General features: G+C 33.0%; 1 protein-coding gene and 1 pseudogene across 1 annotated transcript; one reads left to right on the top strand and one right to left on the bottom strand.

Annotated features, from left to right (window-relative positions):
• Positions 1 to 17,082: 17,082 nt before the first annotated feature.
• Positions 17,083 to 30,190, bottom strand: LOC132564120 (agrin-like; the record flags this gene model as incomplete). Its single annotated transcript, XM_060228797.1, has 13 exons — positions 30,073 to 30,190; positions 26,626 to 26,745; positions 26,003 to 26,102; positions 25,778 to 25,897; positions 24,452 to 24,571; positions 23,604 to 23,723; positions 22,278 to 22,397; positions 21,430 to 21,549; positions 20,718 to 20,800; positions 20,105 to 20,224; positions 19,482 to 19,581; positions 19,257 to 19,376; positions 17,083 to 17,202 (listed from the first exon to the last, which is right to left on the bottom strand). Coding segments are annotated over exons 1-13 (1,481 nt in total), but the record flags the coding sequence as incomplete, so codon positions are not given.
• A 15,513-nt stretch (positions 30,191 to 45,703) lies between these two features.
• LOC132564119 (uncharacterized) lies at positions 45,704 to 46,361 on the top strand (annotated as a pseudogene).
• Positions 46,362 to 72,089: the final 25,728 nt, after the last annotated feature.

The following is a 72,089-nucleotide window of genomic DNA, read 5'->3' as shown; positions in this document are numbered from 1 at the left end:
TCATATCGATGTTCCATATCTACATCTGTTACACCAAAAATAAAGATTTTTGGATGCCTAAGTAAGGTTATTTGGTATTTGTTTTCTAGCATTTCCATCAACAAAAGCCAAAATGTTTTGACAACACTACATTCCCAGAACAGGTGATTAATAGTTTCCCTCTCATTTATACAGAAAGTACATCTTTCGGTTTCTGTAAGTTTACTTTGGTCATTTAAAAAATATCATCACCTCCAACACCCTCCAATTCATCTATGAGTAGTATTTTCCATGCTGAATGGTTCAAGGGATCAATGCTTTTTTTTTATCCAAGACATCCTGAGAGAATGACAGGAAGCTTAACACATGTGGAAGACACAATCCCCCATTTCCATAGTCACCATACATAATATTTCTCTTTATTTTGTCTGGCTTTCCATTCCACAAACAAACAAAAAAAAAAAAAAAAAAAAAAAAAAAAGGAAGGACAGTTAATGTCTGGATAAAAATAGGCAATGCTAGAGTTCGAATGATTGCTACTCTTCCAATGTAAGATAAATTTCTAAAAGACCAATCTTTCATTAATTTTTGAACTGCTTTTAATTTTTCACAATGCCCATTGTTTAAAATACAACAAGAACTATTTTTATACAGAGCTTTAATCCATTGAATAATTGAAGGCCCAAAACCATAAAAATGTCAAGATTGAGAAATAAAAACAAAATCTAAAGAATCAAAAGCTTTTTCAAAGTCAATCAATAAAAGAAGTCCTGGAATATTACTTTTTTTCAGTATTTTCTATTATGTCTGCAACCAATCTAGTGCATTTTCCTATATATCTACCTTTTATAAAGCCTTTCTATGTATCACTAATAAGAGTATCTGATGCAATTTCATAATCTACATTTAAAAGAGTTATGGGCCTCCAATTTTTCATATACAACTTAGACTTTCCTTCCTTAGGGATACATGTATTTATACCACGTCGTTGTGAAATTGACAATTGACCATCTATATGTGCCTGGTTTAAAGACCGTATCAAAAAATAATGAATATCTGGCCAGAAAAAATTATAGAAATCTACAGTGTATCCATCAATACTAGGCGATTTATTGTTCTTCATACTTTTTACTCAGAAGAGACAATCTCTGTATTCTTATTTACCTTCTAATTCATCAATTTGTGCGACAGACATTTTTTTATGAATGGATTTGTATCATCAAAAAAAATATGCTGGCTTCCTTCTGCTGTATTTTTTGCATATAATTTTTCGTAGTAATGTTTCTGTTCTTGAATAATCTCTTCTAAATCAATTATCTCTTGTCCATTATCTTTTATAAGTTTCGGAATTAGTTTTCCCTGAAAATGTCTCTTCTCCAGATTACAAAAATATTTGGAACTTTTTTCACCTTCTACCATCCACCTTGATTTTGCCCTTAAAATTATACCATTTATTTTCCTCTTCCAGATTAGTTTTAGGTCATTTTCTACCTCTCCAATGAATTCTAGCTGTCTATATTTTGCTTTTTGTAGTGTTTCTAATCTGGTTTCTAACTGTTTTTCTTCCCTTTCCCGTTCTCTTTTTTTTTCTGTGCTGTATAAGCAATAGTTTTCCCCCTAAGAGTAAATTTTATGGTTTCCCATAATAAAGAGTCACTGATACTGAATGTCAACAAATTCTACCTCAGGATTTTCTGCATATTGATTAACTACTTCATTTATACATCCCTTTATTAAACCTATATAGTCTGGATATCTCAGCAAACTATTATTAAACTTCCATGTTCCCTTTCCCCTTTTTTGTTTAATAAATTCTAACACTATTGATATTGGACTGTGGTCTGATCTATAGCTTATGCCTATGTCACTTTTTGTTACAGCAGAGATTAAATCAGAGGATACCAGAAAATAATCTAGTCTTGCTTGTTTCCTATTTTGGACCATGCCAAGTATAAAAATTTACATCTTGATGCTGCTCTCGCCAGATATCTACAAGATCAAAAGAATCCACAATATCTATAATTTTACCTTGATTGATTACATTATTTCTGTTGGTATAATTCTTAGTATCTTTACAATAATTCTGTGGTGCATTCCAATCCCCACCTATAATGATTGACGTATTTTCACAAAATTCAAGGTGGTGAGAGAGTTGATGATAAAAGTTTACATATGTGCTGATTGGTCCAAACACTGCTACTAGAGTTAAGTTCCTATCGCATGAGGTTAAATGAATATTTACCATAAAAAAATTACCATTTGCATCTTCTTTCCTGGACAACAAAGAGAATCCGAAAGAATTTTTAAACAAGATTGCTACCCCTCTACTGTTTGATACACATGAACTAAACCAGGCCCCATATCCCCATTCTATTTTCCATAAGTTCTCAACTTTTTTAATAGTATGTGTATCTATAAGGAAAGTTATATCATAATTTTTCCTACATTTGTCAAAAAATCCCTGCGTTTTATTGGATCTGAGGACAACCCTCTACAATTTACACTTCCAATCTTTAGACCTTCAGCCATTAATTAAATATACAACTATGATTTTTAACATACATAGTAAAATGCTTATATCATACATATAAGAACAGATTATATGGTCCATTGACAGTTGACAGCATGTAAAAATGTATGAATACATGAATGATATTGTGATGTAAGACAATACAGACGATGTGATTATTTTTTCAAAAACAAAATTTCCCCTTTCCCCCAGCTTCTCTCTCCAACTTCCATAGAAAATATATTCTCTATTCCACTAATCCGACTACAAATCATTTCAATTATTAAAAAATAAGAGAAATTCATTGTACTTCAGTCCACTTATAGGTGTCTCCTTTACAGCTATAAACATGAAACCAACAAACATACTAAACATAACTTGCCTTCAACTAGCTTACATTTCTGTATTATATTCTATGTTTTAAACACAAAAAATGTAATAAAAGAAAAAAAATGAAGATTGCGGGTCTGGTCTAATTTTGTCTGTACTCGACTTGTACATGTAGTAGATAATTGAATAGTACGTACATGTACATCAATTTTAGTAGTGATCTAATTCATTTACATAATGCATATTGTAGATTTTTAGTTTTTCAAATAAAGATCGTAACAGTCGTCAGAACAATTCCGAATGCACTGTTGGTATTGTGCTGGATCGCCTCGAAGCTACATGTGGAAAAAATAATAAAAAAAAACACTCCGGCAAAGATGACGAATCATGATGAAGATTCACGATTGTTTGGTTTTCTTGAACAACGAATTTATTATCTCGTATTCGTTGAATTTTTAATAATAACAGATGACATTGTGACTATATGTGTTGCATTAAATTTTGCTATTTGTTACCTTCAACATTCGGCGAGTCATGTGTTGTTCAATGGAGGCTGGCATTTTATGTGAAACTGCGCAGGCGCAAATGTGAAGTATCCGTTTCCTGTTTTAAGCGGCCTTACTACATACTTTTTATATGAAGCATTTCAATAGGCCTTGATACTAATAAATACAAACATTACAATACTTTAGAATTGTAGTATTATAGTTTGTTACCAGATGAGTGAAAAGCTATGGAGTATTATCTTTATATTGTAGGCAAGATAACTTTCACATTTTTTCAGTAACTAGTAACTGGGTACGATATTTTACTTTATATTCTGTACATTACTTGTATACACGGGTTTAGACACCAGTAGCAAAAACTATCCATAGAAAACACACACACTCGGGTAGTTGTGGCCGTGAGGTCAGTCTATAGAATTTAGTGTCATGCTCGTGCGATCGGAATGTGTTAGGTCATCCAGTTCTCTCTATTGTACATGTACACCATGGAAATGGATTATAGGCTTAAAATTAGGTTATTACTTACGACATTAAAGGCACTTTACTGGTGTTATTCTCACAAAGCATAACACAGATATCGTAAGCATTCCAAACGTATATAATCCAAAATCATAACTTGTGACCAGAGAGGCATATAACATCTCATTTTGGCTACAACAACCTGGGTACACTAGAAATATTTACTTACAGAATTTGAAGGTGCACAGCAAAAATTACATGTACGTCGTACACACATTTAGGCTTTTATAAACCCTATACATGATAGCTTCTTCAAAATTTAGTTCATTTCAGCTTTAGGTCATATGAATGTTTGATAACGTTGAGTGCGTAAGTCGAATAGAATCAATAACAACGAACACCTTAAAGATAAAGATAAGGAAACTAGGCACGCAACTTTGTCTTATATTATTGTTCCAACTTGAAAGTTTATCGACATAGGCCTATACCTTGGCAATTATCCATTGTTAATCTTTCATGGTCATGTCTTTAAAGCTCAATCAATAAGGCCTAACGTTTTGCCATGCGGTTTTTAAATAGATAAACTGGCTTTACCGTACATCTGCATTTTAAAGTCACAGAAGGCCATGTTACCTGCACAGGGACCTCATGTTCCGGAGTTCAACTTTGGGCATTTAAATGAGGGAAATCGTGTAGAATTGCTCAAAATATTGGCCTTGGCTGGAAGATGTTAAAACTACTCTTAAGTCATGGCGCGAATCCGGACGCAAAGATATACGGATATTACCCTATGAATGTGTTTTTCGAACACCTTTTAGCATGTGCTACAACCTCGGACAGTTCTCATGTCTTTGACATCGAACACAGTTCGTTTGTAATGGTCTATATGGCACAGTCAGCTTTGAGAAATTCTTATGAAATTTTCATCAAAATGGCGGCAAGCTTCGAGCAGCTGTCATCGAAACACAAGCGAATTAAGGCTGGAATCAAGACAGAGTACGATAAACGTATTTCGGACGTTTGGACACTTCGTAGGTGGTGTGTGTTTACCGTGTGGGTAGCCGTATTTTAAAGATATCTCTATCAAAAACGGAAAACGCTTATATTGGTACTTTTGTATATGGCGGAGGAACGAATTGAGCCTTATTATAGTAATTCTGTATTAAGTAAAAGTTACGGACGCTGAATATGAATCCTACAATCTAGTAATCAGCACGCAATAAAAATCAAAGAAATATTTCTTTTTTAAACGGCATTGGAGGGTGGGGGAGAAAAAGGGTCAATATTTACACGTTTTTCCCCATCATATTTAGCTCCACTTTGATAAGCTCTCGGTATCAATTTAGAAACCATTTTTGAGAAACTCGTGAACATTACTTCTTGTCGTCATTTATGATGTTTTCATGATATTTCATTCCGTTTATGAAATTTGTCACACATTTAAGCGGTGATGTATCAACACATACACACATGAAAAAAGCATTTGCGTAAATATCGTTCCGAAATGAAATTTAAAAAATAACAGGGAAAATATTGCAGTGGTTAAAACAGCCCTTGTGAAAGAAATACTAATAAAACTGAGCCTTATAATTTGGAAGAGAAAGAGGATGAACTATGATAATGCCTCGTGTGATCCACATGATACATCAATTCAATTTGGGAAGTATTGAATATCTCTGTCAGCGTGTCAGACCTACTTAATACAATGACTACACAAGAATGTCGGCACTAGTTCTTCTGAGCATTTACAGGGAATGGGGGATTAGGTTTTCGGATTATTGTACAGGTTTAGTCGCAGAAAAGAATGAAGGTGATTTTCTACAATGACAGATTGTTATTTTCAATTATGATTATGTATCGTTTTTAAGTTATATTCGTGGCAAAAATTTAAGAAAAGTTACCCTCTTTCAAAACTATATTTTCACTATGTCAATGAATCACGGTTAAGTATCGGGAAGGGATGAACATTGACAAGATGTGATTAAGGCATGTGGACAGTGTATCACCTGTATGGCTTGCATGGAGAAAGAGCAGATGCATGATCTACATGTATACAAGTGTTCTCAACATACAAAGTACGTGTCATGTTTATTTTGAAGATAAATCATATTCACGAATTCTACTCATGCTATACAAACGAAATAAACGGAACTGAAACATCCACGAAAATGATTGATTTGACAGTATATAACTGTTGAATATTAGACGTTAATTAACGTTTGACTGTCAAATATACCGTAAACATTTACTTACCTTTAATATAGATAAATATGAACTTTCATTTCAGGAATTACAAATAAAAACATTTGAGCAACTGAATGACTTTAAGAAAGACAGAGTTTTAACTAGGTTCTAGCTCCACGTTCTAGTCGAAATACGGGTTTACAAAATTCTACATCAATGCCAGATGATAGCAATCAGCGGAATCTCTAGATCTATAAATTTGTTTGTAACTATATGGATTTGATTATGGCATAAATCAATCAGTTGGTGAGAGCACGCGCGTTTATTGGCTTACGTCATCACTTTATGTAGCGTAACCTTTTCACAATGGATGATGTCGTCAATTTTGACCCACAGTATCATGGCGTATAGCTTTTATGGGGAATGGGAGAACATGTAATAAATTGCCAGAAAAAACTTAAGAATAAAGAATACAATCGAGTTAAAATATTTCTGTGTGACAATGACATTCATTAATGTAAAATTAAAATCCGGTTCCTCATTTTGTGGTTTGTAATCCTGGTGTGTCTATCTAGGAAGACATGATATCAGCAATAACATATAGGTCCTTGTCTCCATTTTGTTTGCATATTGGGTCGAGATGGATGGCAATTTGACATCCCCGCTCCTTTCCCTGTCACACATGTATAAAAGGAAGGAAAAGTTTTTAAGACAAAAGTTTTACTGACATTCTTCACTGATTCGTCTACAAAGTTGAAGACTCTCTCTCTCTCTCTCTCTCTCTCTCTCTCTCTCTCTCTCTCTCTCTCTCTCTCTCTCTCTCTCTGTTCTTACATTTGGAGCTATTTACATTTACATAAAAGGCAGCTAAGGCATTAGCTTAATTTATGTATCGGAAACACTATACAAGATATATATAGATATACGAGTTATTTCCCTTGATTTTCTTTCCAAAAATAACTAAGAGTTATGTCCCTTGAATTAGAGGGTCATCGGTCATCTGATTGGTCAGTTACTTTCGCGCGGATGCTGAGACCCCTCTCATAACGCAGCCATCTTTAATTGTATCAATACGTAGTTCAATTAGTGGAGTGGATTTGCATTTGTTGTGCAAAATTTACCCACCCACTTCCACCCTATCATCTGTTCTATAGTAACGTTTTTGTAGATTGATGTGTAATTTTGAAAGAAAACGGGGATCCAACAACGCTTAAATTTAATATGTTTATACAATAGATCTAGAAACAAAGATTATCAAAGAAGCTAAAATCCAGTTTATTTCTTTTAAATTTTGATACACATGAAACAAATACCTTATCAGTGTTCTTTTGATGAAAAAAACTTATCTGATAATCAGTGTGTACATATGCTAATGTAATCGTATTTATTTGTAAAATATGACAGATATATATAAGTTGCGATACTGTTGATCTAAGATTGAACCAAAGAATGATAAAGAACTCACGGATAGATCTATAATTGTTCATCGTTATCACCTTGAGACGACTGTAAAGGGGATATAGCATATCCGTCAAACATATGCATGTTCACTTTTTCGTCATCATTCTAGCAACTTCAATTCTCAACTGATTTTAATAAAACTTCAGCTATTAGTCAAGTATCTTTATACCGTCAATGAGTTCATGCTTAAGCATGCCAGGGTGAATGATAGTCACCGTTACAATTTAAAGAAAATCTTGGATACATCACATTTTCATTTCAAATGGGAATGAGGAGATTTGTAACACTGACAAAAATTGCATCAGTTACCTTCATGCTACAGAAATCGTGAAGTCCTCTATTGACACTTTAAGTTGTATATGGCTAAGGAGGGTTCATATGTGGTGTTAGTTACTCATGCTCTGCTATTGATGATTTTTGATGTTCAGATACATTCTAATTTTCAAAAATATTATCATAGTATGTTTTATATCCTATTTGGTACAATTGCAGAGATTTTACAAGAGTAACGAAGACAATGTACGGAATCATTGTGATGAAGTCCATTGTAACCGCTTCCATACCCCAGCGTAGACAGAAATCCAACACAAAAAACCCAGTGAGTATCTCACAATATACCCTAGCTTACACAGAGACAAGAGACAGAGATCCAACACAAAAACCTGGTAAGTTTTTCACAAAATTCCCCAGCTTACACAGAGACAAGAGACAGAGATCCAGCACAAAAAACCCCAGTATTTCACAAAATATCCCAGCTTACACAGAGATCCAACACAAAAACCCAGTAAGTATTTCACTTAATATCCAAGCCTACACAGAGATCCAACTCAAAAACCCAGTAATTATTTCATTGAATACCCCAGTTTATACAGAGATCCAACACAAAAACCCACTTATTATTTTATTAAGTACCCATTGCCGTCAAATTTGGTGATCCAACAAGAAAAAAAGCAAAAAAGTCATTTATTGTCATGTTAGTCTTCCAACTTGTACAGATGTAGGATTTAATGCACTAGCAGACAAGACTTACTTCCCCTTGAAGAACGTTTTCCAATAGAATAGAAGTAATGGATCAATAAATTGTATTATCACTGAATGCTCGGCGACCTATAAGTGAGCCATGAATTTCATTTTGTTCCTTCAATTTTAGAAACATTTATTGTAAGAGAAATCATTATCATTATTCAATGAAACCTTTGAAGATAATGACATATAGAAAATGAAACGGTGCCAAGTCATAGCGGTCAACTGTATACAAAAATAGCTGGTCAGACTGATCAGTGATTAGCTATGTATGTGAATATTGAATCAGCAAGACCATTTTGCCATTGGACAAATGGAGAAATACATTCACTTTCGCAATCAATTAATCAATTGTGTTGTGCAATGTTTGTAAAGGACGTGTGTGATAGAAGTGCTGATTCAGCCAAAATCATGGACATTTATTATGAGGGAGAGTGACTTTCAATAATTATCTATACAAAAGATATTTATTATTATTTCAATGCTAATGTACACAATATAATGGAAAAATGATCAACCAACGTTCAATATTTATGGAATGCAAAACAGTATACAGTGGGCAATTTCCCTTACTTATTTAACATCTGGTGACCATCATTTACACAGAAATCAGATAAAAATTGCATTGCAGAAGTCAGTGTGAAAATGTGAGAGGATGTGAGTGTGGTGTACGCGAAAGGAATTAACATAGAAACAAACATTCTATTGATCCTTTCTCAATATAATGAATGCATAATTTGTGATTTTTCAGTTTTTAGACATCTTCACATGTACTATTTTGCAATAAAGATATCTTTATATTTAATGTTTTGGTGTTTTTTCTTTAAACTTTCATAAAAATATATAATTAATTAATTCTAAAACACTTGTCACAGTAAAAAAAAACCTGTCAAATAATTGATTTTCAGGGGAGTTTTATTTCCGTTAAAAATCCTAACCCACAAATTCATATGAGCACAAACTATTAAAATTAGTGAAAGTTGATTTATTAAGCTATAATAATAAATATAATAATCTAAGTGTTCTGACAATTCAATTATTAGCCCTTTTGTTATAAATATTTCTGGGTGGATTTTCTCCAATCTCGTGTGTATATCGCCGTTGCTCCCTACTTGTGCCCTTTGATTTGGGGACTGTGCAGATAAACAAAATGGCTGCCTAGTGGCCATCTTGGATTTTTACAATGAACATTTGTAAATGCTTTTTTTTGAGAAGTACCAGATCGAAATATCTAAAGTTTCATATTTAGGCCTCGTACCATGTTGTGTCCATTTGATTCTGGGACGGAAAAACAAAATGGCAAACAGGAAGCCATCTTGCATTTTGACAATACATGTTATTAACACTATTTCTTGCAAGTTACTGGATGAATAATTATCATATTTCGTTTGTTGAAGTCTAGTTAACATTACCTACTTACAGCCTGCGTGGCGGAAAAGTGTGGAATTGCTGACTGACAGCTTGCTTTCAATGTGATAATGTTTGCCATCACTATTTCTTGAGATGTATTCGATGATTTTCCGCAGATTCAATATATTTAATTGTTATACAACCTGTTAAAATTAATCTGAAATCTTTTACAGTTTTCAGCCGACTTTTTTCGATCTGAATCACCGCGGTATGGAGTTGTCTCTTGCAGAAAGTCAGTTTGATTTGATCTTATAGGGAAGAGTTGCTGCCCATTGTAGTTTCCCTAATGTTATATTGTCCTACGATCTCTCAGTTTTCAAACGATTTCTTTCAAACATTGTATACTATGAAACTGTGTTTTCCTCAACGGCATTTAGATTCAACAATATTTGAAAGATTCATCTCCCATTAATTTTTCAGCATTTTGATATTGTCCAAAATGTTTTCTCTTAGTTCTCAACTCAACACCATAACATTTGGTAAACTTTAATAATTTAGCAAAACGTAAAGGACTACTTTTTCTTGGTATTTTATTTAATGGTATTTTTTTTATTTCCGCATCATGAAAATTTCTTTGGCGTGGAGTGAACGTATGTAACCCCAATCGTTGCCGAGATCCTTCAGGGTTCTCTTGTATGTACATTTGGTAAGCGATATCTCCAGACAGAATTGACAAACTTTGAACCAATCTTGAATACGTGCCTGGTAAACCTGTAATATCTCTTCTCGATTTGCTCCAAACTGTTTCTACATCCATTTCCCCACTTTGTGTACAATAGAGGCTTTAGTCTTACTTTGGCTGTGACATGTAGATTGAAAGGGGCATTCATCATACTTTATCATCATGATCTTAACAGACCAGTCCAGATCTGTAATTTCTCCGATGTTTAATACAAGATCACCGGTAAATACAACAAAATATAGACTAAATTTATCTATGAAATGTATTAACATTACCGGTACTTCAGCTACGCGAACCTTGCAGTCGTAGCTGACTAAGTGTGCATATAGATACCAACTTTTTGTACTGACAATATATATATCCATTGTTTAAAAAAGTGGTTATCATCAAATTTGAATTCCAATAAACAAAACATGATCAAATTAAAAAGTCAGATAACAAAAGAAATAAGTTGATACAAGCATTGAACTGTCTTCCTTTGGCCTGCCAATTGGACATCGGAAAATTCATAGCGTGCGAGAGGATTTGGATTTAGAGGTGCGTATCACACAAGTACTTATGGACATGTTTGTGATTTTTGTTGGTTTGTTTAACTAAATATATTATATATTAAATATCTGAACGTTATAGAATTGTTTATTCTCTAATACACATATATCAAGAAGCACCGGTGGTATATCGTACATTTTAATCATAACAACGCCATATTCCACTTATGTTAATGTATAATTTTAGTCGGTGGTGAATCATGCCTTTCTTTTGTATTATATGGTCAATTATATCCCCATATAAATACGACTGTATGATGAACTGAACTATTTATATAGTGCCGGTATTCATGAAATAAATAACTCTTCATGACAGGTGTCGAGGGACCTCTGGGATCCGACGAGTAATTGTAAACTATCGGCAAAACTATGGCAACGACAGATTAATGTGTACTCATTTAGATCATACATGTACACTGTGTAACGGTGCAAGAATATTCATCATGGAATCTTATCTTCTGTGTTCATAGCAAAATGTTTATGTATCACAGGCAATCGTGTCGAATTCGAAACCTGACGTGCTCTGTATATCATACAATTGCAATTGCATTGTATATTACATCATTGGCACATTAGATATAAATTCCACATGTATATTGTTTCTTGTACTTTGTATGGTGAATCAACAAGTCACTTGTGGGAACATATCCTTATGGCGAAAGGGCGAAACGATAAACAGCAGCGAAATTTTACCTCTTTTAACAGTATATATAAATAATATATATACACAATTTTGTTATTAAATAACAGGTATCTGAATTCTCATCATATAGTTACAAAATCTTTTACGTTTAAACATCTTTAACATATAAATCCTTTCAGCTCGGTGACAACAATATTTCCTGACCAGTATCAATTGTCTCTTCAATGCTAATTTTAATGCCGAAGATGCAATTTTTTTTAAACAACTTGCAGCTGTTTTGCTAATTTGACTAACCACGTGACAGTTTGTTTATTATTGGCTAGAGTATTGATGTATGTTTGCATGGATGGAATCGTACTACCTGTCGCGCCTACCTTTAAATACAGAAATGTTATTCACTACAAAATATGAAGCAAATTTATTTTGATTGAGTCTAAATTTGATGTAAGATAATAGTTTATTGTATTAAGAACTGTTTTTACATTTCAAAATCAAATCCAAAAATAAAATGTCGGTCAAAATCAATTGAGATAGAAATATCGAACGACTGACCACGATTTTCTAATTTATTAGAACATAATTATGTTGATTTAGTATTTGTTGTAAGTTTAAAAAACACTCCTTAATAGAAATGAAAAACAACATGCAATGATAACGCAAATCTATAGAGGAAGCTGCCAGATAGCAATGCTCATGATACATTGTATATGCAGATATTGAGCGTTGTCAACAGCGACCTGCATTCATTGTATGTATAAGAAGACTATTTCTCTAGAAATCGGCGGAACTTTGATATACATGTTTACCCTAAAACACACCTGAAAAAGAAATATTGGGGATAAGGTACTTAAGTAGGAGAAAGAATGAAAAGATAAATTATTTTTAGGAAGATTTATACTAAAGGATAAGATAGTTCTTTTATAATATATCGACGCTAGTCATGACTTCAATTAAAAACTTCCGCCTGGTGTCAATTTTTAAATGACAATATCATTTTTTTTTATTTCAATCTATATTAAATAGTTACCAAATGTAGTAAAATGAAAAGCTTGGCTCGGCTTTTATTTCGACACGAAAGCTTTTAATACGTCATTCAATATGTCTTTGATTTTGGATTGTATCTTTATTAATGGTGACGTCATTTATTTTGATAGGGTAGCACAACTGTTCGATATTACTGATGTCATCAAATCTGAATCATGTGATTTATTGTTTAGGTAAGTAAAAAGACAGTTACATAAGCGTTAACAGACTATGGGATATCAATGTTTAAGCAATAGCGAGTCTTCTGTTAAACATTTTCAATGAAGACTGGCACACACAAGCTGATGTTTTTGTATTATAAAATTATACACACATTTAAACAACTGTTATACGAGGTATCGGAGCATTGCAATGATTTGATTTTATCTAATCTATATTTTGTTTAGTGAGAAACAAATAATGAAGTAATTTAACAGCGAAACTTTTTATTAAAAAAAGTAACCCGATCTGTCGATTACGGTACTATTACATGCACCAAACACCACATTGAACACACAACGAAAATGTATTAGACCGATAATAGATTCAGTTCGGCAGATGTTTGTTTTCTTTAGAAATTGACTTTTTATCTTCAAAATATATCATTGAAATATCAAATCCATATCAATTCTCAATCAAAGCAATGTGACGGGATACTTATATTTTAGAGGAAATTAACAAAAGCAGGGAAAACGCCACAATGAAAATAATGTTAAGAAAGAATAATATAGTCCATTGGTTTTGCTTCATGTAAACATCATCCTTATCTCAATTGACGAACGTTTTGTGGTGAAATAGATTTAAACTAAAAGGGAGTTTATTTCCTAGATTTGTTTTATTTTGATAGTAAAAATGAATAATTTCATTTAAAAGGCAGAACTGATGAAAATGTAATCTTCTTGTTAGACTGAAAGTGTGAAAATGTTTTAAAAGAATCCAGTAAAGGGGTTCGTTTCACAAGCTCTAATTGGAAACAGAATAGCAAATAAGTCATAAAACCTTATAATCATGTATGTATGTATTGATGAAAGAAAATGTTTTCGACTGAAACTGGAAATAGAATAGGAGGAGTTAAAACCACAACTGACTGCTTTTGGAAACAATGTGTGACACACACAAGCTTATAATCAGATGTATGATATACATATGTCATAATTATGTCATAATATACACTGTAATAATTATTTCATCCTGTGCAAATGTAGTTAGTTCACCTGAAATTTTAGTGCTTTTACCAAACGCTTGATGCATAGAAGACGTATGTTTCACTAACGTTTAGACTCGTACATTGTCCTAAAACATTGAGAAAATGTATGCTCTTTGAAAACAATAATACCCGCAACCTCTTTTGAACAGTATATGCAGTGTCTATATGTTTTGTCAAGTGAACGGCATCACTTTTACAAGAAATATGAAAGATTTCGCTGTTCTTGGTACCTTTACTTGTAAAATAAAGTACTCGAGAAATGTGTGCAGTAAAGACGTATCCAAGAGGCTAATGAAAAGGTTCCTGATTTTGTTATCAGGTTAGAGAAATATTCAGAAAATATTTCTCTAATTTTGTTCAGTCTATTTAAGTTCACCCTCGCCAAAATACAACTTACATTTTAAGACATTGTAATTCTCTGTATATCATATCATATCAATTGCAGTTGCACTGTATATTACATCATTGGTACATTAGATATGAATTCCACATGTATATTGTTTCGTGTACTTTGTATGGTGAATCACAACAAGTCACTTGTTGGAACATACCCGTAAGATATGAATTCTACAAAAGTAACTAACAGAATCAGTGCGAGTCCAAGATGAAAGATACGGTTGTATGATGAAATTTAATTTATCATTTTTGTACGCTTAGTTCTCGAGGTTCGCTGTAACCTCCATGCCAGGTATTAATTTAGAACATACAATAGTACTTGTGAAATTGATGTTCCTTTAAATTATCAGATAAATGGAAAAATAGTGGGTCATTTGTGTACTTAGTACCATCCCTCGGCGTGCATGGATATATATGTACAAATAAACATTCATTATAACTAATCATTCAATTTCCGTCCATATGTAGATAATAATAAAAACGCGAAATGTAAGTGATTTTTTTTTATTTCTTTTGTTATTCATGGCTTTATAAGTTACACTCTAGACAGTTTCCCGTTTTCCACACAGGCGGATCCAGCAAACGATTCAGGTAACTCATAGCTGTAAATATACATACAAAAATGGTTTGGTAAACAGATCAATAATAACGCAAAGATCAATAATACTACATTTACATAATTATATTTTTTGTCTTTGTTGAGAACAAACATCATAAGAGTGTACATTCGTTATTTTGGATGTTGGACAAAATAAATTTCATCTTGTTTCTGGAAATCCAGGAGTTACCATAGGCCGTCTTGATTTAAGTGTATACAAAATCAAATACCGAGTGTTTAAGTTTGTACAACATTCTGCCACATGAATGAGTTATCATTTTTGATACATATTACTTTCATAGGAATATATGTTTCCTGATAGCATTAAATTCATCTCTTATATATATTATTTCCTTACAACGAAATAGTTTATTGGCATCATTTGATTCAATAGAAATACAAATTTATCTATTTCACAAAGAATACGAAACAAGTTATCGACAATAATGTGGAACGTAAACCGAAAAATATAGTCTGGCCGGTAAATGAATATTAATATCCTTGTATCAGAAATGAGAGTCGGGGTACAGCATACACCTCAATAACATTAATAGTACGCTCATATTATTTCATCCAGTAGCCTGAATATTTCTCAACTGTAGTACTGCTTCCAGTATTTCATAGACAATAGACAGCACAAATGGAAAGGGAGGTCATTCATTCCTGTTAATGATTTTAATTTCAAATATCCAGTCTTTAAAGACATAAGCTCGGGCACCTGGCGCCTGAGAAATATATTATCAACCTTTGACTATCTTTTTGTTTAGTTTGTTCTAATACAATATCATATAAAAATAAAGGTTATCGACTTACGTCAGTTCCATTAAGATGTAATAAATCTAGTTGGGAACATCATTCAGGATTTAATATTATTTGGCTTCTCAAAGTGAGACTTAATTCATTCGTTTGCAATACCGTCTTCAATTCTGATTTTGTATTGAAATATGCTATGAACTAGTGTGTCAGGGCCAGATAATCAGATTCATATCCATTAAAGGAGGGTTCTGATATCTGTGTTATTTTGAAAATTAATCAATTCCTAAAATCCTGCGTACACATAAAAGGTTTCTGTTTGGGATTTTTATTTTCATGAAAACCAACTTACCTAAATTCAGGGCAGCACTCTTCCACATGGACAGATCCCTTCACACACTACTTCAGCTTTCCTAAAGAATAAACATTCAAATTCGATAATGATTTATTCCTTAAACATTGCAAAACTATATGTAATCTGGTCTATCAGTAATTTCTTATGGATGTCTACTTTCAGAGCTATATGAAAGTAGTTGTCTGATGCCGTACTTCTCTATATCAATCTCTATTATAACAATCAGCAAAACACTTATTGTCGTAGGAAAGTGCTGACTCGGTTATGCTCTAAGATTAGACAAAGTAATCAAAATGGAGTCAATAGTTTAAACCAGGATGATAAAACACTAAGATATGTTTTCCGCTACTACTAACACTACAGAAAACACTGACTACTGCTAATTGTATTGCTGTTAATAGCAGCAACAACGCCAAAAACAACAAAAACTCCACCATCACAACAACAACAACTATTCCAATCTCTTCTACTTCTAGTACAACTTCTACTACTACTCCCACTACTACTAATATTACTACTGCTACTACTACTACTACTACTACTACTACTATTGCTACTACTACTATTACCACTACTATGACTACTATTTCTACTACTACTGCTACTACTACTACTATACTACCACTTACTACTACTACTACAACTAAATAGATAATAATTTGTATTGGAGGTGTATTTCGTAAATATTGTTTATCTACAATATCAAGTGTCAATAAAATAACGGTCTGTTTAAAAAAAGGAAAAAATATCAAGATCTGACATCTGAGCCTAACGAAAATATATGATTTGAACCTCGCCAAAATATAGGATCACACAGTAACCGGTGTATCAATCAGGCCGCATTTGGCGATATACAACTTGCACACTCGTGACAAGAAACCTACACAAAACAGAGATGTAAAGAACAGACTCTAGGCATTGATAACGCTCCTGTTGTAACAGAAATATCCGATGATACCAGTCGTTTTCCGTGATAAATGTATTTTATGAATATAGTAAGTAAACTTGCTACTTACGCGCATTTGGCTAAGCACTCGTTGTCGTAGGTGTTCCCATCAGAACCACACACTGGTGCAATTATTTCTGGACAATAACACGGACACGGGCACTTTCCTTCACATTTGATGTCAACATTTCTAGAAAACAACAAATCAGTTTAAAAGAAATCAAATATCTTCAAAATATTCTGAAAAGAAAAGTGCTGACTCGGTTAAGAAATCTACACAAAACATTCGAAATACCTCATTTCCAAACATACAAATATCCTGCTAGTCTTGTTATCAAACCCCATATAGAAGTCTAATGATTTCCAAGCCAATTTCGGAACGAGGTTCACTTTGTCTATGACAATCAACAAACAGTTTTAGTAAGAATAAAAATAATGACTATCTTTAACTGTGGTACCATATCTACAGACATATACTGTACACAAGGAAATATTCGTCTAGTGTTTCGTTAGCCCTCGTATAAAACTTTTCATTTTTGCGGTTTCTCAAATTTGCCATCAAATACATAACATAAACGTTTACATCACGCTTTCGCCTTGATGGTCAAAGGCCAAAATGAGCCTAAATGACGGTAATTTGACAGGTAAGCATTTTGATCAAATGCACACAGTGTTAAAAATGATAGATTGTTGATTTTACGTTACTTAGTTACCGAAATATTATTCAATATAGGTAGGTAGGCTTATTAATAATCATACAGAATGCATAAGCATGTAACCAATAAATACCCGTCACCAAGCACTGTACACATAACAACATGGACCAGTTTGTGATATATCTATAATACCTCCAGATACAATGTATATACTTCTATAAACTACAAAAAAATCCTTTCGATAATAGTTGATCGCACTCACGCACAACCGGCGGCACACGCGTTGTTGTAGGTTCTTTTGTCAACTCCACATACTGGTATGTAATCCACAGTACAATTACATGGACAAGGACACTTCTGATGACATTGAATGCCAACACCCCTGAAATAAGAATACCACAATAACAAAGGATTTGACAATGCTTTTTCTTAATTTCTTATATTTGTCATAAAAAAAGTTCATCTAAAGAATGTATAAGTTTGCTATTTTTCACTTGCAGACCAATATTCGTCACATAGTGTCGCTTGATAGAATATACCAACTTGCTGAGTACAGAGTGAATTCACTTATATACATTAGAGATGAAAGTTTCCTCTTAATAAAAAAGTATGATTTTCTTCGTGTTTCTGGAATATCTCACTTTCACTATGTCTTTTTTTATCCTTCAAAAATCTATCTGTTCAATATTCACAGTGAAATCTTTTATGCAGGCGCGCGACTGTCCCGAAATTGACAAGAGATATTCATACGAATATGAACTTTTAATTTAGTCCTGAATTAAATCAACAACCAATCAACAACCGAAGCATACCACAAGGCCACCCGAACCACACACGAAGGCTATACGAAGATGTGCATGTTTATTAAGAACTTTACCCGAATGACACTCGAAAGCAACATGATGACTACTATTGAGTGTACAAAGCGTTCGAAACAGGTTCACGAAGGCATCACATGACCTGCTAATGATATAAAAACCAACTGTGCTCAAATTTCTCCTAAATCTCAAATTCCCAATAATGTAAAATGCCATGCCAAAATCCCAAAGTAAATATTTTAAACCTAACTCCCAGTAACAATTTATAAACTATACTTTGACATTAGGCCTTTGTCATTAGTTTGACATTATAATGACTGCAATGGAAGATACTCTGAGAATTGTTTTATATATAGCTTCGACACTCGAATCCAACATGAAAATGGGCCTTAGCAATGTCTTTCAACATTTTTGGCATGCCAATGATTATGTTTCGCATTCATAACTTTGTTAAGGAGACAATTTCGCTAAATAAAATCAGGAAATATGTAATAATCCGCTTATTGACATCCTGCTACTATTACTCTACCACTATATGATTTGAACCTCGCCAAAATATAGGATCACACAGTAACCGGTGTATCAATCAGGCCGCATTTGGCGATATACAACTTGCACACTCGTGACAAGAAACCTACACAAAACAGAGATGTAAAGAACAGACTATAGGCATAGATAACGCTCCTGTTGTAACAGAAATATCCGATGATAACAGTCGTTTTCCGTGATAAATGTATTTTATGAATATAGTAAGTAAACTTGCTACTTACGCGCATTTGGCTAAGCACTCGTTGTCGTAGGTGTTCCCATCAGAACCACACACTGGTGCAATTATTTCTGGACAATAACACGGACACGGGCACTTTCCTTCACATTTGATGTCAACATTTCTAGAAAACAACAAATCAGTTTAAAAGAAATCAATTATCTTCAAAATATTCTTACAAGAAAAGTGCTGACTCGGTTAAGAAATCTACACAAAACATTCGAAATACCTCATTTCCAAACATACAAATATCCTGCCGGTCTTGTTATCAAACCCCATATAGAAGTCTAATGATTTCCAAGCCAATTTCGGAACGAGGTTCACTTCGTCTATGACAATCAACAAACAGTTTTAGTAAGAATAGAAATAATGACTATCTTTAACTGTGGTACCATATCTACAGACATATACTTTACACAAGGAAATATTCATCTAGTGTTTCGTTAGCCCTCGTATAAAACTTTTCATTTTTGCGGTTTCTCAAATTTGCCATCAAATACATAACATACACGTTTACATCACGCTTTCGCCTTGATGGTCAAAGGGCAAAATGAGCCTAAATGACGGTAATTTGACTGGTAAGCATTTTCATAAAATGCACAGAGTGTTAAAAATGATAGATTGTTGATTTTGCGTTACTGAGTTACCGAAATATTATTCAATATAGGTAGGTAGGCTTATTAATAATCATACAGAATGCATAAGCATGTAACCAATAAATACCCGTCACCAAGCACTGTACACATAACAACATGGACCAGTTTGTGATATATCTATAATACCTCCAGATACAATGTATATACTTCTATAAACTACAAAAAAATCCTTTCGATAATAGTTGATCGCACTCACGCACAATCGGCGGCACACGCGTTGTTGTAGGTTCTTTTGTCAACTCCACATACTGGTATGTAATCCACAGTGCAATTACATGGACAAGGACACTTCTGATGACATTGAATGCCAACACCCCTGAAATAAGAATACCACAATAACAAAGGATTTGACAATGCTTTTTCTTAATTTCTCATATTTGTCATAAAAAAGTTCATCTAAAGAATGTATAAGTTTGCTATTTTTCACTTGCAGACCAATATTCGTCACATAGTGTCGCTTGATAGAATATACCAACTTGCTGAGTACAGAGTGAATTCACTTATATACATTAGAGATGAAAGTTCCGCTTAATAAAAAAGTATGATTTTCTTAATGTTTCTGGAATATCTCACTTTCACTATGTCTTTTTTAATCCTTCAAAAATCTATCTGTTCAATATTCACAGTGAAATCTTTTATGCAGGCGCGCGACTGTCCCGAAATTGACAAGAGATATTCATACGAATATGAACTTTTAATTTAGTCCTGAATTAAATCAACAACCAATCAATAACCGAAGTATACCACAAGGTCACCCGAACCACACACGAAGGCTATACGAAGATGTGCATGTTTATTAAGAACTTTACCCGAATGACACTCGAAAGCAACATGATGACTACTATTGAGTGTACAAAGCGTTCGAAACAGGTTCACGAAGGCATCACATGACCTGCTAATGATATAAAAACCAACTGTGCTCAAATTTCTCCTAAATCTCAAATTCCCAATAATGTAAAATGCCATGCCAAAATCCCAAAGTAAATATTTTAAACCTAACTCCCAGTAACAATTTATAAACGATAGTTTGACATTAGGCCTTTGTCATTAGTTTGACATTGATAAAGACTGCAATGGAAGATACTCTGAGAATTGTTTTATGTATAGCTTCGACACTCGAATCCAACATGAAAATGGGCCTTAGCAATGTCTTTCAACATTTTTGGCATGCCAATGATTATGTTTCGCATTCATAACTTTGTTAAGGAGACAATTTCGCTAAATAAAATCAGGAAATATGTAATAATCTGCTTATTGACATCCTGCTACTATTACTCTACCACTATATGATTTGAACCTCGCCAAAATATAGGATCACACAGTAACCGGTGTATCAATCAGGCCGCATTTGGCGATATACAACTTGCACACTCGTGACAAGAAACCTACACAAAACAGAGATGTAAAGAACAGACTCTAGGCATTGATAACGCTCCTGTTGTAACAGAAATATCCGATGATACCAGTCGTTTTCCGTGATAAATGTATTTTATGAATATAGTAAGTAAACTTGCTACTTACGCGCATTTGGCTAAGCACTCGTTGTCGTAGGTGTTCCCATCAGAACCACACACTGGTGCAATTATTTCTGGACAATAACACGGACACGGGCACTTTCCTTCACATTTGATGTCAACATTTCTAGAAAACAACAAATCAGTTTAAAAGAAATCAAATATCTTCAAAATATTCTGAAAAGAAAAGTGCTGACTCGGTTAAGAAATCTACACAAAACATTCGAAATACCTCATTTCCAAACATACAAATATCCTGCCAGTCTTGTTATCAAACCCCATATAGAAGTCTAATGATTTCCAAGCCAATTTCGGAACGAGGTTCACTTTGTCTATGACAATCAACAAACAGTTTTAGTAAGAATAAAAATAATGACTATCTTTAACTGTGGTACCATATCTACAGACATATACTGTACACAAGGAAATATTCGTCTAGTGTTTCGTTAGCCCTCGTATAAAACTTTTCATTTTTGCGGTTTCTCAAATTTGCCATCAAATACATAACATAAACGTTTACATCACGCTTTCGCCTTGATGGTCAAAGGCCAAAATGAGCCTAAATGACGGTAATTTGACAGGTAAGCATTTTGATCAAATGCACACAGTGTTAAAAATGATAGATTGTTGATTTTACGTTACTTAGTTACCGAAATATTATTCAATATAGGTAGGTAGGCTTATTAATAATCATACAGAATGCATAAGCATGTAACCAATAAATACCCGTCACCAAGCACTGTACACATAACAACATGGACCAGTTTGTGATATATCTATAATACCTCCAGATACAATGTATATACTTCTATAAACTACAAAAAAATCCTTTCGATAATAGTTGATCGCACTCACGCACAATCGGCGGCACACGCGTTGTTGTAGGTTCTTTTGTCAACTCCACATACTGGTATGTAATCCACAGTGCAATTACATGGACAAGGACACTTCTGATGACATTGAATGCCAACACCCCTGAAATAAGAATACCACAATAACAAAGGATTTGACAATGCTTTTTCTTAATTTCTCATATTTGTCATAAAAAAGTTCATCTAAAGAATGTATAAGTTTGCTATTTTTCACTTGCAGACCAATATTCGTCACATAGTGTCGCTTGATAGAATATACCAACTTGCTGAGTACAGAGTGAATTCACTTATATACATTAGAGATGAAAGTTTCCTCTTAATAAAAAAGTATGATTTTCTTCATGTTTCTGGAATATCTCACTTTCACTATGTCTTTTTTAATCCTTCAAAAATCTATCTGTTCAATATTCACAGTGAAATCTTTTATGCAGGCGCGCGACTGTCCCGAAATTGACAAGAGATATTCATACGAATATGAACTTTTAATTTAGTCCTGAATTAAATCAACAACCAATCAATAACCGAAGTATACCACAAGGTCACCCGAACCACACACGAAGGCTATACGAAGATGTGCATGTTTATTAAGAACTTTACCCGAATGACACTCGAAAGCAACATGATGACTACTATTGAGTGTACAAAGCGTTCGAAACAGGTTCACGAAGGCATCACATGACCTGCTAATGATATAAAAACCAACTGTGCTCAAATTTCTCCTCAATCTCAAATTCCCAATAATGTAAAATGCCATGCCAAAATCCCAAAGTAAATATTTTAAACCTAACTCCCAGTAACAATTTATAAACGATAGTTTGACATTAGGCCTTTGTCATTAGTTTGACATTGATAAAGACTGCAATGGAAGATACTCTGAGAATTGTTTTATGTATAGCTTCGACACTCGAATCCAACATGAAAATGGGCCTTAGCAATGTCTTTCAACATTTTTGGCATGCCAATGATTATGTTTCGCATTCATAACTTTGTTAAGGAGACAATTTCGCTAAATAAAATCAGGAAATATGTAATAATCCGCTTATTGACATCCTGCTACTATTACTCTACCACTATATGATTTGAACCTCGCCAAAATATAGGATCACACAGTAACCGGTGTATCAATCAGGCCGCATTTGGCGATATACAACTTGCACACTCGTGACAAGAAACCTACACAAAACAGAGATGTAAAGAACAGACTATAGGCATTGATAACGCTCCTGTTGTAACAGAAATATCCGATGATACCAGTCGTTTTCCGTGATAAATGTATTTTATGAATATAGTAAGTAAACTTGCTACTTACGCGCATTTGGCTAAGCACTCGTTGTCGTAGGTGTTCCCATCAGAACCACACACTGGTGCAATTATTTCTGGACAATAACACGGACACGGGCACTTTCCTTCACATTTGATGTCAACATTTCTAGAAAACAACAAATCAGTTTAAAAGAAATCAAATATCTTCAAAATATTCTGAAAAGAAAAGTGCTGACTCGGTTAAGAAATCTACACAAAACATTCGAAATACCTCATTTCCAAACATACAAATATCCTGCCAGTCTTGTTATCAAACCCCATATAGAAGTCTAATGATTTCCAAGCCAATTTCGGAACGAGGTTCACTTTGTCTATGACAATCAACAAACAGTTTTAGTAAGAATAAAAATAATGACTATCTTTAACTGTGGTACCATATCTACAGACATATACTGTACACAAGGAAATATTCGTCTAGTGTTTCGTTAGCCCTCGTATAAAACTTTTCATTTTTGCGGTTTCTCAAATTTGCCATCAAATACATAACATAAACGTTTACATCACGCTTTCGCCTTGATGGTCAAAGGCCAAAATGAGCCTAAATGACGGTAATTTGACAGGTAAGCATTTTGATCAAATGCACACAGTGTTAAAAATGATAGATTGTTGATTTTACGTTACTTAGTTACCGAAATATTATTCAATATAGGTAGGTAGGCTTATTAATAATCATACAGAATGCATAAGCATGTAACCAATAAATACCCGTCACCAAGCACTGTACACATAACAACATGGACCAGTTTGTGATATATCTATAATACCTCCAGATACAATGTATATACTTCTATAAACTACAAAAAAATCCTTTCGATAATAGTTGATCGCACTCACGCACAATCGGCGGCACACGCGTTGTTGTAGGTTCTTTTGTCAACTCCACATACTGGTATGTAATCCACAGTGCAATTACATGGACAAGGACACTTCTGATGACATTGAATGCCAACACCCCTGAAATAAGAATACCACAATAACAAAGGATTTGACAATGCTTTTTCTTAATTTCTCATATTTGTCATAAAAAAGTTCATCTAAAGAATGTATAAGTTTGCTATTTTTCACTTGCAGACCAATATTCGTCACATAGTGTCGCTTGATAGAATATACCAACTTGCTGAGTACAGAGTGAATTCACTTATATACATTAGAGATGAAAGTTTCCTCTTAATAAAAAAGTATGATTTTCTTCATGTTTCTGGAATATCTCACTTTCACTATGTCTTTTTTAATCCTTCAAAAATCTATCTGTTCAATATTCACAGTGAAATCTTTTATGCAGGCGCGCGACTGTCCCGAAATTGACAAGAGATATTCATACGAATATGAACTTTTAATTTAGTCCTGAATTAAATCAACAACCAATCAATAACCGAAGTATACCACAAGGTCACCCGAACCACACACGAAGGCTATACGAAGATGTGCATGTTTATTAAGAACTTTACCCGAATGACACTCGAAAGCAACATGATGACTACTATTGAGTGTACAAAGCGTTCGAAACAGGTTCACGAAGGCATCACATGACCTGCTAATGATATAAAAACCAACTGTGCTCAAATTTCTCCTAAATCTCAAATTCCCAATAATGTAAAATGCCATGCCAAAATCCCAAAGTAAATATTTTAAACCTAACTCCCAGTAACAATTTATAAACGATAGTTTGACATTAGGCCTTTGTCATTAGTTTGACATTGATAAAGACTGCAATGGAAGATACTCTGAGAATTGTTTTATGTATAGCTTCGACACTCGAATCCAACATGAAAATGGGCCTTAGCAATGTCTTTCAACATTTTTGGCATGCCAATGATTATGTTTCGCATTCATAACTTTGTTAAGGAGACAATTTCGCTAAATAAAATCAGGAAATATGTAATAATCCGCTTATTGACATCCTGCTACTATTACTCTACCACTATATGATTTGAACCTCGCCAAAATATAGGATCACACAGTAACCGGTGTATCAATCAGGCCGCATTTGGCGATATACAACTTGCACACTCGTGACAAGAAACCTACACAAAACAGAGATGTAAAGAACAGACTATAGGCATAGATAACGCTCCTGTTGTAACAGAAATATCCGATGATACCAGTCGTTTTCCGTGATAAATGTATTTTATGAATATAGTAAGTAAACTTGCTACTTACGCGCATTTGGCTAAGCACTCGTTGTCGTAGGTGTTCCCATCAGAACCACACACTGGTGCAATTATTTCTGGACAATAACACGGACACGGGCACTTTCCTTCACATTTGATGTCAACATTTCTAGAAAACAACAAATCAGTTTAAAAGAAATCAAATATCTTCAAAATATTCTGAAAAGAAAAGTGCTGACTCGGTTAAGAAATCTACACAAAACATTCGAAATACCTCATTTCCAAACATACAAATATCCTGCCAGTCTTGTTATCAAACCCCATATAGAAGTCTAATGATTTCCAAGCCAATTTCGGAACGAGGTTCACTTTGTCTATGACAATCAACAAACAGTTTTAGTAAGAATAAAAATAATGACTATCTTTAACTGTGGTACCATATCTACAGACATATACTGTACACAAGGAAATATTCGTCTAGTGTTTCATTAGCCCTCGTATAAAACTTTTCATTTTTGCGGTTTCTCAAATTTGCCATCAAATACATAACATAAACGTTTACATCACGCTTTCGCCTTGATGGTCAAAGGCCAAAATGAGCCTAAATGACGGTAATTTGACAGGTAAGCATTTTGATCAAATGCACACAGTGTTAAAAATGATAGATTGTTGATTTTACGTTACTTAGTTACCGAAATATTATTCAATATAGGTAGGTAGGCTTATTAATAATCATACAGAATGCATAAGCATGTAACCAATAAATACCCGTCACCAAGCACTGTACACATAACAACATGGACCAGTTTGTGATATATCTATAATACCTCCAGATACAATGTATATACTTCTATAAACTACAAAAAAATCCTTTCGATAATAGTTGATCGCACTCACGCACAATCGGCGGCACACGCGTTGTTGTAGGTTCTTTTGTCAACTCCACATACTGGTATGTAATCCACAGTGCAATTACATGGACAAGGACACTTCTGATGACATTGAATGCCAACACCCCTGAAATAAGAATACCACAATAACAAAGGATTTGACAATGCTTTTTCTTAATTTCTCATATTTGTCATAAAAAAGTTCATCTAAAGAATGTATAAGTTTGCTATTTTTCACTTGCAGACCAATATTCGTCACATAGTGTCGCTTGATAGAATATACCAACTTGCTGAGTACAGAGTGAATTCACTTATATACATTAGAGATGAAAGTTTCCTCTTAATAAAAAAGTATGATTTTCTTCATGTTTCTGGAATATCTCACTTTCACTATGTCTTTTTTAATCCTTCAAAAATCTATCTGTTCAATATTCACAGTGAAATCTTTTATGCAGGCGCGCGACTGTCCCGAAATTGACAAGAGATATTCATACGAATATGAACTTTTAATTTAGTCCTGAATTAAATCAACAACCAATCAATAACCGAAGTATACCACAAGGTCACCCGAACCACACACGAAGGCTATACGAAGATGTGCATGTTTATTAAGAACTTTACCCGAATGACACTCGAAAGCAACATGATGACTACTATTGAGTGTACAAAGCGTTCGAAACAGGTTCACGAAGGCATCACATGACCTGCTAATGATATAAAAACCAACTGTGCTCAAATTTCTCCTAAATCTCAAATTCCCAATAATGTAAAATGCCATGCCAAAATCCCAAAGTAAATATTTTAAACCTAACTCCCAGTAACAATTTATAAACGATAGTTTGACATTAGGCCTTTGTCATTAGTTTGACATTGATAAAGACTGCAATGGAAGATACTCTGAGAATTGTTTTATATATAGCTTCGACACTCGAATCCAACATGAAAATGGGCCTTAGTAATGTCTTTCAACATTTTTGGCATGCCAATGATTATGTTTCGCATTAATAACTTTGTTAAGGAGACAATTTCGCTAAATAAAATCAGGAAATATGTAATAATCTGCTTATTGACATCCTGCTACTATTGCTCTACCACTGCTACTACTACTACTACTACTACTACTACTCTTACTATACTACTACTACTACTTTCTACTACTACTAAATAGATAATAATTTGTATTGGAGGTGAATTTCGTAAATATTGTTTATCTACAATATCAAGTGTCAATAAAATAACTGTCTGTTAGAAAAAAGACAAAAAAGATCAAGATCTGACATCTGAGCCTAACGAAAATATATGATTTGAACCTCGCCAAAATATAGGATCACACAGGAACCGGTGTATCAATCAGGCCACATTTGTTGTAACAGAAATATCCGATCATAACAGTCGTTTTCCGTGATAAATGTATTTTATTAATATAGTAAGTAAACTTTCTACTTACGCGCATTTGGCTAAACACTCGTTGTCGTAGGTGTTCCCATCAGAACCACACACTGGGGCCAGTTTTTTTGGACAATAACATGGGCAGGGGCACTTTCTTTTACATCTGACTTTAACTTTTCTAGAAAACAACAAATCAGTTTAAAAGAAATCAAATGTCTTCCAAATATTCTGACAAGAAAAGTGCGGACTCGGTTAAGAACTCTACACAAAATATTCGAAATACCCCATTTTCAAACATACAAATATCCTGCTAGTCTTGTTATCAAAGCCCATATAGAAGTCTAATCATTTCCAAGCCAATTTCGGAACGAGGTTCATTTTGTCTTTGGCAATCAACAAACAGTGTTAGTAGGAATAAAAAAAATGACTATCCTTAAAGACTGTGTTACCATAGCTGCAGACATTTAAATGTTTATGGGGAAATATTCGTCTAGTGTTATAAGAATGCCATAATAACAGAGAATTCGTCATATCATTAGCAGTTTCCAATTAAGAATTGTTTCGATAAAAATGTTCATCTAAATAATGTATAAGTTTGTTAATTTTTACTTGCAGACCAATATTCGTCACGTAGTGTCGTTTGATAGAATATACCAACTTGCTGAGTACAGAGTGAATTCACTTATATACATTAGAGATGAAAGTTTCCGCTTAATAAAAAAGTATGATTTTCTTAATGTTTCTGGAATATCTCACTTTCACTATGTCTTTTTTTAATCCTTCAAAAATCTATCAGTTCAATATTCACAGTGAAATCTTTTATGCAGGCGCGCGACTGTCCCGAAATTGACAAGAGATATTCATACGAATATGAACCTTTAATTTCACGTGAAGTTACTCCTGAATTTAGTCAACAGCTTATCAACAACCGAAGCATACCACAAGGCCACCCGAACCACACACGAAGTCTATACGAAGATGTGCATGTTTATTGAGAACTTTACCCGAATGACACTCGAAAGCAATATGATGACTACTATTGAGTATACAAAGCGTTCGAAACAGGTTCATGAAGGCGTCACGTGACCTGCTAATGATATAAAAACCAACTGTGCTCAAATTTCTCCTAAATCTCAAATTCCCAATAATGTAAAATGCCATGCCAAAATCCCAAAGTAAATATTTTAAACCTAACTCCCAGTAACAATTTATAAACGATAGTTTGATATTAGGCCTTTGTCATTAATTTGAAATTATAAAGACTGCAATTGAAGATACTCTAAGACTTTTATATATCTACGTTCCACACTCGAATCGAACATGAAAATTTGCCTTAGCAATGTCTTTCAACATTTTTTGGCATGCCAATGATTATGCCATCTGCCATGAAGTGATTTTATTTCAACGTGTTTCATTGCATTTTTATTTCAAATAAATTTTCTCGTTTTCAGAAATATGCAAAGAACATAATCTCATTTAGAATAAACTAATGTTTAACTATATAAGCATGCTATGTTTCGCATTCATAACTTTGTTAAGGAGACAATTTCGCTTCATGAAATCAGGAAAATTGTAACAATCCGCTTACTGACATCATCTTACTATTACTATACTACTACTACTACTACCACTATTGCTACTACTACTACTACTACTTCTACTACTACTTACTACTACTGCTATTGCTGTACTGCTACTACTACTTCTACTACTACTTACTACTACTACTAATTTGTATTGGAGGTGGATTTCATAAGTATGGTTTATCTGCAATATCAAGTGTCAATTAAATGGTGGTATTTTTTTCTGACATCTGAGTCTAACGAAAATATATGATTTGAACCTCGCCAAAATATAGGATCACACAGTAACCGGTGTATCAAACAGGCCGCATTTGGCGATACAACTTGCATACTTGAGACAAGAAATCTACTGAAAACATTGAGGTAACGAACAGACTGTAGACATTGATAACGCTCCTGTTGTAACAGAAATATCCGATGATACCAGTCGTTTTCCGTGATAAATGTATTTTATAAATATAATAAGTAAACTTGCTACTTACGCCTTTTCAGCCAAGCACTTATTTGCGTAGGTTTTCCCATCAGAACCACACACTGGTCTACTTTTGTATCGACGACGACACAGACACGGGCACTTTCCTTCACATTCAATGGGAACATATCTAGAAAACAACAAATAAGTTTAAAAGAAATCAAATATCTTAAAAATATTCTTACAAGAAAAGTGCTGACTCGGTTATGGTCTAAGATTAGACAAAGTAACCCAAATGGAGTCAATAATCGATGCCAGGATGATCAAACACTAAGATATGTTTTCCGCTACTACTAACACTACAGAAAACACTGACTATTGCTAATTATATTGCTGTTAATAGCACCAACAGCGTCAAAAACAACAAAAACAACACAACTACAACAACAACTATTACTACCTCTACAACGTCTAGTACTACTTCAATTACTACTACTACTATTATTACCACTACTTCTATTACTACTACTTACTACTACTATTATAACTACTACCACAACTACTACTACTACTACTACTACTACTACTACTACTACTACTTCTACTACTTCTACTACTACTAAATAGATAATAATTTGTTTTGGAGGTGGATTTTGTCAGTATTGTTTATCTACAATATAAGGTGTCAATAAAATGGCGGTCTTTTTTTTTTTTTTTTTTTAAATATATCAAGATTTGACATCAGAATCACACACTGCTATTGATATTGCAGTTAATAGCAGCAACAGCGTCAAAAACAACAACAAAAAATACACAATTACGAAAACAACATCAGAACCAAACACTGGGGCCAATATTCTTGGACAAGGACACGGACACGGGCACTTTCTTTTACATTTGATGTCAACATTTCTAGAAAACAACAAATCAGTTTAAAAGAAATCAAATATCTTCAAAATATTCTTACAAAAAAGTGCTGACTCGGTTAAGAAATCTACACAAAACATTCGAAATACCTCATTTTCAAACATACACATATCCTGCCAGTCTTGTTATCAAAGCCCAAATAGAAGTCTAATCATTTCCAAGCCAATTTCGGAACGAGGTTCATTTTGTCTATGACAATCAGCAAACAGTTTTAGTAAGAATTGAAAAATGACTATCTTTAACTATGGTACCATATCTACAGACATATGCTGTACACGAGAAAATATCCGTCAAGTGTTTCCTTTGCCCTCGTATAAAACTACTCGTTTTCGCGGTTTCTTACATTTGCCATCAAATACATAACGTATCCTTTAACACCACGCTTTCGCCTTGATGGTCAAAGGGCAAAATGGGCCTAAACGACTGTAATTTGACTTGTAAGTATGTCAAAATGCACACAGTGCTAAAATTGACAAATTATTGATTATTTTGGGTTACTTAGTTACTGAAATATTATTCAATATAAGTAGGTAGGCTTATTAATAATCATACAGAATGCATAAGCATGTAACCAATAAATACCCGTCACCAGGCACTGTACACATAACAACATGCATCAGTTTGTTATGTATCTATAATACCTCCAGATTCTATAAACTACAAATAAATCCTTTTGATAATAGATGATCGCACTCACGCACAACCGGCGGCACACGCGTTGTTGTAGGTTCTTTTGTCAACTCCACATACTGGTGTATAATCTAGAGTACAATTACATGGGCAAGGACACTTCTGATCACATTTAATACCAACACCCCTGAAATAGAAATACCACAATAACAAAGGATTTGACAATGTTTATATCGATTTCTTTACTATCTATTGAATATTCAATGTAAATACCACAGTCTGGACTAAATGGTAATATTTTCAAGCATATATTTGCAGCCTGTTTTATATATTGAAATAATTTTCTTACTTGCAGCGTGCGAGGCATTTATTGGAGTAAGTTTTGCCATCCACTCCACATACTGGAATATAATCCTGTTGACAGCCACAGTCTTTTCCACATTTCCCGTAAGTGATGATGTTGAATCCCCTGTCAATTATAGTTATTAGTTTTCATTTCCACGTTTCTCTAAATTATGGGTAAGTTTCCACACCTTTAATTTTATATTACAAATGTACATACTTATGTTTTTTTTTTTTTTTTTTTGTATGTATCCTTTTAACACTTACTGACATTTGTGTGTTATTCAAGCAATGAATATCCATAAAGAATCAAGCATCTCCGACTGAATCAAATGTAGCATAGATCCTCTTGATAACACCTTCGCGTCTCGTTGGATAATTCACGTCACACGGTGACCGTCAATATCTCTATAGACGAAATTGTGGTCTCGATGGTCATTATGGTTATTATACGTCACTCCGATATATTGGACCCTCACAAAAAACATACATCTCAACAATGTTCCCATTATTGCTATGCTCGCTTCATCGGTTCCTTAGATTTATATCCAAAGCCTTTGAAAACATACCCAGCTAATAATCCGTCCCCACGTGTCCCGAAGGGAATTATATCTTCTATCCCATCGACGAATGCCATCATGTACTTTCTATTTCAAAATCAAGTTGATACTGCGTTCTCAACAAGAAGATTGAGATAGAAATAATGAAACCTCTACCATGCATCGAACACACCTAATTTATTGCAGAGAATATTTCTCAATGATCTCATAATGATAACAACCGATTTTCTAATAGTCTTACCGATCTATTTTTGGTAAGCATTCGCAGGATTTGTAAAATTTGCAACAACCTTAGGATATCGAACCAGATGTGTCTTGTTACCAATGTAGATTAGTGTGATATAATCTAGAAAAGGGAAATTAACAATAAGGGAAATTTAAAAAGTATGTTTATCCTGTAATTTGTTTGCCTGTGTAGTGCCTACAGGATAACATCTTTCCATTACAGTCTGCACAGTTATCTTGCTACATCCTGTTTTCATATGTCCATTGTGAATTTTTATCTATTACTTACATAGCAATGGTAAGTAAATCATACATTTCTGCTATTTACATATCTCAGGTACAAGGCGCATATAACATATATCACAAGTATACAAATACCTATTAATATCAATTTGGTATTATGGATTTTGGATTAAGGATACGTTGCCTTAAGGTTTGCTTTAAAATGCTTTGTTGAGTATATTCATGTGAAATGTTTCATCTAATTGTAAGTGAAAAGTCTTAAGCACCACATGAAAGAAAATCCTGGTATGAAAAATGGTAAAAACGATACAAGAGGCAATTTAAATTCAGAGTAAGATACAGTGACGCCAAACAATTAATCAAAGTGCATCATACAGCTGTATCGTCCTTCTAGGACTCGTCAGTGATTTTGATGTATTGGAGGCGATTGAGGAAAAGTAAAAGTTGTCAACAGATACGTCCAAATCTAGATAGGCAAGTGCATTTGTCCATAATCAAATTAATTCCGTCATTTTCATATATCAGATCATTTCGGAACAGTCAAGAACATGTACATATTCTGAACCGTGCTATTATTTAAATGGAAGTGGGGTATATTTGACATTGCATTCACTACAATGTAAACGTAATATATTGGTTATTTAGCAATATTTACTTTTTAACTTTGCATTCGTTCTTAAATGTTCTTGTTCTACATTTAACGGCACAGACAGGTCCACTTCTTCTGTTACATTCTGAAATAAGAACAATGATTACAATACTTTCAGTTTTTATAGATTAACCCAACTTTTACAGGATTTCTTTTTCGCGGTATTCGTAGAAAGGATTGCGATTGTTTGTACCGATGTCATGTCAATTGTCTTCATCACTATCAATGTACATTCAGTACATACAATTATATAATTATGTGTCATACTTATATAATTAATGTATATGAATTTATTATACAAAATGATTGTAGCGGATTTCACGCTAAATTTGTAACGCTAAAATACATGTATGGTTATGCTAATCACAGTTTCTGTATGTTGTCTATAGCATTCATTCTGGATACGCTAATTTTATAAATGCAAATAATACGTTTACATGTGATGGTACCAAATTTAATATGTTCTCAATATTCATGACAGAATTCTCGTTTGCGAAAGATAGAAATCCTCCAAATTAAAATCTTTTACGGTGTTTTACACATGACAATTTCAGAAGCATGGAACTTTAACTGCATAACTCATTTCTGACCTAACAATAGAGGCAGGAAATGCCAATAGCTTTTTTGTACATAGAGTGATTAAAAAGCGGTTTATCTATCTAAAATACAGTGGTGTGATCTGAGTATGTTTGAATGTTAACGCAATAAAGCTTTTCAAAGTTTGCAGACAAGAGGGACAAACATATCAGATCATTAAAAAGGAGAATATGCACAGATGTTCAAAAACTGCATGCAAACTATGAAACCAACTTTAAATTCAACACATGTTTTAAAATAATCGAGCGAATTTCTTTGTAACGACAGGGCGGTATGTCTGAGAAAAAATCTTGTCTTTTAGTTTTAACGGAAACTTTTAGAAAAAAAAATTAACATCAAATGCTAAAATGCACTTGAATAGAGGAAACTTAAGAAAATGTTAATTTTTAATCAAGACAGTAGCTATATGTGACCGATCGAGAGAAGTACAAAACAATTTCATTCATTATCATGATAAATGGTACATATTCAAAATTAGCATTCTCAGCCTTTTTCTGTGAAACTGCACACTTAAAAAAAAACTCTTCATAACTTTTCACAACAAACAATAGTAACAAACAACAACTACGTAAGCATGCAACATATACATAAAAAGGGTAAATTTTAAACATAAATGAACATAAGGCAGGCATAAAGCACACGAGATGTACATAAACATATAACATCTTCAAAACATAACAAATGAGTTTACTTACGGCATTCAACTACAGTTGCGATGATGAGCAGCAGTCCAGCTATAACTAACGGATGTGACGTCATAACTGAAAATAGAAATTTCAGCAAATAGCAAGATAGGTAAAGCGATAGCAAAATTATGACAAAGATGCAGACTATTAAGACTATTAGAGTATTTGTCTATAAATTATACGACACCCCAGAATCGCTCGATACCACCAAATAAATTACCATACGTGCCTAAATGAATGTTCTATATTTCTCCCAGTCAAACTTAACTTTTGATGTCAGGATTCATATATGTATTAATATGTCAGCATCTATATATAATCAAGAACTGAAAATTGACATGTGAAAATAGCGCTATGAATAAAAACTACATCAAACATAAAGACGACACAAAAGAAAGACAACTGAACAGAGGAGACACCAAACAAATGGAACGCAACATCTAGAAATAGGAATATGACGAAAAGAAAGACAATAACTGACAATGAAGAAACGTTGGAACAAAATGAAAAACTGCAAAAAGAATAAAAAAGACACCAATACCAATACAACTTTAGAAATAAAAAAACAAACGAAAATAAAGGTACATCAACATAACACAGAGAGAGCCAGGCTAAATCAGAAGACAGCAATACTTATTGATTATAAAGCAAAATAGAAAAGGAACAACAGAAACTGAGGAGACAACATAAAACAATGTAAGGCAAAACCAGAAACTGAGGTTATAAAGGTACAGAGTAACATTAAAACAAACCAAGGAAACACTGAAACAAAAGAAGCAAGGGTGACCCCTGACAAAATTACGGGAGGTACATTTAGTCACAGATTACCGTCTTTAAATACAACGGCTACATACAAAAGAATTGTACTCTACCGGAACTTTTACATGTATGTTGATGATTAATGAGATTTATAATAAACAAATGTATTTAGTAACTATTTATCTAATATTTCAACTTACCGATCGTGTCAATTACTCGGGCCCTCCAATAGCGTTATCATGCAAACAGTTAAAGCATAGTAAGCTCAAAACTAAATAGCAATAAAGTTTTCCCTTAATACATGTATATATACTTATTTTATCTTCCTTTACTAGGCACAAAAACGTTCATCTGTGCCCTCCATCTGTGACTGGGTGATAGTGTTACATAACGCGATTATTACAGATGTCTTTTAAAGATAAAACATTATTTTTATTTTGAGAGTATTTTTATTTGATAAAAGTAATATTTTGATGATTCATAATTAATGCTTTGTGTGTATGCATTACACTTGATTCTTGTATTGGTATCTAAACCGTTTGATGTAATATTTCAATACTGTTCACAGAGTTCTATAGATGAATGAAGCCAAGTAACAGTTGGGACACTACAAACAACTCATAACAATATCAATACATGTCATCACTAAGCTTCACACAAGAAGGAATTTGGGCTTTGTTCATAATTAGAAAATGCTGATGCTTGAAAACAAAAATGGAATCTAGATTATTTGATGGTAGTGCATTGAAAACACAGCTGTATGTTCTAGAAGCCGTTTATAGTATCGCATTGCGTTGAAAACATAGCTGTATGTTCTAGAAGCCGTTTATCGTATCGCATTGTTTTGAAAACACCATTTTTGTCCACGACATTATTATGTAAGCGCAGAACCATCGTCGGATTGCAATTATTGTTAATATAAATGCAATCCGTGTGACAGATAAATAGAATGATCTCAGTTAGGAAGATTCATTCACCTGTATGCATTTATATTATCAGTAAATTCAAACTTACAATCGTTTTATTGCTACATTTATGTTTCAGAAAAGATATTCAAATGTCAATTTTACTATTTACTTCAATTATGAAAATTGTAGGCCCTTAGCATCTTTGACTATTCCTTTAATGACTAAACAGTTGTATAATGCAAATTAGCGCGTGTGTCTTTTATACAATTGTCTGTTGCCCTTTCAAAATTGTAATCATGCAAACGAGTTAGGTTAGGATATAATGAGTGCTGTCAAATTGTTGACGTAGCGTAGATCAACATGGCGCCAAAATGACATCATGCTATTGTCTTATTGTGTAGAATGTATCTATACTCTCGTGAATACAATCCAGACAAATATTGGGTAACTGGGATGCGGTAATATCAATTTCAATTCGATGGTGCTCATTTTCAAACATATAATCCTATATCTCTACTTTATGAAAAATTTCATTGTAATTCGTCACTTTATTCATATTATGCCATAGTTTCATCAAATTTGAGATTGAGATAAAAAAAGGCATGGAATTGCCCTATATAAATACAGTTTCATAGAAAAAGAAAACGTTTCTCATTTCTACGCCTCCATAATAGCAACAAATTGAAAATAAAACGATTTCTTTGTACGCCCTGTTGACTTTACAGTTTGTATAGTGACTGTCTTGTTTCGGATTTATTTTTATATTCTTACACGTCAGTATACATCGTACACGTGGATTTGTTCAAGGGTGGTTCATTTAACAAACACGTGTTCGATAGCAATGTACACGTGTTAAACTTCAATAAGTTGATGCAGAAAATAAAAATGTGAATATCTAATGTCCTTCGTGTCTGTTGCGTACTTCTCACTTTTTTCCAGTTAGAGATATTTGCATTTCCTACGTAATTGGCTGTAAATACCCTTTTATTCTTTGTAAGAAAAATAGATGAAATCACAAGCACACGTGAAGAATGGAGCGCCAAATCTACAGCGTTTAGATTGGTTGACGATTTTGCCCCTAATGTTGTACATTAACAAAATGTAAACATCCCATCAAATCTCAATGCAATATCATATTTTTGGAAAATTATCGCAACTATGAATTAGCGCATCACAATTATTTCAATACAAACACAATGCAGCAAACTGAATAAACGTAAATTTGTAATGTTTGCAGAGCAACAAACTCTTAAATAAACTACCTCTAAAATATGTACAATTGCAATATTTGATATCAGGTTCCATAGCTTTCTGATAATGGAACATGATAATCTTAGTATAAAAGAGGGAGACAACAACTATACAAATGTTATTTGTACCCAATACCATCAATTCCTTTCTGTGAGTTTGGGGTTTAGTTAATAATTATTCATAAATCTAGAAAAAAATGTTTTTAAAATTTCACGGTATTTAGTAGGAAGTTGAATGAATATGTTGTCTAACTGTCTGATTGTCTTCACTTGGTATTATGTTTTCGTGGTAGATTATATTCGTTGACTTTGTGAGTACTTTTTCTAAATTCATATGTTTGCGAACTGCCATAATTGAAATAAGTACATACATACAGCTATATACTTATAAGATATTGTACACGAAAAAGCTTTCTTTTCTTTTCCGTGAAAATTGAGCTCACGAAAACTTATCATTTTACAGTATATAGGATATAATTACTATATATAAATCTTGTTCTCCTCGCTAGGTGCTATAATGTAATGGTTTTTGGTGGTTTATAAAGATGAAGGTAAAAATGTTGTACTATAGGCCCTGAGTGTGGGCGCTAACTGCATCATATACTATTGCTGACTTCATCAGGGAAAGGACCTTGTTTTCCCCAAAATGCTAGATTTTATAAGACTTTGAGAGATATTCAGCTGTAACGAAATAAACAGGGGTTTCATTAAAACTACGTTATAGTAATGTGTATGGAATCGCCTTGGACTCACTATTCAGACACTTTTGGCCATAACATTAATTCTTATTTTTTTTCTCTTTTGTACATTTGTTTCTTTCTTCGCATTGTAGTTTCTCATAGATGTGTAATAGGAAGGAGTAGCGAAACAACACTCTGCCACAGCTGTGGTTCGAACTAGCGATCCTTCGGTCTCTAGCCGGACAATCTATCGCTCGACCAAAGGGAAATTCTGAGGCGAGTAAGGCGAGTTGTATTCTCAACTTCTAAATATGCATCTTTAAAACTACATAAATGTATAACAAAACTTCTAAGCTTATGCAATATTTACATATTGCAATATTTACATAACTGGTAGCTTGTTTATCTACTTATTTTGTATTGAAAATAGAAACTGCGTTTCATTTATCATAACTGTGAATTATTTTCATCATCATCGTCCGCTATCCATATCTACGACAAAGCGTTGTATAACATTACTAGCATGCACACATTAACTTATGCTATTCATCAGAAATATTTGGTAAAAATAAATATTTATTTGTTTATTTATTTATTTTGCCTAATTTTATCTCCGTAAAGCAAATAATCACATTAACATTCAACGTCAAAATTATGTATGAAAATATTAGAGTATGTGAAATTAAAACGAATGGCATTTTGCCATTAAAACAAAACATAACATTTATAATTAGCCGATCATCTATTTGAATAGGTTACATAGCATCAGTCTAAAAAATGCACAACCATCTACTCTACTTTTTGTGACAATCCAACTCGTCATTTATCCATGGAGCAATGTTGATCATTTATTTAACCAATCATATCAGATATCTTTTCATAATTAATGATATATCTTTAAAATTAAAATTTTCGAAATATTTTATCACTTCTTCAATTTTTTTAATTTTTTTTATTCAAGTTTTTCTCCATAATCACATACAACTATACAATCTCACCTCACAATGATCCAAATTTGTGTACACACATACATTTTAGTAGCATACTATACTGTACAACTTACACTTAATGATATAAATTTGTATACACACATACTTTTTAATAGCATACTGTACTATATAAATTACACATAATGCTATAAATCTGTATACACACATACTTTGTAATAGTATACTGTACTATACAACTTACACACCAAGGATATAAATTTGTATACACGCATACTTTTAAATAGCATGCTGTACTATACAATTTACACACACTGATATAAATTTGTATATAGAGGTACTTAGAGGTACACATATGTATACACATCTTACACATAATGATATAAATTTGTATATACATGTACTTCGTAATATACTATATTTTCACAAAAAAAAATGCATATATATGTATGTCAAGTTGGTAACTTAAAGTATAGTTTAATCAGCAGATTATCTTAACTTAATAACTGATTGATAAAAATCCTCTTGTTTTTTATATGTATATGCATATATTCCCATATCTTCTATTTTATTATAAAAGTTAATGTATTTTTCCCTTCAGATATTGTAGGTACTGTATTTTTCAACCTACAATAGTAAATAAAGTATTTCATGAGAATTAGTAAAAAATTAATTTCATATCGATGTTTCATATCTACATCTGTTACACCAAAAATAAAGATTTTTGGATGCCTAAGTAAGGTTATTTGGTATTTGGTTTCTAGCATTTCCATCAACAAAAGCCAAAATGTTTTGACAACACTGCATTCCCAGAACAGGTAACTAATAGTTTCCCTCTCATTTATACAGAAAGTACATCTTTCAGTTTCTGTAAGTTTACATTTGTATTAGTATACAATATATTGTGTATTATCTTATACTGAAAGTTTATAAGTTTTGTATCATCAGTTACCTTCCTTGGCATGAGATTAATCAGTTCCCAAGTTTCTTCACGGATATCAGTAGTGAGAATTTCTTGCCATTTTCTTTGACTACTTATTGGCTTTTCAGAAAATAAATGAATAAGAATATGATAAAAATATTTTGTTACTTTATCAACAGTAGGTGTATCAACATTTACATTCTGCAGAATTGCTTTCCAATTTCTTGGTATGGCATTAATAACGCCATTGTAATCTAAATAATTCACATTAATGTTATACTTAACAGAGACATTATCATAAGACATAAGTATTTTGTTTTCTAGTAACTCAGAAACAACAAAATATGCCCTTTTTACACCAATGTTTATTAAAAAAACCATCTATGGTCTCTTTTAATAAAACTATTAAAAAGATAGGCTGTGATTCCACCTCTTCAGGGGTTGTGGGGGACACATTTCCTTGTATAGAAGCCCAAGCGGTAAACATTTCTCTCCAGAAAGTATTAAAATGCTTTGATAATTCTGTTAATCCTACTTTGGTCATTTTAAAAATATCACCACCTCCAACACCCTCCAATTCATCTATGAGTAGTATTTTCCATGCTGAATGGTTCAAGGGATCAATGCTTTTTTTTTTATCCAAGACATCCTGAGAGAATGACAGAAAGCTTAACACATGTGGAAGACACAATCCCCCATTTCCATAGTCACCATACATAATATTTCTCTTTATTTTGTCTGGCTTTCCATTCCACAAAAAAAAAAAAAAAAAAAAATAAAACATTTTTGTAGCTCATTTGTAATATATGAAGGTGGGTCCGGAAGGACAGTTAATGTCTGAATAAAAATAGGCAATGCTAGAGTTCGAATGATTGCTACTCTTCCAATGTAAGATAAATTTCTAAAAGACCAATCTTTCAATAATTTTTGAACTGCTTTTAATTTGTCAATGTAGTTATCTTCAAATATGTTCATTTTTTTAAAATTATCTTTAATACCAAGGAGTTTAAAAATACCTTGGTGATTCCATGATAAATTTCTTTCAGGTAAAAGTTCCAACCCACAACCCCGTCTTGCCCCAATCCAAATTGTTTTTCTCAAATTTTATTTTAAGTCCTGATACTTTTCCAAAATCTTCCAAAATATTTAATGTTGTTTCAAGGGACACTGGATCATCTGAGAGTGTAAAAGATGTATCATCTGCAAATTGGTTTATTAAATATTCTGAGTTGTTAATAGTAATGCCGTTTATATCTGGATTAATTTTCAAAGCTTAACTTAGTAGTTCTACACATAAAATAAATGTATAGGGACTCAAACGGTCGCCCTGCCTTGCCCAACGCTGTACATCAAAAAATCCTGAACAATGCCCATTGTTTAAAATACAACAAGAACTATTTTTATACAGAGCTTTAATCCATTGAATAATTGAAGGCCAAAAACCTTAAAAATGTACAGATTGAGAAATAAAAACAAAATCTAAAGAATCAAAAGCTTTTTCAAAGTCAATCAATAAAAGAAGTCCTGGAATATTACTTTTTTTCAGTATTTTCAATAATTTCTGCAACCAATCTAGTGCACTATCCTATATATCTACCTTTTATAAAGCCTTTCTGTGTATCACTAATAAGAGTAGCTTATGCAATTTTATAATCTACATTTAAAAGAGTTATGGGCCTCCAATTTGTCATATACAACTTAGACTTTCTTTCCTTAGGGATACATGTATTTATACCACGTCGTTGTGAAATTGAAAATTTACCATCTATATGTGCCTGGTTTAAAGACCGTATAAAAAAATAATGAATATCTGGCCAGAAAAATTTATAGAACTCTACAGTGTATCCATCAATACTAGGCGATTTATTGTTCTTCATACTTTTTACTCAGAAGAGACACTCTGTATTCTAATTTACCTTATAATTTATCAATATGTGCGACAGACATTTTTTTATGAATGGATTTGTATCATCAAAAAAAAATATGCTGGCTTCCTTCTGCTGTGTTTTTTGCAAATAATTTTTCGTAGTAATGTTTCTGTTCTTGAATAATATCTTCTAAATCAATTATCTCTTGTCCATTGTGTTTTATAAGTTTCGGAATCAGTTTTCCCTGAAAATGTCTCTTCTCCAGATTACAAAAATATTTGGAACTTTTTTCACCTTCTACTTTCCACCTTGATCTTGCCCTTAAAATAATACCATTTATCTTCCTCTCCCAGAGTAGTTTTAGGTCATTTTCTACCTCTCCAATGAATTCTAGCTGTCTATATTTTGCTTTTTGTAGTGTTTCTAATCTGGTTTCTAACTGTTTTTCTTCCCTTTCCCGTTCTCATTTTTTCTGTGCTGTATAAGCAATAGTTTTTCCCCTAAGAGTAAATTTCATGGTTTCTCATAATAAAGAGTCACTGATACTAAATGTCAACAAATCTTTGTTTTCTACCTCAGGATTTTCTGCATATTGATTAACTACTTCATTTATACATCCCTTTATTAAATCTATATAGTCTGGATCTCTCAGCAAACTATAATTGAACTTCCATTTTCCCTTTCCCCTTTTTTTGTTTAATAGATTCTAACACTATTGATATTGGACTGTGGTCTGATCTATAGCTTATGCCTATGTCACTTTTTGTTACAGCAGAGATTAAATCAGAGGATACCAGAAAATAGTCTTGTCTTGCTTGTTTCCTATTTGGACCATGCCAAGTATAAAAATTTACATCTTTAGCCTGCTCTCGCCAGATATCTACAAGATCAAAAGAATCCACAATATCTATAATTTTACCTTGATTGATTACATTATTTCTATTGGTATAATTCTTAGTATCTTTACAATAATTCTGTGGTGCATTCCAATCCCCACCTATAATGATTGACGTATTTGCACAAAATTCAAGGTGGTGAAAGAGTTGATGATCAAAGTTTACATATGTGCTGATTGGTCCATACACTGCTATTAGAGTTAAGTTCCTATCGCATGAGGTTAAATGAATATTTACCATCAAAAAATTACCATTTGCATCTTCTTTCCTGGACAACAAAAAGAATCCGAAAGAATTTTTAAACAAGATTGCTACCCCTCTACTGTTTGATACATATGAACTAAACCAGGTCCCATATCCCCATTCTATTTTCCATAAGTTTTCAACTTTTTTAATAGTATGTGTATCTATAAGGAAAGTTATATCATAATTTTTCCTACATTTGTCAAAAAAATCCCTGCGTTTTATTGGATCTGAGGACAACCCTCTACAATCTACACTTCCAATCCTGAGACCTTCAGCCATTAACTAAATATACAACTATGATTTTTAACATACATAGTAAAATGCTTATATCATACATATAAGAACAGATTATATGGTCCATTGACAGTTGACAGCATGTAAAAATGTATGAATACATGAATGATATTGTGATGTAAGACAATACAGACGATGTGATTATTTTTTTCAAAAACAAAATTTCCCCTTTACCCCCAGCTTCTCTCTCCAACTTCCATAGAGAATATATTCTCTATTCTACTAATCCGACTACAAATCATTTCAATTATTAAAAAATAAGAGAAATTCATTGTACTTCAGTCCACTTATAGGTGTCTCCTTTACAGCTATAAACATGAAACCAACAAACATACTAAACATAACTTGCCTTCAACTAGCTTACATTTCTTTATCATATTCTATGTTTTAAACACAAAAAATGTAATAAAAGAAAAAAATTGAAGAGTGCAGTCTGTACTCGACTTGTACATGTAGTAGATAATTGAATAGTACGTACATGTACATCAATTTTAGTAGTGATCTAATTCATTTACATAATGCATATTGTAGCTTTTTAGTTTTTCAAATCGAGATCGTAACAGTCGTCAGAACAATTCCGAATGCACTGTTGGTATTGTACTGGATCGCCTCGAAGCTACATGTGGAAAAAATAAAAAAACACTCCGGCAAAGATGAGAAATCATGATGAAGATTCACGATTGTTTGGTTTTCTTGAACAACGAATTTATTATCTCGTATTCGTTGAATTTTTAATAATAACATATGACATTGTGACTATATGTGTTGCATTAAATTTTGCTATTTGTTACCTTCAACATTCGGCGAGTCATGTGTTGTTCAATGGAGGCTGGCATTTTATGTGAAACTGCGCAGGCGCAAATGTGAAGTATCCGTTTCCTGCTTTAAGCGGCCTTACTACATATTTTTTATTACAAACATTACAATACTTTAGAATTGTAGTATTATAGTTTGTTACCAGATGAGTGAAAAGCTATGGAGTATTATCTTTATATTGTAGGCAAGATAACTTTCACATTTTTTCAGTAACTAGTAACTGGGTACGATATTTTACTTTATATTCTGTACATTACTTGTATACACGGGTTTAGACACCAGTAGCAAAACTATCCATAGAAAACACACACACGCGGGTAGTTGTGGCCGTGAGGTCAGTCTATAGAATTTAATGTCATGCACGTGCGATCGGAATGTGTTAGGTCACCCAGTTCTCTCTATTGTACATGTACACCATGGCAATGGATTATAGACTTAAAATTAGGTTATTACTTACGACATTAAAGGCGCTTTACTGGTGTTATTCTCACAAAGCATAACACAGATATCGTAAGCATTCCAAACGTATATAATCCAAAATCATAACTTGTGACCAGAGAGGCATATAACATCTCATTTTGGCTACAACAACCTGGGTACACTGGAAATATTTACTTACAGAATTTGAAGGTGCACAGCAAAAATTACATGTACTTCGTTTACACATTTAGGCTTTTATAAACCCTATACATGATAGCTTCTTCAAAAGTTAGTTCATTTCAGCTTTAGGTCATATGAATGTTTGATAACGTTGAGTGCGTTAGTCGAATAGAATCAATAACAACGAACACCTTAAAGATAAAGATCAGGAAACTAGGCACGCAACTTTGTCTTATATTATTGTTCCAACTTGAAAGTTTATCGACATAGGCCTAAACCTTTGCAATTATCCGTTGTTAATCTTTCATGGTCATGTCTGTAAAGCTCAATCAATAAGGCCTAACGTTTTGCAATGCGTTTTTAAATAGATAAACTGGCTTTACCTTACATCTGCATTTTAAAGTCACAGAAGGCCATGTTACCTGTACAGTGACCTCATTTTCCGGGGTTTAACTTTGGGCATTTAAATGAGGGAAATCGTGTAGAATTCGCTAGTGTATCAAGCTGGACACATGTTGAAACATATATGACAGACGTGCTCGTAAATGACTAACAGATCAAATTATTTACAAACACTGGAGAAATGATACGATTTATTGAATGAAGAAGAAGGGTACCATGGATCAAATCTTGTAGTTATGCCATTGAATTATATCATGGAGAAACCGGTAGAAGGTGTTAAAACTATTGTCAATTTAATTAAATCTACCAATGAAGCTTCTGTATTAAAAGCTGGGATCGCCAAGTTTTCCAAAGCTGCAATAGAATGGTATGTTGACAGCGAAGACCTCGACATTTTACATCATGCTATAATATGTAATAATATAGAAGAAGTGGGTTTGTTTTTTCCATCAAGGATACTTCAAGCTTCCACACGAATCACCTTCAGTGCCATATCTTCACTGAAGCGCTCGACGCGGACACAAAACCATTATTGCCATGTTGATTCAAGAACGGGACCATGATAACGTCCCAATGGAGTTGAAATAATATGAGAATACCAAAAGTAGACGGAAAAGATGAAGTATATCCCCTTGACATAGCTGGAGATTACGGACATATTGGGTGCATGTGTGCCATACTTGATCATTTTTATGGCGGCAAAGTTAGGCACAAATCCAAAAGTACCAAAGATACTTATGTGAACATGGCCTGTGAGATCGATTCCCCACCAGCTCTCCGGCTATTGTTATCACATGATCCAACAGAAGAGGATATTAAAAATGCTGTAGGGGTTGCATTAAAATGGCTGGACCAGAATGTCTGGACGTTTTACTGGGTCTAAAGCCTTACATCAGTTCATTGTTTGTTTGACACCATTGGGAAATATTCTGATCAAGTGCAAATAGAACAAAAGCTTTCCCTGAGGAGTCATCTTGGAAAGTGTACAGAAGCTCTACTGAAACATGGAGCAGATTTAAACTACGTGGGAAGGATAGAAGATCAATGTAATACTTATGGAAACAGCCTACATTGTTTTTGTAGAATTGCTCAAAATATTGGCCTTGGCTGGAAGATGTTAAAACTACTCTCACGTCATGTCTTTGCGCACAGTCCGTTTGTAATGGTCTATATGGCACATTCAGCTTTGAGAGATTCATATGAAATTTTCATCAAAATGGCGGCAAGCTTCGAGCAGCTGTCATCGAAGCACAAGCGAATTTAGGCTGGAATCAAGACAGAGTAGGAAAAACGTATTTCGGACGTTTGGACACTTCGTAGGTGGTGTGTGTTTACCGTGTGGGTAGCCGTATTTTAAAGATATCTCGATCAAAAAAGGAAAACGCTTATATTGGTACATTTGTATAAGGCGGAGGAACGGATTGAGCCTTATTATAGTAATTCTTGTATTAAGTAAAAGTTACGGACGCTGAAAATGAATCCTGCAATCTAGTAATCAGCACGCAATAGAAATCAAAGAAATATGTCTTTATTAAACGTCATGGGAGGATGGGGGAGAAAAAAGGTCAATATTTACACGTTTTTCCCCATCATATTTAGCTCCACTTTGATAAGCTCTCGGTATCAATTTAGAAACCATTTTTGAGAAACTCGTGAACATTACTTCTTGTCGCCATTGATGATGTTTTCATGATATTTCATTCCGTTTATGAAATTTGTCACACGTTTAAGCGGTGATGTATCAACACATACACACATGAAAAAAGCATTTGCGTAAATATCGTTCCGAAATAAAATTAAAAAAAAATAACAGGGAAAATATTGCAGTGGTTAAAACAGCCCTTGTGAAAGAAATACTGATAAAACTGAGCCTTATAATCTGGAAGATGAAGAGGAGGAACTATGAAAATGCCTCGTGTGATCCACATGATACATCAATTCGATTTGGGAAGTATTGAATATCTCTGTCAGCGTGTCAGACCTACTTAATACAATGACTACACAAGAATGTCGGCACTAGTTCTTCTGAGCATTTACAGGGAATGGGGGATTAGGTTTTCGGATTATTGTACAGGTTTAGTCGCAGAAAAGAATGAAGGTGATTTTCTACAATGACAGATTGTTATTTTCAATTATGATTATGTATCGTTTTTAAGTTATATTCGTGGCAAAAATTTAAGAAAAGTTACCCTCTTTCAAAACTATATTTTCACTATGTCAATGAATCACGGTTAAGTATCGGGAAGGGATGAACATTGGCAAGATGTGATTAAGGCATATGGACAGTGTATCACCTGTATGGCTTGCATGGAGAAAGAGCAGATGCATGATTTACATGTATACAAGTGTTCTCAACATACAAAGTACGTGTCATGCAGCTCCTCCCCATCTCCCTCTCTGTCTCTATTTGTCTCCTCCTCCCGCTCTCTCTATCTCTAAACTTGTTTATAATTGTTTCATACTGTCACCTTGTAAATATAATGTGTGTGTATTGATGTTGGGGAAGGGCTTTATACAAGTTGTAATGCTTACAACACATCCCCAATCCTATTGCTACTTATATGCAATTAAACGTTTCAATCAAACAATCAAATCAATCAGACGAAATGTTTGATAAATCAAAATATTGTTGACTTACAAATAATATAGCACAAACAAAATCAGCATTTATCTGGGCCCTCTTCTGTACCACCAGACTGGCCACATCCGCAAGGTCCTCTAAAACAATTTAACCATCAACAAGCAGTCAAAATACTAGTATTTCTACTTTGATAAGTTTAGTATATGATGTAATAGTAAAATCAACATGCCTGTGGATCTACTACATTGAGTCATGACGTAAATTCAATATAACCAGATCGTATGACCAAAAATCTGAAGTAGAAGAATGTCAATTAATTGTATGGCTATTTCAGCAGATGCTGTTCAATGTACATTTTAATTGATAGTTTATTTTGAAGATAAATCATACTCACGAATTCTACTCATGCTATACAAACGAAATAAACGGAACTGAAACATCCACGAAAATGACTGATTTGTTGAATATTAGACGTTAATTAACGTTTGGCTGTCAAATATACCGTAAACATTTACTTACCTTTAATGTAAATAAATATGAACTTTCATTTCAGGAATTACAAATAAAAACATTTGAGCAACTGAATGACTTTAAGAAAGACAGAGTTTTAACTAGGTTCTAGCTCCACGTTCTAGTCGAAATACGGGTTTACAAAATTCTACATCAATGCCAGATGATAGCAATCAGCGGAATCTCTAGATCTATAAATTTGTTTGTAACTATATGGATTTGATTATGGCATAAATCAATCAGTTGGTGAGAGCACGCGCGTTTATTGGCTTACGTCATCACTTTATGTAGCGTAACCATGTCACAATGGATGATGTCGTCAATTTTGACACACAGTATCATGGCGTATAGCTTTTATGGGGAATGGGAGAACAAGTAATAAATTGCCAGAAAAAACTTAAGAATAAAGAATACAATCGAGTTAAAATATTTCTGTGTGACAATGACATTCATTAATGTAAAATTAAAATCCGGTTCCTCATTTTGTGGTTTGTAATCCTGGTGTGTCTATCTAGGAAGACATGATATCAGCAATAACATATAGGTCCTTGTCTCCATTTTGTTTGCATATTGAGTCGAGATGGATGGCAATTTGACATCCCCGCTCCTTTCCCTGTCACATATGTATAAAAGGAAGGAAAAGTTTTTAAGACAAAAGTTTTACTGACATTCTTCACTGATTCGTCTACAAAGTTGAAGACTCTCTCTCTCTCTCTCTCTCTCTCTCTCTCTCTCTGTTCTTACATTTGGAGCTATTTACGTTTACATAAAATGCAGCTAAGGCATTAGCTTAATTTATGTATCGGAAACACTATACAAGATATATATAGATATACGAGTTATTTCCCTTGATTTTCTTTCCAAAAATAACTAAGAGTTGTGTCCCTTGAATTAGAGGGTCATCGGTCATCTGATTGGTCAGTTACTTTCGCGCGGATGCTGAGACCCCTCTCATAACGCAGCCATCTTTAATTGTATCAATACGTAGTTCAATTAGTGGAGTGGATTTGCATTTGTTGTGCAAAATTTACCCACCCACTTCCACCCTATCATCTGTTCTATAGTAACGTTTTTGTAGATTGATGTGTAATTTTGAAAGAAAACGGGGATCCAACAACGCTTAAATTTAATATGTTTATACAATAGATCTAGAAACAAAGATTATCAAAGAAGCTAAAATCCAGTTTATTTCTTTTAAATTTTGATACACATGAAACAAATACCTTATCAGTGTTCTTTTGATGAAAAAAACTTATCTGATAATCAGTGTGTACATATGCTAATGTAATCGTATTTATTTGTAAAATATGACAGATATATATAAGTTGCGATACTGTTGATCTAAGATTGAACCAAAGAATGATAAAGAACTCACGGATAGATCTATAATTGTTCATCGTTATCACCTTGAGACGACTGTAAAGGGGATATAGCATATCCGTCAAACATATGCATGTTCACTTTTTCGTCATCATTCTAGCAACTTCAATTCTCAACTGATTTTAATAAAACTTCAGCTATTAGTCAAGTATCTTTATACCGTCAATGAGTTCATGCTTAAGCATGCCAGGGTGAATGATAGTCACCGTTACAATTTAAAGAAAATCTTGGATACATCACATTTTCATTTCAAATGGGAATGAGGAGATTTGTAACACTGACAAAAATTGCATCAGTTACCTTCATGCTACAGAAATCGTGAAGTCCTCTATTGACACTTTAAGTTGTATATGGCTAAGGAGGGTTCATATGTGGTGTTAGTTACTCATGCTCTGCTATTGATGATTTTTGATGTTCAGATACATTCTAATTTTCAAAAATATTATCATAGTATGTTTTATATCCTATTTGGTACAATTGCAGAGATTTTACAAGAGTAACGAAGACAATGTACGGAATCATTGTGATGAAGTCCATTGTAACCGCTTCCATACCCCAGCGTAGACAGAAATCCAACACAAAAAACCCAGTGAGTATCTCACAATATACCCTAGCTTACACAGAGACAAGAGACAGAGATCCAACACAAAAAAAAGTATTTCACAAAACACAGAGATCCAGGTAAGTATTTCACAAAATACCCCAGCTCACACAGAGACAAGAGACAGAGATCCAACACAAAAAAAAAAAAAACAGTATTTCACAAAATATCCCAGCTTACACAGAGATCCAGCACAAAAACCCAGTAAGTATTTCACTTAATATCCAAGCTAAAGCATATACAACACAACAACCCAGAAAGTATTTCACAAAATATCCCAGCCTACACAGAGATCCAACACAAAAACCCAGTAATTATTTCATTGAATACCCCAGTTTATACAGAGATCCAACACAAAAACCCACTTATCATTTTATTAAGTACCCATTGCCGTCAAATTTGGTGATCCAACAAGAAAAAAAGCAAACAAGTCATTTATTGTCATGTTAGTCTTCCAACTTGTACAGATGTAGGATTTAATGCACTAGCAGACAAGACTTACTTCCCCTTGAAGAACGTTTTCCAATAGAAAAGAAGTAATGGATCAATGACACTTTTAACAGTGTATCATGAATTGTATTATCACTGAATGCTCGGCGACCTTTATAAGTGAGCCATGAATTTCATTTTGTTCCTTCAATTTTAGAAACATTTTTTTTAAGAGAAATCATTATCATTATTCAATGAAAACTTTGAAGATAATGACATATAGAAAATGAAACGGTGCCAAGTCATAGCGGTCAACTGTATACAACAATAGCTGGTCAGACTGATCAGTGATCAGTGATCAGCTATGTAAGTGAATATTGAATCAGCAAGACCATTTTGCCATTGGACAAATGGAGAAATACATTCACTTTCGCAATCAATTAATCAATTGTGTTGTGCAATGTTTGTAAAGGACGTGTGTGATAGAAGTGCTGATTCAGCCAGAATCATGGACATTTATTATGAGGAAGAGTGACTTGCAATAATGATCTATACAAAAGATATTTATTATTATTTCAATGCTAATGTACACAATATAATGGGAAAATGATCAACCAGCGTTTAATATTTGTGGAATGCAATACCGTATATAGTGGGCAATTTCCCTTACTTATTTAACATCTGGTGATCATCATTTGCACAGTAATAAGACAATAGTTGCATTGCAGCAGTCAGTGTGAAAATGTGAGAGGATGTGAATGTGGTGTACGCGAAAGGAATTAACATAGAAACAAACATTCTATTGATCCTTTCTCAATATTATGAATGCATCATTTGTGATATTTCATTTTTTAGACATTTTCACATGTACTATTTTGCAATAAAGATATCTTTATATTTAATGTTTTGGTGTTTTTTTTTAAAACTAAGATACACTACAACATATTTCATAAAAATATATAATTAATTAATTCTAAAACACTTGTCACAGTAAAAAAAACCCTGTCAAATAATTGATTTTCAGGGGAGTTTTATTTCCGTTAAAAATCCTAACCCACAAATTCATATGAGCACAAACTATTAAAACAAGTGAAAGTTGATTTATTAAGCTATAATAATAAATATAATAATCTAAGTGTTCTGACAATTCAATTATTAGCCCTTTTGTTATAAATATTTCTGGGTGGATTTTCTCCAATCTCGTGTGTATGTCGCCGTTGCTCCCTACTTGTGCCCTTTGATTTGGGGACTGTGCAGATAAACAAAATGGCTGCCTAGTGGCCATCTTGGATTTTTACAATGAACGTTTGTAAATGCTTTTTCTTGAGAAGTACCAGATCGAAATATCTTAAGTTTCATATGTAGGCCTTGTACCATGTTGTGTCTATTTGATTCTGAGACGGAAAAACAAAATAGCAAATAGGAAGCCATCTTGCATTTTGACAATACATGTTGTTAACAATATTTCTTGCAAGTTACTGGATGAATAATTATCATATTTCGCTTGTTAAAGTTTAGTTAACATTACCTACTTACAGCCTGCGTGGCTGAAAAGTGTGGAATTGCTGACTGACAGCTTGCTTTCAATGTGATAATGTTTGCCATCACTATTTCTTGAGATGTGTTGGATGATTTTCCGCAGATTCAATATATGTAATTGGTATACAACCTGTTAGAATTAATCTGAAATCTGTTACAGTTTTCAGCCGACTTTTTTCGATTTTAATCACCGCGGTATGGAGTTGTCTCTTGCAGAAAGTCAGTTTGATTCGATCTTATAGAGAAGAGTTGCTGCCCTTTGTAGTTTCCCTAATGTTATATTGTCCTACGATCTCTCAGTTTTCAAACGATTTCTTTTAAACATTGTATACTATGAAACTGTGTTTTCCTCAACGGCATTTAGATTCAACAATATTTGAAAGATTCATCTCCCATTAATTTTTCAGCATTTTGATATTGTCCAAAAAATTTTTTCTCTTAGTTTTCAACTCAACACTATAAAATTTGGTAAACTTTAATAATTTAACAAAACATAAAAGACTACTTTTTCTTGGTATTTTGATTTAATGGTATTTTTTTATTTCCGCATCATGAACATTTCTTTGGCGTGGAGTGAACGTATGTAACCCCAATCGGTGCCGAGATCCTTCAGGGTTCTCTTGTATGTACATTTGGTAGGCGATATCTCCAGACAGAATTGACAAACTTTGAACCAACCTTGAATACGTGTCTGGTAAACCTGTAATATCTCTTCTCGATTTGCTCCAAACTGTTTCTAGATCCATTCCCCCACTTTGTGAACAATAGGGGCTTTAGTCTTGCTTTGGCTGTGACATGTAGATTGAAAGGGGCATTCACCATACTTTATCATCATGATCTTAACAGACCAGTCCAGATTTGTAATTTCGCCGATGTTTAATACAAGATCACCGGTAAATACAACAAAATATAGACTAAATTTATCTATGAAATGTATTAACATTACCGGTACTTCAGCTACGCGAACCTTGCAATCGTAGCTGACTAAGTGTGCATATAGATACCAAATTTTGGTACTGACAATATATATATCCATTGTTTAAAAAAGTGGTTATCATCAAATTTGAATACCAATAAACAAAACAGGATCAAATTAAAAAGTCAGATAACGAAAGAAATAAGTTGATACAAGCATTGAACTGTCTTCCTTTGGCCTGCCAATTGGACATCGGAAAATTCATAACGTGCGAGAGCTTCACGGAGGATTTGGATTTAGAGATGCGTATCACGCAAGTACTTATGGACATGTTTGTGATTTTTGTTGGTTTGTTTAACTAAATATGGTTACTCATGAAAACAAATTATATTAAATATCTGAACGTTATAGAATTGTTTATTCTCTAATACACTTATATCAAGTAGCACCGGTGGTGTATCGTACATTTTAATCATAACAACGCCATATTTCACTTATGTTAATGTATAATTTTAGTCGGTTCTGAATCATGCCTTTCTTTTTTATTATATGGTCAATTATATCCCCATATAAATACGACTGTATGATGAACTGAACTATTTATATAGTGCTGGTATTCATGAAATAAATAACTCTTCATGGCAGGTGTCGAGCGACCTCCGGGATCCGACGAGTAATTGTAAACTATCGGCAAAACTATGGCAACGACAGATTAATGTGTACTCATTTAGATCGTACATGTACACTGTGTAACGATGCAAGAGTATTCATCATGGAATCTTATCTTCTGTGTTCATAGCAAAATGTTTACGTATCACAGGCAATCGTGTCGAATTCGAAACCTGACGTGCTCTGTATATCATACAATTGCAATTGCATTGTATATTACATCATTGGTACATTAGATATAAATTCCACATGTATATTGTTTCGTGTACTCTGTATGGTGAATCAACAAGTCACTTGTGGGAACTTATCCTTATGGCGAAAGGGCGAAACGATAAACTGCATTTACACAATTTTGTTATTAAATAACAGGTATCTGAATTCTCATCATATAGTTAAAAAAACCTTTTACGTTTAAACATCTTTAACATCTAAATCCTTTCAGCTCGGTGACAATATTTCCTGACCAGTATCAATTGTCTCTTCAATGCTAATTTTAATGCCACAGATACATTTTTTTTAAAACAACTTACAGCTGTTTTGCTAATTTAACTAATCACGTAACAGTTTGTTTATTTCTGACCAGAGTATTGATGTATGTTTGCATGGATGGAATCGTACTGCCTGTCGCGCCTACCTTTAAATGCAGAAATATTATTTAAATTTCTCAATCAATCACTACAAAATATGAAGCAAATTTATTTTGATTGAGTTTAAATTTGATGTTAGATAAGAGTTTATTGTATTAAGAACAGTTTTACATTTTAAAATCAAATCCAAAAATAAAATGTCGGTCAAAATCAATTTAGAAAGAAATATCGAACGACTGACCACGATTTGCTAATTGATTAGAATATAATTATGTTGATTTAGTATTTGTTTTAAGTTTAGAAAACACTCGTTAATAGAAATGAAAAACAACATGCAATGATAACGCAGATCTATAGAGGAAGCTGCCAGATAGCAATGCTCATGATACATTGTATATGCAGATATTGAGTGTTGTCAACAGCGACCTGCATTCATTGTAAGTATAAGAAGACTATTTCTCTAGAAATCGGCGGACTCTGATATAAATGTTTACCCTAAAACACATCTGAAAAAGAAATATTGGGGATAAGGTACTTAAGAAGGAGAAAGAATGAAAAGATCAATTATTTTAGGAAGATTTATACTAAAGGATACGATAGGTCTTTTAGAATATATCGACGCCAGTCATGACTTCAAATAAAAACTTCCGCCTTGTGTCAATTTTTAATGACAATATCATTTTTTTTTTATTTCAATCTATATTAAACACCACATTGAACACACAAAGAAAATCTATGGGACCGATAATAGATTCAGTTCGGCAGATGTTTGTTTTCTTTAGAAATTGACTTTTTATCTTCAAAATATATCATTGAAATATCAAATCCATATCAATTCTCAATTAAAGCATTGTAACGGGATACTTATATTTTAGAGGAAATTAATAAAAGCAGGAAAAACGCCACGATGAAAATAATGTTAAGAAAGAATAATATAGTCCATTGTTTTTGCTTCGTGTAAACATCATCCTTATCTCAATCGAAGCTTTTGACAAATCCGTAAAAAAATGAACCATGGAAAAACTAAATGACAAAAAAATGAATAAAAAACACGATGAGAAACATTCTATGTCGACTTGTAGTAGTTTGTGAAGAAGACAATTTCTTGTTATACAATACAATGTATTTGTATTCAATTTGACGAACGTTTTGCCGTGAAATAGATTGAAACTAAACGGGATTTTATTTCCTAGATTTGTTTTATTTTGATAGTAAAAATGAATAATTTCATTAAAAAAACAGAACTGCTGAAAATGCAATCTTCTTGTTAGACTGAAAGTGTGAAAATGTTTTAAAAGTATCCAGTAAAGGCGTTCGTTTCACAAACTCTAATTGGAAATAGAATAGCAAATGAGTCATAAAACCACAACAGGAAAGGAAACTGCATGGAAAAATGAAGATCTTTAAGGTACCTTATAATCATGTATGTATGTATTGATGAAGAGAATCGACTGAAACTGTTGGAGGAGTTGATTCCTGAATGTGTGGGTCAGACAGATATACACATGTAATAATTATTTCATAACACTTCGACCGTCCTAACTGTTACTGCAAAGGTAGTTAGTTCAGCTCAAATTTTAGTGGTTTTACCAAACGCTTGATGCATAGAAGACGTATGTTTCACTAAAGTTTAGACTCGTACATTGTCCTAAGAAATTGAGAAAAATCATTGATACATTAGATATGAATTCCAACATATATATTGTTTCGTGTACTTTGTATGGTGAATCACAACAAGTCACTTGTTGGAACATACCCGTAAGATATGAATTCTACAAAAGTAACTAACGGAATCAGTACGAGTCCAAGAAGAAAGATACGGTTGTATGATGAAATTTAATTTATCATTTTTGTACGCTTAGTTCTCGAGGTTCGCTGTAACCTCCATGCCAGGTATTAATTCAGAACATACAATAGTACTTGTGAAATTGATGTTCTTTTAAATTATCTGATAAATGGGAAAATAGTGGGTCATTTGTGTACTTAGTACCATCCCTCGGCGTGCATGGATATATTTGTACAAATAAACATTCATTATAACTAATCATTCAATTTCCGTCCATATGTAGATAATAATAAAATCGCGAAATGTAAGTGATTTTTTTTTATTTCTTTTGTTACTCATGGCTTTATAAGTTACACTCTAGACAGTTTCCCGTTTTCCACACAGGCGGATCCAGCAAACGATTCAGGTAACTCTACCATAGCTGTAAATATACATACAAAAATGGTTTGGTAAACAGATAAACAATAACGTAAAGATCAATAATACTACATTTACATAATTCTATATTTTTGCCTTTGTTGAGAACAAAGATCATAAGTGTGTACATTCGTTATTTTGGATGTTGGACAAAATAAATTTCATCTTGTTTCTGGAAATCCAGGAGTTACCATAGGCCGTCTTGATTTAAGTGTATGAAAAAATCAAATACCGAGTGTTCAAGCTTGTACAACATTCTGCCACATGGATGAATTATCATTTTATATACATATTACTTTCAAAGGAATATATTTTTCCTAATAGCATTAAATTTATCTCTTATATATATTATTTCCTTACAACGAAATAGTTTATTGGCATCATTTGATTCGATAGAATTACAAATTTATCTATTTCACAAAGAATACGAAACAAGTTATCAACAATAATTTGGAACGGAAACCAGGAAACCGAAAAATATAGTCTGGCCGGTAAATGAATATATTCTTGTATCAGAAGTGATAGTCGGGATACAGCATACACCTCAACAACATTAATGGTACGCTCATATTATTTCATCCAGTAGCCTGAATATTTCTCAACTGTAGTACTGCTTCCGGTATTTCATAGACAAAAGACAGCACAAATGGAAAGGGAGGTAATTCATTCCTGTTAATGATTTTAATTTCAAATCTCCAGTCTTTAAAGACATAAGTTGGGGCACTTGGCGCCTGAGAAATATATTATCAACCTTTGACTGTCTTTTTTTAGTTTGTTCTAATACAATATCATATAAAAATAAAAGTTATCGACTTACGTCAGTTCCATTAAGATGTAATAAATCTAGTTGTAAACATCCTTCAGGCCTTAATATTATTTGGCTGCTCAAAGTGAAACTTAATTCATTCGTTTGCAATACCGTCTTCAATTCTGATTTTGTATTGAAATATGCTATGAACTAGTGTCAGAGCCAGATAGTTAGATTCATATCCATTAAAGGAGGGTTCTGATATCTGTGTTATTTTGAAAATCAATCAATTCCTAAAATCCTGCGTACACATTAAAGGTTTTTTTGTGGGATTTTTATTTGCAGGAAATCCAACTTACCTAAATTTAGCCTTTCGGTTTTCCACATGGACAGATCCCTTTACACGATACTTTAACTTTCCTAAAGAATAAACATTCAATTTCGATAATGATTTATTCCTTAAATATTGCAAAACTATATATAATCTGGTCTATCAGTAATTTCTTATGGATGTCTACTTTCAGATCATATGTATATGAAAGAAGTTTTCTGATGCCGTACTTCTCTATATCAATTTTAGCAATCGGCAAAACACTTATTGTCGTATGTTTCCCCGTCAGAACCATACACTGGGGCCAGTATTTCTGGACAAGGACACGGGCACGGGCACTTTCTGTTACATTTGATGTGAACATTTCTAGAAAACAACAGATCATTTTAAAACAAAAAAGAGATATCTTAAAAATATTCTTCGAGAAAAGTGTTGACTCGGTTATGGTCTAAGATTAGACAAAGTAACCCGAAATGGAGTCAATAGTAGAAGCCAGGATGATAAAACACTAAGAAATGTTTTCCGCTACTACTAAGACTACAGAAAACACTGACTACTGCTAATTATATTGCTGTTAATAGCAGCAACAGCGTCAAAAACAACAAAAACCCCACCACTACAACAACAACTATTACTACCTCTACTACTTCTAGTACTACTTCTACAACTAATCCCAATACTACTACTACTACTACTACTACTACTACTACTACTACTACCACTACAACAACAACAACTACTACTACTATCACCACCACCACCACCACCACCACTACTACTAATAATAATAATAATATTACTTCTACTACTACGACCACTTCTGCTACTTACTACTACTACTACTATTACTACTATTATTACTATACTACCAATACTACTACTACTACTACTACTACTACTACTACTACTACTACTACTACTACTTCTACTATAACTACTACTATTTCTATACTACAGCTACTACTTTCTACTACTAGTAAATAGATAATAATTTGTATTGGATGTGGATGACGTAAGAATTGTTTATCTACAATATCAAGTGTCTATAAAATAGCGGCCTTTTTAAAAAAAAAAAAAAGATCAAGATCTGACATCTGAGCCTAACGAAAATATACGATTTGAACCTCGCTAAAATATAGGATCACACAGTAACCGGTGTATCAAACAGGCCGCATTTGGCGATATACAACTTGCACACTCGAGACAAGAAATCTACACAAAACAGTGTGGTAACGAACAGACTATAGACACTGATAACGCTCCTGTTGTAACAGAAATATCCGATGATACCAGTCGTTGTCCGTGATAAATGTAGTTTATGAATATAGTAAGTAAACTTGCTACTTACTCGTATTTGGCAAAGCACCTATTGTCATAGGTGTTCCCATCAGAACCACATACTGGGACACTTTTGTATTCACGACACCGACACGGGCACTTTCCTTCACATTCAATGGGAACATATCTAGAAAACAACAAATAAGTTTAAAAGAAATCAAATATCTTAAAAATATTCTTACAAGAAAAGTGCTGACTCGGTTATGGTCTAACATTAGACAAAGTAACCCAAATGGAGTCAATAATCGAAGCCAGGATGGTAAAACACTAAGATATGTTTTCCGCTACTACTAAGACTATAGAAAACACTGACTACTGCTAATTATATTGCTGTTAATAGCAGCAACAGCGTCAAAAACAACAAAAAACAATACAACTACAACAACAACTATTACTACCTCTACAACGTCTAGTACTACTTCAATTACCACTACTACTACAACTATTACCACTACTTCTACTACTAATAATAATACTACTACTACTATTACTACTAATAATAGTAATACCACGACTACTACTACTACTACTTTACAACTGCTACTACAACTACTACTACTACTACTTCTGCTACTACTACTACTACTACTACTACTACTACTACTACTACTACTATACAACTGCTACTACTACTTACTACTACTATTATAACTACTACCATCACTACTACTACTAATACTACTACTACTACTACTACTACTACTACTACTACTACTACTACTACTACTACTACTACTACTACTACTACTACTACTACTTCTACTACTACTAAATAGATAATAATTTGTTTTGGAGGTGGATTTTGTCAGTGTTGTTTATCTACAATATCAAGTGTCAATAAAATGGTGGTCTTTTTTTCAAAAAAAATATATCAAGATCTGACATCAGAATCACACACTGCTATTGATATTGCAGTTGATAGCAGCAACAGCGTCAAAAACAACAACAACAACAAAAAATACACCATTACGAAAACAACATCAGAACCAAACACTGGGGCCAATATTCTTGGACAAGGACGCCGACACGGGCACTTTCTTTTACATTTGATGTCAACATTTATAGAAAACAACAAATCAGTTTAAAAGAAATCAAATATCTTCAAAATATTCTTCCAAAAAGTGCTGACTCGGTTAAGAAATCTAAACAAAACATTCGAAATACCTCATTTTCAAACATACAAATATCCTGCCAGTCTTGTTATCAAACCCCATATAGAAGTCTAATCATTTCCAAGCCAATTTCGGAACGAGGTTCATTTTGTCTATGACAATCAGCAAACAGTTTTAGTAAGAATTGAAAAAAAATGACTATCTTTAACTATGGTACCATATCTACAGACATATACTGTACACGGGAAAATATCCGTCAAGTGTTTCGTTTGCCCTCGTATAAAACTTCTCGTTTTCGCGGTTTCTCATATTTGCCATCAAATACATAACGTATTCTTTTACACCACGCTTTCGCCTTGATGGTCAAAGGGCAAAATGGGCCTAAACAACGGTAATTTGACTGGTATGTATATCAAAATGCGCACAGTGCTAAATTTGACAGATTATTTATTATTTTGGGTTACTTAGTTACTGAAATATTATTCAATATAAGTAGGTAGGCTTATTAATAATCATACAGAATGCATAAGCATGTAACCAATAAATACCCGTCACCAGGCACTGTACACATAACAACATGCATCAGTTTGTTATGTATCTATAATACCTCCAGATACAATGTATATACTTCTATAAACTACAAATAAATCCTTTTGATAATAGATGATCACACTCACGCACAACCGGCGGCACACGCGTTGTTGTAGGTTCTTTTGTCAACTCCACATACTGGTGTATAATCTAGAGTACAATTACATGGACAAGGACACTTCTGATCACATTTAATACCAACACCCCTGAAATAAGAATACCACAATAACAAAGGATTTGACAATGTTGATATCGATTTCTTTACTATCTATTGAATACTCAATGTAAATATCAGTCTGGACTAAATGGTAATATTTTCAAGCATATATTTGCAGCCTGTTTTATATATTGAAATAATTTTCTTACTTGCAGCGTGCGAGACATTTATTGGAGTAAGTTTTGCCATCCAGTCCACATACTGGAATATAATCCTGTTGACAACCACAGTCTTTTCCACATTTCCCGTAAGTGATGATGTTGAATCCCCTGTCAATTATAGTTATTAGTTTTCATTTCCACGTTTCTCTAAATTATGGGTAAGTTTCCAAACCTTTAATTTTACATTACAAATGTACATACTTTTTTATATGTATCCTTTTAACACTTACTGACATTTGTGTGTTATTCAAGCAATGAATATCCATAAAGAATCAAGCATCTCCGACTGAATCAAATGTAGCATAGATCCTCTTGATAACACCTTCGCGTCTCGTTGGATAATTCACGTCACGCGGTGACCGTCAATATCTCTATAGACGAAATTGTGGTCACGATGGTCATTATGGTTATTATACGTCACTCCGATATATTGGACCCTCACAAAAAACATACATCTCAACAATGTTCCCATTATTGCTATGTTCGCTTCATCGGTTCCTTAGATTTATATCCAAAGCCTTTGAGAACATACCCAGCTAATAATCCGTCCCCACGTGTCCCGAAGGGAATTATATCTTCTATCCCATCGACGAATGCCATCATGTACTTTCTATTTCAAAATCAAGTTGATACTGCGTTCTCAACAAGAAGATTGAGATAGAAATAATGAAACCTCTATCATGCATCGAACACACCTAATTTATTGCAGAGAATATTTCTCAATGATCTCATAATGATAACAACCGATTTTCTAATAGTCTTACCGATCTATTTTTGGTAAGCATTCGCAGGATTTGTAAAATTTGCAACAACCTTAGGATATCGAACCAGATGTGTCTTGTTACCAATGTAGATTAGTGTGATATAATCTAGAAAAGGGAAATTAACAATAAGGGAAATTTAAAAAGTATTTATCCTGTAATTTGTTTGCCTGTGTAGTGCCTACAGGATAACATCTTTCCATTACAGTCTGCACAGTTATCTTGCTACATCCTGTTTTCATATGTCCATTGTGAATTTTTATCTATTACTTACATAGCAATGGTAAGTAAATCATACATTTCTGCTATTTACATATCTCAGGTACAAGGCGCATGTAACTTATATCACAAGTATACAAATACCTATTAATATCAATTTGGTATTATGGATTTTGGATTAAGGATACGTTGCCTTAAGGTTTGCTTTAAAATGCTTTGTTGAGTATATTCATGTGAAATGTTTCATCTAATTGTAAGTGAAAAGTCTTAAGCACCACATGAAAGAAAATCCTGGTATGAAAAATGGTAAAAACGATACAAGAGGCAATTTAAATTCAGAGTAAGATACAGTGACGCCAAACAATTAATCAAAGTGCATCATACAGCTGTATCGTCCTTCTAGGACTCGTCAGTGATTTTGATGTATTGGAGGCGATTGAGGAAAAGTAAAAGTTGTCAACAGATACGTCCAAATCTAGATAGGCAAGTGCATTTGTCCATAATCAAATTAATTCCGTCATTTTCATATATCAGATCATTTCGGAACAGTCAAGAACATGTACATATTCTGAACCGTGCTATTATTTAAATGGAAGTGGGGTATATTTGACATTGCATTCACTACAATGTAAACGTAATATATTGGTTATTTAGCAATATTTACTTTTTAACTTTGCATTCGTTCTTAAATGTTCTTGTTCTACATTTAACGGCACAGACAGGTCCACTTCTTCTGTTACATTCTGAAATAAGAACAATGATTACAATACTTTCAGTTTTTATAGATTAACCCAACTTTTACAGGATTTCTTTTTCGCGGTATTCGTAGAAAGGATTGCGATTGTTTGTACCGATGTCATGTCAATTGTCTTCATCACTATCAATGTACATTCAGTACATACAATTATATAATTATGTGTCATACTTATATAATTAATGTATATAAATTTATTATACAAAATGATTGTAGCGGATTTCACGTTAAATTTGTAACGCTAAAATACATGTATGGTTATGCTAATCACAGTTTCTGTATGTTGTCTATAGCATTCATTCTGGATACGCTAATTTTATAAATGCAAATAATACGTTTACATGTGATGGTACCAAATTTAATATGTTCTCAATATTCATGACAGAATTCTCGTTTGCGAAAGATAGAAATCCTCCAAATTAAAATCTTTTGTGTGTTTTACACATGACAATTTCAGAAGCATGGAACTTTAACTGCATAACTCATTTCTGACCTAACAATAGAGGCAGGAAATGCCAATAGCTTTTTTGTACATAGAGTGATTAAAAAGCGGTTTATCTATCTAAAATACAGTGGTGTGATCTGAGTATGTTTGAACGTTAACGCAATAAAGCTTTTCAAAGTTTGCAGAAAAGAGGGACAAACATATCAGATCATTAAAAAGGAGAATATGCACAGATGTTCAAAAACTGCATGCAAACTATGAAACCAACTTTAAATTCAACACATGTTTTAAAATAAGATTTAATCGAGCGAATTCCTTTGTAACGACAGGGCGGTATGTCTGAGAAAAAATATTGTCTTTTAGTTTTAACGGAAACTTTTAGAAAAAAAAATTAACATCAAATGCTAAAATGCACTTGAATAGAGGAAACTTAAGAAAATGTTAATTTTTAATCAAGACAGTAGCTATATGTGACCGATCGAGAGAAGTACAAAACAATTTCATTCATTATCATGATAAATGGTACATATTCAAAATTAGCATTCTCAGCCTTTTTCTGTGAAACTGCACACTTAAAAAAAACTCTTCATAACTTTTCACAACAAACAATAGTAACAAACAACAACTACGTAAGCATGCAACATATACATAAAAAGGGTAAATTTTAAACATAAATGAACATAAGGCAGGCATAAAGCACACGAGATGTACATAAACATATAACATCTTCAAAACATAACAAATGAGTTTACTTACGGCATTCAACTACAGTTGCGATGATGAGCAGCAGTCCAGCTATAACTAACGGATGTGACGTCATAACTGAAAATAGAAATTTCAGCAAATAGCAAGATAGGTAAAGCGATAGCAAAATTATGACAAAGATGCAGACTATTAAGACTATTAGAGTATTTGTCTATAAATTATACGACACCCCAGAATCGCTCGATACCACCAAATAAATTACCATACGTGCCTAAATGAATGTTCTATATTTCTCCCAGTCAAACTTAACTTTTGATGTCAGGATTCATATATGTATTAATATGTCAGCATCTATATATAATCAAGAACTGAAAATTGACATGTGAAAATAGCGCTATGAATAAAAACTACATCAAACATAAAGACGACACAGAAGAAAGACAACTGAACAGAGGAGACACCAAAGAAATGGAACGCAACATCTAGAAATAGGAATATGACGAAAAGAAAGACAATAACTGACAATGAAGAAACGTTGGAACAAAATGAAAAATTGCAAAAAGAATAGAAAAGACACCAATACCAATACAACTTTAGAAATAAAAAAAAAAACAACGAAAATAAAGGTACATCAACATAACACAGAGAGAGCCAGGCTAAATCAGAAGACAGCAATACTTATTGATTATAAAGCAAAATAGAAAAGGAACAACAGAAACTGAGGAGACAACATAAAACAATGTAAGGCAAAACCAGAAACTGAGGTTATAAAGGTACAGAGTAACATTAAAACAAACCAAGGAAACACTGAAACAAAAGAAGCAAGGGTGACCCCTGACAAAATTACGGGAGGTACATTTAGTCACAGATTACCGTCTTTAAATACAACGGCTACATACAAAAGAATTGTACTCTACCGGAACTTTTACATGTATGTTGATGATTAATGAGATTTATAATAAACAAATGTATTTAGTAACTATTTATCTAATATTTCAACTTACCGATCGTGTCAATTACTCGGGCCCTCCAATAGCGTTATCATGCAAACAGTTAAAGCATAGTAAGCTCAAAACTAAATAGCAATAAAGTTTTCCCTTAATACATGTATATATACTTATTTTATCTTCCTTTACTAGGCACAAAAACGTTCATCTGTGCCCTCCATCTGTGACTGGGTGATAGTGTTACATAACGCGATTATTACAGATGTCTTTTAAAGATAAAACATTATTTTTATTTTGAGAGTATTTTTATTTGATAAAAGTAATATTTTGATGATTCATAATTAATGCTTTGTGTGTATGCATTACACTTGATTCTTGTATTGGTATCTAAACCGTTTGATGTAATATTTCAATACTGTTCACAGAGTTCTATAGATGAATGAAGCCAAGTAACAGTTGGGACACTACAAACAACTCATAACAATATCAATACATGTCATTACTAAGCTTCACACAAGAAGGAATTTGGGCTTTGTTCATAAATAGAAAATGCTGATGTTTGAAAACAAAATGGAATCTAGATTATTTTATGGTAGTGCATTGAAAACATAGCTGTATGTTCTAGAAGCCGTTTATAGTATCGCATTGCGTTGAAAACATAGCTGTATGTTCTAGAAGCCGTTTATCGTATCGCATTGTTTTGAAAACACCATTTTTGTCCACGACATTATTATGTAAGCGCAGAACCATCGTCGGATTGCAATTATTGTTAATATAAATGCAATCCGTGTGACAGATAAATAGAATGATCTCAGTTAGGAAGATTCATTCACCTGTATGCATTCATATTATCAGTAAATTCAAACTTACAATCGTTTTATTGTTACATTTACGTTTCAGAAAAGATATTCAAATGTCAATTTTACTATTTACTTCAATTATGAAAATTGTAGGCCCTTAGCATCTTTGACTATTCCTTTAATGACTAAACAGCTGTATAATGCAAATTAGCGCGTGTGTCTTTTATACAATTGTCTATTGCCCTTTCAAAATTGTAATCATGCAAACGAGTTAAGTGAGGATATAATGAGTGCTGTCAAATTGTTGACGTAGCGTAGATCAACATGGCGCCAAAATGACATCATGCTATTGTCTTATTGTGTAGAATGTATCTATACTCTCGTGAATACAATCCAGACAAATATTGGGTAACTGGGATGCGGTAATATCAATTTCAATTCGATGGTGCTCATTTTCAAACATATAATCCTATATCTCTACTTTATGAAAAATTTCATTGTAATTCGTCACTTTATTCATATTATGCCATAGTTTCATCAAATTTGAGATTGAGATAAAAAAAAAAGGCATGGAATTGCCCTATATAAATACAGTTTCATAGAAAAAGAAAACGTTTCTCATTTCTACGCCTCCATAATAGCAACAAATTGAAAATAAAAACGATTTCTTTGTACGCCCTGTTGACTTTACAGTTTGTATAGTGACTGTCTTGTTTCGGATTTATTTTTATATTATGTTATCGGTTTATCTCAAATTCTTACATTCTTACACGTCAGTATACATCGTACACGTGGATTTGTTCAAGGGTGGTTCATTTAACAAACACGTGTTCGATAGCAATGTACACGTGTTAAACTTCAATAAGTTGATGCAGAAAATAAAAATGTGAATATCTAATGTCCTTCGTGTCTGTTGCGTACTTCTCACTTTTTTCCAGTTAGAGATATTTGCATTTCCTACGTAATTGGCTGTAAATACCCTTTTATTCTTTGTAAGAAAAATAGATGAAATCACAAGCACACGTGAAGAATGGAGCGCCAAATCTACAGCGTTTAGATTGGTTGACGATTTTGCCCCTAATGTTGTACATTAACAAAATGTAAACATCCCATCAAATCTCAATGCAATATCATATTTTTGGAAAATTATCGCAACTATGAATTAGCGCATCACAATTATTTCAATACAAACACAATGCAGCAAACTGAATAAACGTAAATTTGTAATGTTTGCAGAGCAACAAACTCTTAAATAAACTACCTCTAAAATATGTACAATTGCAATATTTGATATCAGGTTCCATAGCTTTCTGATAATGGAACATGATAATCTTAGTATAAAAGAGGGAGACAACAACTATACAAATGTTATTTGTACCCAATACCATCAATTCCTTTCTGTGAGTTTGGGGTTTAGTTAATAATTATTCATAAATCTAGAAAAAAATGTTTTTAAAATTTCACGGTATTTAGTAGGAAGTTGAATGAATATGTTGTCTAACTGTCTGATTGTCTTCACTTGGTATTATGTTTTCGTGGTAGATTATATTCGTTGACTTTGTGAGTACTTTTTCTAAATTCATATGTTTGCGAACTGCCATAATTGAAATAAGTACATACATACAGCTATATACTTATAAGATATTGTACACGAAAAAGCTTTCTTTTCTTTTCCGTGAAAATTGAGCTCACGAAAACTTATCATTTTACAGTATATAGGATATAATTACTATATATAAATCTTGTTCTCCTCGCTAGGTGCTATAATGTAATGGTTTTTGGTGGTTTATAAAGATGAAGGTAAAAATGTTGTACTATAGGCCCTGAGTGTGGGCGCTAACTGCATCATATACTATTGCTGACTTCATCAGGGAAAGGACCTTTTTTTCCCCAAAATGCTAGATTTTATAAGACTTTGAGAGATATTCAGCTGTAACGAAATAAACAGGGGTTTCATTAAAACTACGTTATAGTAATGTGTATGGAATCGCCTTGGACTCACTATTCAGACACTTTTGGCCATAACATTAATTCTTATTTTTTTTCTCTTTTGTACATTTGTTTCTTTCTTCGCATTGTAGTTTCTCATAGATGTGTAATAGGAAGGAGTAGCGAAACAACACTCTGCCACAGCTGTGGTTCGAACTAGCGATCCTTCGGTCTCTAGCCGGACAATCTATCGCTCGACCAAAGGGAAATTCTGAGGCGAGTAAGGCGAGTTGTATTCTCAACTTCTAAATATGCATCTTTAAAACTACATAAATGTATAACAAAACTTCTAAGCTTATGCAATATTTACATATTGCAATATTTACATAACTGGTAGCTTGTTTATCTACTTATTTTGTATTGAAAATAGAAACTGCGTTTCATTTATCATAACTGTGAATTATTTTCATCATCATCGTCCGCTATCCATATCTACGACAAAGCGTTGTATAACATTACTAGCATGCACACATTAACTTATGCTATTCATCAGAAATATTTGGTAAAAATAAATATTTATTTGTTTATTTATTTATTTTGCCTAATTTTATCTCCGTAAAGCAAATAATCACATTAACATTCAACGTCAAAATTATGTATGAAAATATTAGAGAAAACATAACATTTATAATTAGCCGATAATCTATTTGAATAGGTTACATAACATCAGTCTAAAAAATGCACAACCATCTACTTTTTGTGACAAGCCAACTCGTCATTTATCCATGGAGCAATGTTGATCATTTATTTAACCAATCATATAAGATATCTTTTCATAATTAATGATATATCTTTAAAATTAAAATTTCCGAAATATTTTATCACTTCTTCAAATACTTTTTTTTTTTATTCAAGTTTTTCTCCATAATCACATACAACTATACAATCTCACCTCACAATGATCCAAATTTGTGTACACACATACATTTTAGTAGCATACTATACTGTACAACTTACACTTAATGATATAAATTTGTATACACACATACTTTTTAATAGCATACTGCACTATACACACATAAATTACACACAATGATATAAATCTGTATACACACATACTTTGTAATAGTATACTGTACTATACAACTTACACACTATAAATTTGTATACACATACTTTTTAATAGATACTGTAATATTACACATAATATATAAATTTGTATATAGAGGTACTTTAGAGGTACACATATGTATATTGAACTTACATCTTACACATAATGATATAAATTTGTATATACATGTACTTCGTAATATACTATATTTTCACACAAAAAAATGTGCATATATATGTATGTCAAGTTGGTAACTTAAAGTATAGTTGTATAACTTTTATTTTAATCAGCAGATTATCTTAACTTAATAACTGATTGATAAAAATCCATTTGTTTTTGATCTCTTCTTGTTTTTTTATATGTATATGCATATATTCCCATATCTTCTATTTCATTATAAAAGTTAATGTATTTTTCCCTTCAGATATTGTAGGTACTGTATTTTTCAACTTACAATAGTAAATAAAGTATCTCATGAGAATTAGTAAAAAAATCATTTCATATCGATGTTTCATATCTACATCTGTTACACCAAAAATAAAGATTTTTGGATGCCTAAGTAAGGTTATTTGGTATTTGGTTTCTAGCATTTCCATCAACAAAAGCCAAAATGTTTTGACAACACTGTATTCCCAGAACAGGTAACTAATAGTTTCCCTCTCATTTATACAGAAAGTACATCTTTCAGTTTCTGTAAGTTTACATTTGTATTAGTATACAATATATTGTGTATTATCTTATACTGAAAGTTTATAAGTTTTGTATCATCAGTTACCTTCCTTGGCATGAGATTAATCAGTTCCCAAGTTTCTTCACGGATATCAGTAGTGAGAATTTCTTGCCATTTTCTTTGACTACTTATTGGCTTTTCAGAAAATAAATGAATAAGAATATGATAAAAATATTTTGTTACTTTATCAACAGTAGGTGTATCAACATTTACATTCTGCAGAATTGCTTTCCAATTTCTTGGTATGGCATTAATAACGCCATTGTAATCTAAATAATTCACATTAATGTTATACTTAACAGAGACATTATCATAAGACATAAGTATTTTGTTTTCTAGTAACTCAGAAACAACAAAATATGCCCTTTTTACACCAATGTTTATTAAAAAACCATCTATGGTCTCTTTTAATAAAACTATTAAAAAGATAGGCTGTGATACCACCTCTTCAGGGGTTGTGGGGGACACATTTCCTTGTATAGAAGCCCAAGCGGTAAACATTTCTCTCCAGAAAGTATTAAAATGCTTTGATAATTCTGTTAATCCTACTTTGGTCATTTTAAAAATATCACCACCTCCAACACCCTCCAATTCATCTATGAGTAGTATTTTCCATGCTGAATGGTTCAAGGGATCAATGATTTTTTTTTATCCAAGACATCCTGAGAGAATGACAGAAAGCTTAAAACATGTGGAAGACACAATCCCCCATTTCCATAGTCACCACACATAATATTTCTCTTTATTTTGTCTGGCTTTCCATTCCACAAAAAAAAAACAAAAATAAAACATTTTTGTAGCTCATTTGTAATATATGAAGGTGGGTCCGGAAGGACAGTTAATGTCTGAATAAAAATAGGCAATGCTAGAGTTCGAATGATTGCTACTCTTCCAATGTAAGATAAATTTCTAAAAGACCAATCTTTCAATAATTTTTGAACTGCTTTTAATTTGTCAATGTAGTTATCTTCAAATATGTTCATTTTTTTAAAATTATCTTTAATACCAAGGAGTTTAAAAATACCTTGGTGATTCCATGATAAATTTCTTTCAGGTAAAAGTTCCAACCCACAACCCCGTCTTGCCCCAATCCAAATTGTTTTTTCAAATTTTATTTTAAGTCCTGATACTTTTCCAAAATCTTCCAAAATATTTAATGTTGTTTCAAGGGACACTGGATCATCTGAGAGTGTAAAAGATGTATCATCTGCAAATTGGTTTATTAAATATTCTGAGTTGTTAATAGTAATGCCGTTTATATCTGGATTAATTTTCAAAGCTTAACTTAGTAGTTCTACACATAAAATAAATGTATAGGGACTCAAACGGTCGCCCTGCCTTGCCCAACGCTGTACATCAAAAAATCCTGAACAATGCCCATTGTTTAAAATACAACAAGAACTATTTTTATACAGAGCTTTAATCCATTGAATAATTGAAGGCCCAAAACCATAAAAATGTCAAGATTGAGAAATAAAAACAAAATCTAAAGAATCAAAAGCTTTTTCAAAGTCGATCAATAAAAGAAGTCCTGGAATATTACTTTTTTCAGTATTTTCTATTATTTCTGCAACCAATCTAGTGCACTATCCTATATATCTACCTTTTATAAAGCCTTTCTGTGTATCACTAATAAGAGTAGCTTATGCAATTTTATAATCTACATTTAAAAGAGTTATGGGCCTCCAATTTGTCATATACAACTTAGACTTTCCTTCCTTAGGGATACATGTATTTATACCACGTCGTTGTGAAATTGAAAATTTACCATCTATATGTGCCTGGTTTAAAGACCGTATAAAAAAATAATGAATATCTGGCCAGAAAAATTTATAGAACTCTACAGTGTATCCATCAATACTAGGCGATTTATTGTTCTTCATACTTTTTACTCAGAAGAGACACTCTGTATTCTAATTTACCTTATAATTCATCAATTTGTGCGACAGACATTTTTTTATGAATGGATTTGTATCATCAAAAAAAATATGCTGGCTTCCTTCTGCTGTATTTTTTGCAAATAATTTTTCGTAGTAATGTTTCTGTTCTTGAATAATATCTTCTAAATCAATTATCTCTTGTCCATTGTGTTTTATAAGTTTCGGAATCAGTTTTCCCTGAAAATGTCTCTTCTCCAGATTACAAAAATATTTGGAACTTTTTTCACCTTCTACTTTCCACCTTGATCTTGCCCTTAAAATAATACCATTTATCTTCCTCTCCCAGAGTAGTTTTAGGTCATTTTCTACCTCTCCAATGAATTCTAGCTGTCTATATTTTGCTTTTTGTAGTGTTTCTAATCTGGTTTCTAACTGTTTTTCTTCCC

This window comes from Ylistrum balloti, unplaced genomic scaffold (assembly GCF_031769215.1).
Source record: "Ylistrum balloti isolate Yb309-2 unplaced genomic scaffold, AGI_CSIRO_Ybal_v1 Utg371996, whole genome shotgun sequence".
Classification (NCBI taxonomy): Eukaryota; Metazoa; Mollusca; class Bivalvia; order Pectinida; family Pectinidae; genus Ylistrum; species Ylistrum balloti.
Note: the sequence above shows the minus strand (reverse complement) of the source record. Positions and strands in the feature narration are given on the sequence as shown.